General features: G+C 42.7%; 1 protein-coding gene across 1 annotated transcript; it reads right to left on the reverse strand.

Annotated features, from left to right (window-relative positions):
• Window positions 1-21,287: 21,287 nt before the first annotated feature.
• Window positions 21,288-37,099, reverse strand: SLC5A7 (solute carrier family 5 member 7). The gene is made up of 8 exons (XM_065891323.1): window positions 36,931-37,099; window positions 32,651-32,764; window positions 31,575-31,730; window positions 27,933-28,081; window positions 26,973-27,116; window positions 23,720-23,873; window positions 23,012-23,229; window positions 21,288-21,998 (listed from the first exon to the last, which is right to left on the reverse strand). The coding sequence occupies exons 1-8, from the start codon at window positions 36,935-36,937 to the stop codon at window positions 21,369-21,371; spliced, it is 1,572 nt and encodes a 523-aa protein (XP_065747395.1). The 5' UTR covers window positions 36,938-37,099; the 3' UTR covers window positions 21,288-21,368.
• Between the last annotated feature and the right edge of the window lie 34,990 nt (window positions 37,100-72,089).

Here is a 72,089-nt window from a genome sequence, read left to right on the forward strand (position 1 = left end):
ATATAAGCCTACTGATCTCATGCGTGGATGTCAGGGTAGTTCAGATTGCTAGAAAAGCTTCCTAATGCCTTCTCTCTGTTTTGTACTTTTCTCACCGTGATAACTACAGCGCTTGGCATGGGGGGTGGTCCTTGTTTTGAGGGGCACTGGCTTAGCTTCTCCACAACTTCTTCTCTTCCTTTAGGTCTCAGTTGAGATGCCCCTGCCCCAGAAGCCTTCCTCAGTGTCCCAAGACTGGCCGGGTCCCTCTCCTGTGTGCTTCCCTGGCAGGCTGTGCTTTTCCTAAACCTGCAGGGATTATGTTTTCTTTACCTTCCTATTTCCGCGGCTGTTGAACCTGGTGCACAGCTGACGCTCAGTAAATGTCGTCTGGATGCATTTCTTTCAAGTCAGGAGAGAATTAAGGTGCGTGTTCTTCAGTGCCATCATTACTGAACTTGGCGTCGGATCGTTCCTGCCATTAGCTAGATTTATTGCTCTGTTGAGAAGAATGCTTCCTTGGCAAGAAAACAGAATGAATAAACAGCAGTGTATTTAGACTCTGGGCAAGTCATATTCATAGAACTTACTCATCAAGTGGGTTTTATTCCCGAGCTTCAGAAGAAAGATTGAAGGTTTAATCTGTATCCCTTTCTCAGAAGTGGATGTATATATCTTTGGAAGCTTTTCCTATCTTTAAAATGTATTGCGTTAGAAGATTTGTCTTTGACAAATCATGATTCTTTTGACTCACAGAGTTGCTCAGAGTATAAATTGATGTGTGCAACAGTTTCCCCCAAGGGATAAGGAGATGCCTCTTGCCTCACCAAAGGAATAGATAAGATTTCCCCTTCCTTCCTTCTTTCCCTTAAGGATAAAGGGGAAATGTGAAAATATGGTTTCTATTTTATGAATGGAGGTTTTGCACTTCCTTGGGGAGAAGAAAGGCTCCCTCCCACACACACTTAACAGAACAGGTCATTGTTTGGGTAATCAAAGGAAAGGAAACACAGTTCTCTTGAAAGATGATCAAATTGTTTTTCTCCCCTTGGTGGAGGGTCAGTTATTCCATAGCAATTCTGACCAAATCAACATTAAAGAAGCACCCATGGGCCCCGCCCAGAGCACACTGTCTCTCGGCTCTGCTCTGAGGGTGGAAGTGGCTGTCCTATCCTCTCCGGGATGTCCTCACCAGGGACGTGGACCCTCAACTGGCCCCATGAGCCTCTTGCAAAGCCACAGTCTTCCTTTGTTTGCAGAGGAGGGGAGAGCACTGAGGTGTCTTCATGATGCCGAGCATCTGGGGATAAAGCAGGAGTCTCCTGTACCAGTGGGAAATTAGTCCAGTCTAACCACATAGACCTGGTGAGCTGGAGACCTGCGAGTGGAAACCCTGGGGCCGTGGACGACGTGAAGCCGGGCGTCTGCCCCCGAAGTGTGCACCTTGCACAACCTGGAGGCCGAACACACAGCTTTCCTTCCCATATGCGGAGCGATTTCTAAATGTGCAGAGACTGTTACGCTTGATAATTTAAACATTTTAAGAAGAATTATTGAATACATCTCAAAAGTTTTCACCATTAAGGTTTCTTTCTCAATCAGCAGATGATGAAAATGCCACTGCTGCAATCACGTGTGAGTCTGTGAAAAATGTGGAGATTACGAAGGGCCCCTGAGTGCCTGGGATTGGAAGCTGAGATGTGCACGGCCTGGCTTCCTCTCTGCACCTACACAGGTGCGTGCAGGGCAGGGAGGGAGGGGCAGTCAGGTCACAGCAGGATCCAGGCATCCCTGGGTCTCCCCATCGAGATGCCATCCCCACACCTCCCTGATGACCATGCCAGCTGTAACACCTACCATGGAGGAGAGTCCGCATCAGAGAAAAGGAAGGGAGAGCGGCCGAGAGCGGGACGGACCTCTTCCCACCAGTGCTTGGAGTGGCCCCCAGGGAGGAGCTTCAGCCCCCACATCCATCCTGCCGGAATAAAAAGTATAAGAGGGAGAAAGAGAAGGAGAAGAAGAGGCCTCACCACTTACGTTTTCAAGGTTAAGCCCGATTCAAAACTGACCCTCGCAGGCCACGCCTCCTTTTCCTGTGGCTGGATCCTTGCTAAGAAGTCGGGGAGGGTGACAGCACGGAGGGTCGGGGCTCGTGGGGCAGAGGCCTGGCCAGTCTTGTTCAGCTCTCCTATCCCAAGAGCTGAACCCTGATCCTGACATAAGGGCGGCCCAGAGTTAATATTTGTTGCAATTTTGAGTGAATGAATGTCCTCTTTCTCCTGAAGGCTGACAGAGACCTCTGACCACAGATTGATTACTTGAGTTTTGCCTAAATGGCTTTCCTTCACCCTGACTTGACGCCTTCCATTCGCAGCACAAGTAAGGTTACTCATTCATGTTAAACACAAGAAAATTACAGAGCTGCAGGTCAGCATCTCTGGAGAGATTCTAAACGATTCTAAAGATTCTAAACGCGATGGGAGTCTCTCTGCCCTGTATACATAGCAGATCCGTTGATACGGTTCCCAGGCTCCTAGCAGGCATCAAATCCGATGTCACGCACACACACTTTTCCGTACAAGGGGTGTTTGCACAACAGTACCTGAAGGCAGGAAAAAGCAAATTCATTGTGTGACATGAGAGGTCCACTTCATATTCATCATTGCGTGTGTGTGCGTGCATGTGTGCGTCCGTGTGTGTGTGTGTGTGTGTGTGTGTGTGTGTGTGTGCAGGTCGTCCACCTCACAAAGGTCTTGGTGAACAGAGTCATCTTGGGCCCCAGTCATGGGTACTGTGTTCCTGCCCCATTTACAGGGGTCACTTCCCCTCCTTTCACTTATTTTTCCTTCTTTGCTTCTCATGTTCATGTTCCCTCTTTTCCTTTCATTTTAATTGTTCTTTCTCCTTTTTTCTATTCTGTTTCCCTTTCTTTTTACTTCCAGGTCTGGTCTGGAATTCCCTGTTTGCCCCCCTCTTCTGTAAACCCACACGGAGCTCGGCCGTGAGGGGGAGTCTCCACTGTACTTTGGTTTGAGCCTGTTTAAGACACCCACTTCCCGTGAAGGGACAGGGATGTCCTCCCTGACGTTATGTCGAGATGGAGCTATTTGTTTATCATCGGTTCTTCCCACTGGCATTAGAAACTACGCGGGGGCACTTTCTTGAGCTGTGCCTGCTATGTGTAGAAACTGAAGAGTATTTGTGGAATAAATGAATAGACACCGAACGTCTGTGTAGGTAGACAGGGTACGTTTCACAACTTGATGTAAACAGATGTCTGCACTTGCGCCAACTGAAATGAGGACCCCAGGGGCTTTGCAAAGACGGGCTGAAGCAAAAGCCTTACATTCCTTTCCACTCTACCCCCAGGGACTTGCTGGGATTTCTCCAAATCCACAATGTGTTGTTGTGCCAGGCCCTGACTGTTTATCAACGTGATGAATACTTAATGCAAATGGCAAGCCATCCCGCGGGCAGCTGGCATCCATACCCACTGAGAAGGCCAGCAGTGGAGTGTGAAACACTGACGTCAGAGGCCATTAACGCAAATGAGAGCAAACACTGTTCATCAAGGTCTGATGTGTGTCTCCAGGTGGGCCGACCACTGTGCCACCTGTTTCCAGACACACGCTGCTAGCCAGCCGGTAAAAGCCTGCGAATATCTGTGTTTCTCCATTAGATTAGTCTCAATCAGTAAAGCTAATGTGGGCAGGAATTTTGAACATTTTATTTTAATGGAAAGCGTCCTGCTGGGTGAGAAGTATGGTTTCTATCTGGAGCCCCCCTTTTTTTAGCACGAGCTCTTGGCTCCCTGTCTTGAAAGGTTAATCACAGGTTTATTGCAATCAAAACACTGATGTCTACTCTTTTTTTTTTTTTGCATTTCTTACAAATCGTTAAAAACCTTGATATTCATTTCCTCAGTGATGAAGCTCCATCAGGAAGGTAATGTGACCTAATTTGTGAGTTTGAATTTTATCTTGTCTTCTGTTGAAGCAACAGAAGGGAAGTTGCTTCCTCATGAATGTTTCCTATGGTGTGAATAGTTTCCATACAAATAAAACAGGAAATACAACCAGGCAGCAGCGGTGATGGCCTCATACTCCCTGCTCTCTCATTCCTGTACGGTTGGCTCTGTTTTATTATTGTGCCTGCGGCCTGGTTTCCGGGGGGAGGCCCTGTGTAATGGAATGCCGGTCGAATTCCAGCTCCCTGTGATTTAGCGGGCAGCTTTGTTCTCGAGAGGACTAGACACAGGTAATGAGAAACTACATTTTATTTACCGGCTGATGTTTCTGTGTTGATTTTTACGGGGGTTTAGGTTTTCAGCCATCACTAAACTTCACAGAACTGGCTACTCATAACTTCACATCTTCCCAAGGGTCATCACAGTGAGAGGCTGACAGGCGGAATGTGACAGGTAGAAACACACGTCAAGTATAGGGCCATCAAAAGAGAATATCTCAGTATTCAAGTTCAAGATAAAATTAAAAAATCAAGATAAAATCAAATGTCATAAATCAAAGATAACCTTTTATTCTCATCCATCATATTATGAAAATAATAATGATTCCTGGTTGTGTTTATCAAAAAAAGATGTAAAAAGTGAAAAAAAGTAGTCCGACGCTGGAGCTCAGGAGGGCGTGCAAGAGAAAAGCGATGGGGTGAGCCCCTGGGCTCAGGGTTCCTGGACGTGTTAGACCCCAATCCACTGCCCTTTGTCGATGGACTCACATTTCAGTTGTGGATTTGACTCCCTGACCTGTAAGCATCTCTATTCTTCGACGTACTACAGGGGGCGCAGTGGGCAGCAAAGGACATGTGACAGTGGGTCTCAACTGTGGTTTTCTGGTTCTTACCAGGGTCCCCAGACTCATATGTTGAGACTATAATGGCCAGTGTGGTGGTGCTGGGAGATGTGGCCTTCGAGAGGTGAGTAGGTCACGAGGGAGGAGCTCTCCTGATGGGATCAGCGCCCTTGCAAGGAGGAGAGAGCTGGTTTTCTGCCTCTCTGGTCTCTGCCATGCGAGGACACAGAGAGAAGCGGGCAGTGTGCAAGCCGGGGAGAGAGCCCTCCCCTGAAGCCCAGTCCACTAGCACCTGGGTCTTGAACTTCCAGCCTCCTGATCTGTCCTACAGCATTTGTTAATGGCAGCCCTAGCTGACTATGGGGTCCCACATCCCAGAAGCACCTGGCCTGGTAGAATCTTGTGTGGCCCACAGCGGGTTCAGTTATGGGAGAGTTGGGGGTGAGTTTGCACACTTACCCGTGTGGTAAATGCTCTGTACGAGTGGAAAACACACGGTGTTATCCACCATGGACCCAGAGGTGGGAATGGCCCCTCTCGCTGTCCTAGCTGTTAGCCCACTGGAAGAATGTTCGATTCCTTCCCACACCTTGGACGTGTGTGTGTGTGTGTGTGTGTGTGTGTGTGTGTGTGTGTGTGTGTAGGATCTGACCCCTAGGGAGGAACCCGTCCACCCAGGAATATGACCGTCCTTTCCTTGAGCTGGAAGCTGAGACCATCTCCTGGCCGTTTCGGCTTCTTCGGCTATTGAACCAACAGAGAGAGAAGGGGGTGTGGCTCTGATGACTCCGGGGTCGATGTCAGTTACTGAAGGAAAGTTACGTTTCTGTTATACAGTTAACACGAGGAGGACCACGCCTGGGTCAGCGCTTTACTGGGGAGTCTCATTACTGCCTCGTCGAAAAGTGCTGGTCTGTGAAAACCTGCGGCCTACCCAAAAATCAGACCTGCAAGGATTCGAATACCAAAAGAATAAAGCTTTGAGGCATCCCGCTGGGCAAACAGTCCCACAGAGCTACAGTGCAGGAAAAGACAGGGTGTGAGAATATGGAGCTCTACACCAACTTACGCTTCATGAGCAGCTATAGAATTGGGGCTCCCAGAGCTTTGCTTCCTGTTAATTAACTTTATTCCCCCCCCCCGCCCCGTCCCCCTGCTACTAGTAGTGACTTTTAGATTTCAAATGTAAGTATGACAGAATCAACATTACCTCGAGAAACCCCTGTCAGCGTTGCTAACTACCCCAGGGACTTTGCTGTACCTCAGGGTTTCCCTGCACCCTACCCACAACCTTTAAATATTCGCTTACCTATGCTCTCCTAAAATTACCCAGTTTGAGTGTGTTGCATCTTTCCTGCTTGGATTTTAATTAATATACCCTTTAAATAAATAATTCAAGATTCTTTAAAATTTTTTTTCTGATGCATGTTTCATCATAATTACATTCAGTACTTATGTAATGCTTTTTTACGACACAAAATATTTTATGCACATTACCTCATGTGTAACACTCACACCAACATTTTGAGAAAGGTATTAATGTTACTGCTTCTTAGGTTTAAAAAATGAGGGTAGAACTCTCAAAATATTCACACCCGCAGGCTTGAAGAAGCAGAGCTGGGGTTGAATACTTTTCCTCCGGATCCTTTCCATTATGCAATCACTGTTTCACAGCCGACAGTGCAAATGCTTTTCAAAAACTTATGCACAGAAAACTTTACTTCCTCTTGGTGTACAGTTACATGAGCTTTAATACATGCATAGAACCATGTGACTTGCACCGCAATAAGAATAAGAAAATTTCCATCATTTCCCCAAATTCTCTTATATTTCTTTATTGTCAATCTGTCCACCATTGTTCATTTCTTAAAAACATTATCTTTCTCCATGAAATTGCCTGTTCAAGTTTGTCAGAAAACAATTGATCATCTTACCACGAATCTATCTTTGGACTCTATCCTGTGTCGATGTTTTTGCGAATGCCACACTCTGGTACTAGAATGGGAGAGGGGTGGGGGGAGCAGGAGGGTTGTGAGGGAATTGGGCGGGGCGTGTGACAGAAGCACGAGGTGTGGACCTCAGAGGCCTGCCTGGAAGAGGGAGCCTGCGCAAAGCACGTGAGCCAGGTGGGAGTGCGGGAGCACAGGGGTGGAAGAAACTGGGAGAGAGCGCAACTGAATGTGAGCGAGCGAGCTAGTGAGTACAGAGCTCCAGCCGCCTGCCTGGGGGATGTTTCCAGTCCAGGCGCATCCCACTCCCAGATGTTGATTGCTGGTGGTGTAAGTCCTCCAACTTTATTCTTCTTTGAAAAGGTGTTTTTGGCTGTTCTATTATTTCCTTTTCTTTTCCATATCAGTTTAGAGTCAGCTTATGTATATTTAAAAAGGCGCTGCTTGGATTCTGATTGCATCTGAGCTAACCTATGTATAACTTTGGGGAGAATCGATACATCATCTCTATTATCATAATTTTTCTAACCCATGAACACACCATATCTCCCCAATTATTTAGGTCTTCTTTGATTTCTGTTATCAGTATTTCATAGATCTTAGCGTGTAAATCTTGTACATATTTTGTTTTATTTATTCCTAAGTATTTCCTTTTGGCGTTACTGTAAATGGTACTGTTTCACTAATTTCAGTTTACTGTTGCTCACTTCATAATTGTTCGAGTGTATAGAAATATGGTTAAGTATTGTATGTTGGCTTTTTTTTTTTTTTGTATGTTGGCTTTGTATCCTGCAGCCATGCTAAATTCATTTATTCTTGGAGATTTTTGTAGATTCCTTGAGAATTTCTACATAAACAGTTATGTTTCTGTGAATATGAACAGTTGTATTTCTTTTTTTCTCATTCTGTATATGTCCTTTCTTCTTTTCTTTCCCCTTCCTTCCTTCCTTCCTTTCTTTCTTTCTCTTTCTTTCTTTCTTTCCTCTCTCTTTCTTTCTTCTCTCTCCCTCCCACCCTCCCTCCCTCCCTTCCTTCCTTCCTTCCTTCACCAGAAATAACTATGTTGAATAGAAGTGACAAAGTGCACAGTCTTGCCTCTTTCCTGAACTCAGGGGAAAAGCATTAAGTATGTTTTAGGCTGTAGGATTTTTGTAGATTTTCTTTATCAGATTAAAGCAGTTTCCTTCTATTCCTGATCTGCTGGGGAATTTTTATTGTGAAAGAGTATTTAATTTTCTCAAAAAATTTTTTCTGCATCTATTGAGATGATCATATGCGTTTTCTTTTCAGTCTGTTAATATGGCATGTAACATAGATTTATTTTCTTAGTGAATTGACCCTTTTAACATTATGGAGTGTCTCTTGTTTTCCCTAGCACTCTTCCTAGCTCTGAAGTCTATGTTTTTTTGCTTTAATATTGCTATTCTAGTTTTTTTTTAATTAGTATTTCATTGCAGTTTTTGGTTTGTTTTTCTTTTATTTCAACATATCTATATCAATGACATTCCAAGTGGATTTCTGATAGTGTTTCTGGCATATGGTTGCATGTTTCCTTGGTTTTTTAAATTCAGTATGATTGATATTTTTAGAACATTTACACTTAATGTAATTATGAGCATGGTTGGATATAGTTCTACAATTTCATTATTTATCTTGTTTGATCCCTTTGTTTTTCTTCTATCTTCTTTGTCATGGTATCTTTTCTATTATTTGAATATTACTTAGTATTCCATTTGAATTTATCTATTGGCCATTTGTATCTTTTTGAACAATATGTTTAGTGGCTGAGCGAGGGATTACAATATGCAACTTAACTTTTTTTTTTTTTTTTTTTTTTTTGCGGTACGCGGGCCTCTCACTGCTGTGGCCTCTCCCGTCGCGGAGCACAGGCTCCGGACGCGCAGGCTCAGCGGCCATGGCTCACGGGCCCAGCCGCTCCGCGGCACGTGGGATCTTCCCGCACTGGGGCACAAACCCGTGTCCCCCGCATTGGCAGGCGGACTCTCAACCACTGTGCCACCAAAGCCCGCAACTTAACTTTTAACAGTCTACTTAGAACTACTATTTACTGCTGCAAGTGCAAAGCAGAAAACTTGCACCCATATACGTCCATTCCTCCTCCCTTATAATTTACACATTTTTGTATCCACACACATCGAAAATTCTACCGGACAGTTGTATAACTTCTGCTTTCAACTGACATACATATTTTACAGAACTTAGGTGAAAAATCATCTCCTTTTGTTATATTTACCCAGATATATGCCATTTCTTTTGCTCTTCCTTTGTTCCTAAAGTATTAGATTCCTCTGATATCATTTCCATTTTGCCTAAAGAGCTTCTTTTACCATTAGTTTCGGTGCATGGGACTGACAGCAGTTCCTTTTAGTTTTACTTTATTGAGAATACCTTTATTTCGCATACATTCATGATGAATATTTTCATAGAGTTCTGGGTTGACACTTGTGTTTGTCCTAGTCTGTTGATAGGGATGCTATTGGCTAGCAATGCCTGGTGTACTCACCAGGGCAGTCACGCTCCAAGCGAGCCTCTACAGGCATTTTCCCCATCAGGGCCGATATTGTGCCTGGACCAGCCCTTGGTGTTCTTATTATGAAGGCACAACACAGTTCAGCAAAAATCATGAGGGAACGTTGAGGATTAAATGGTATTACTCACAGGTCCTGAAGGGTACTTATTCTCAAGACTTGGAGCTTTTGGACAGTTTTATCTGACGAGTGAGTGACATAATCAGATCCGAATTTCTGAACGCTGTCTCTGCTAAGAGCCCAGGGTATAGATCTGAGAAAGTTGAGGCTGGAGAGAATGTCCCAGGTGCATGGATGTGAAGTGGAAGTAAGTCAGTGGCGGGGATGGAGAGGCAGGGACAGGGGAGGAACCCAGGGCAGAAAGACCGAAGGGGCTTGGTGACTGCACGGTGAGTGGTGGTGACCCAAGGCTCTGACTGGGGGCTTGGGTGGGTGTGGCTGCCATACATTAGGATAGACTATCCCGGGAGAAGTAACGCCACGAGCTCTGCTTTGAACCGGAAGTATCTGAGATGTCTGTGGAAGTTTTCAGTAGGAATAGAACTGAGAAATCTGGATTAAAAATCAGGATTTGAGGAATATTGTGGTGTAGGTGGTTGTTAAAAGGTGGATGCAGTGACCTAGTGAGGATATTTACAAGGAAAAAGGGCAAAGGCAGAATCCGGTATTTAGGAAGCTCTGGGGGGGGGAGGGGCTTTCAAAGCACGGGGCGTACGTAGGATGGACACAAAACTAGCAAGAGAGCCGGGAAATGGTGCGGTCAGGGGGCGCGAAGGGGGAGGGGCTGCGGGAACTGGGGCGGGCGCGGGTGGGCGGCAAAATGCAGCCCCTGAGGAGGCGAAGTCCCCAGGAAGGCAAAGCCTGAATTTCAGTATGATCAGATTTGGCTGAAAGGAGGCTGCTGGTGACCCCGGCGAGAGGCGTTCGCATGGCGCGTTGGGGCAAAAATGAGATTCTGACCGATCCAGGGCAGAGAGTTAGAGAAACAGAGCCAGGGCTGTGCGAGCCTTTGGGGCTTCAGAGCGCAGGCGGAGGCGAGGAGAGAGCCGGACTCCCCTCCCCCTGACCCCCAGCTGAGCAGGTACTCAGCGACCTCGCCCCTCCCTCCGTCCCCGTCCACCCTGTGGGGCAGCGTCACAGTTGCTCTTTCTGAAACATCATCCTTAGGGTTGGCGGTGCGGTCCTGGGGCTTTTCTGTAACCTCTCTGGCCCTCAGATTCTCATCTCTAACAGGGAGGTCGGGAGTATTTAATAAGTTAAAGATGTGTGGAGGGTGTAGCCCCGAATCTGGCTTAGAGTGATGGCTTAATAAATAGTAGTTACGTTTTTAAGTGGTGTTTTTGTTATTTTTTACAAGGAATAAATACTAGCTACTATTGGCTGTTGTGGTCAGTGGATTATCATCTTGCTGCATGAAGTAAAACCCTAAACCTCCGAGCTTGCCAGTGGAAAGAGACTCCCTGGAGGAAGGGGCAGTTAAGTGAAGCCCACTTTTCTTGTCCCCTGAGCTCACCGCCAGCACCACTTGGCCCCCCGGCAGGAGCAGATTGAGGGATATCGCTTGTACCTTTAACACTTGCGCCAGGAGTGGATGCAGAAGTTCCTGATCCCTTTAGCAGAGACAGTATAACCTATGAAAACCTTTTCACCAGAGGAGTAACAGAGGGGAAATTATGAGAATTCCCCCTTACGGGAAATTCTCCTTCCCCTAGGACTTCATGCTTCCTCAGCCAGGATCCTTCTATCAGTTTCTAGGCATCTTAAAGTCCTTTTATTTTCCATCGTAATCCCCTGAAACCTTTGCACCTTCCGAAAATGCTTCCTCTGTTTAACTTTCGGTCCCTGGTTCTCCTTTAAGACTTTCTTTGCGGTTTTCTGGATTGGAACTTCGCTATGAACCCGCAGAGCCCGGCTTCTTTGAACATCTTGTTCTCCCTCTTCCAGACCTTTTCTTTGAAGCCAGAACCTTCCCCTCATCATCCCTCTTCTTGTTGGATAATCAATAACGGACGGGACTTTCTGCAGCTCCCTCACTCCCTGAGGACTTAGCCCAGGGACTCCCAGCCTTCCTCTGATGCTCTGCCTCAGGCCTCCCGCTTCCAGAGCCACGTTGCGCGTGTAACAGCGCAGAACTTTGGCACGACTTTCTAGCCTGGGCATTTACATTGAAACAGTGTACAGCCCGGTTGTTTTTCCAAACGCCAGCCTTTCCTGCCACCTGTCTGGGAACCGTTCTTCTACTTGGAGACTGCAAACACCGTGCAAACGTAAATGAACTAAAATCACATCTCCAAAATGAACTTCCGTCTTGTATCTGGAGACGTACGTAATCTTTTCTCATAAGCAAAATAGGCTTATTTTTACAGGTAGCTCCCGGAGAAACCCATCCCTACAGCCTGATGCTAACACTTAGGTGTCATAGTATCGCTTCCTGTTTTTTATACTAGTTTCATAATCTGTAGAGTAGAAAACGGAAACAACAACAGCAACTCAACCAAATACCTGTCCTCTCAGTCTGCCTATTACATTTGGGATCAGCAGGTATTAAAGGTAATTAATATAGGCTGAAAGGTGATCGTCTGCACCTGCAAATTTTGAAAGCGACTTGAAGCCGTTTGCACAGCATAGGTATTCATGCTCACCGAAAGCTTTCCTCTGGAGAGTGTGTGTCTGTAGACTGTCTTTAAAAAACACACCCTGCAGAAGAAACCCCCTTTTGAAGACAGTCCTTTTTTTGCTGCTCTGGAAGAGCAGAGTTCAAAATGTATCCCAGTGAAGCAGGGGGCTCCTTCCCCGAGCAGCTTGGCTTCTCTGCTCTGGGCTCCCTGGAGCTAAGATGCTGCTCTGGGCTAATGCAGCCCTAGTTTCTCTCCGTCCTGCTCCACTGCCCTCCTGTGGGCAGCGCTCACCCAGGGGTTTTGGCCTCCATCCTGGGAAGTCACAGAGGAGGACAGATAAGTCCATGTGACGGCGCTGCCATTTAAGTGTCTGTCCCCAGGCAGGTGATGAACTTATTAAGGGTTGGCTCTTTCAAAGGCCCCCCAGGGACAGCTCTCTGTCTCTCTGGCTTCTGTGCTCGGAATGTAACAGTCAAGCAGCCCCTGATCAGCCAAGCTTCTGGTTGTGCTCAGTGTGTCCTCTGTTTCTGCCTACACAGCAGGTCTGCTGGGTGAAGTCTTAGGGACGGAGGCGGCTGCTCCGACATCTATTCAGGCAGGTCCTTCTTCCTGGGACTGGCTGACGTCAGGGTGAGCAGAAGAAAAGCAAGTTCAAGAGACTGTAAAGCAGTGCAGTTTGGTGAAATGCTTAGAAGTAGAGACATGGACCTAACCCACTCGAGTTAGAGTTTGGGGCTCCTTGGGGATTTTTGGTTAATATCCCGTCTCCTCCGGTGTCACTGCTTAGCGCTGTGGTAGATTTCTAGCAGTCACAGTGGGTATATTGTTGTGAGAGCCTCACGAAGCCATAAGCATATGAGTTTCAGCAGAAATATTGCTTCACATTTTTTGAAATGAGTCAAGTGTCAAAAAATACATCCAGGGCTTCCCTGGTGGCGCAGTGGTTGAGAGTCCGCCTGCCGATGCAGGCCCCGGTCCGGGAGGATCCCACGTGCCGCGGAGTGGCTGGGCCCGTGAGCCATGGCCACTGAGCCTGCGCGTCCGGAGCCAGTGCTCCGCAACGGGAGAGGCCACGGCAGTGAGAGGCCCGCGTATCACACACACACACAAAAAAATACATCTAGTATCATCATAACGGCACAACTGGCCACAGAAGCAGCTAAATCCCGAATATTCTCTCCTTTTAGATTAATGTTTCAGTTTCTCAGTAAATTACCCTGTGGAAGGAAACATATTGTTGCCGTCCACGTTTTCGTTTACTGTCAAAAAGATGATAGTCTAAGACTTACAAATAACTATAGGTTTTATCTTGATAGCTTTATCCTTATAGCTTTATCTTTTTGCATTACTTAGAAAATACAACAGGTTAATTGTACATATTGAAGTATTCATATATTTATAGTTATATATTTCTATGGTTTCTAGATGAGATTACAGTAGTAAAGGCTTTTGTGTATGATTCTTATAGCAAATTACATTTAACAAAAGAGTGGCGTTTTAATATAGTAGAAAATTGATAGAGGACTAAAAATTAAGACTAGTCACAACCAAAGTGGCTGACGGAATTAAAAAGAAACTTGCAACTTCTATTTGTCAAATGGTAATTGACCATGTAATCTTTTTTTTCTCATGATAATTATTTTAGTTTTTGCTTTTATTTTCTTTTGAATTGAAATATGGTTGATTTACAATGTTGTGTTAGTTTCAGGTATACAACAAAGTGATTCAGTTATATATCTTTACCTATATCTATATCTAATTTTTCAGGTCATTTTCCATTACAGGTTATTACAAGGTATCGAATATAGTTCCCTGTGCTCTCCAGTAGGTCCTTGTTGGTTATCTGTTTTACATATAGTAGTGTGTATCTGTTAATCCTAACTACCCCGCCTTTTTCCTTTGGGACCCTAAGTTTGTTTTCTAAGTCTGTGAGTCTATTTCTGTTTTGTAAATAAGTTCATTTGTATCCTTTTTTTTTAGATTCCACATCTAAGTGATATCATGTGATATTTGTCTTTCTCTGTCTGACTTAATTCACTAAGTATAACAATCTCTAGGTCCATCCATGTTGCTGCAAATGGCATTATTTCATTCTTTTTATGGCTGAGTAATATTCCATTGTATAATGTACCACCTCTTCTTCATCCTTTCATCTGTTGATGGACATTTAGGTTGCTTCCATGTCTTGACTATTGTAAATAGTGCTGCTATGAACGTTGGGGTGCATGTATCTTTTCTAATTAGGGTTTTGTTTTCAGTCCTAAACTGTGGGAAAGGAAGCTTAACTTTGCAGTTTGTTACAGAGATCAAGTTTAAGGGAAATGCAGATTTTGCCCAACAAGATGAATGTTTGTTGAACAGTAGGGAATTTCTAATGTTTGAGTAGGCAGACTCGGGAGTTGGTGAGGATCCTTCACTGGTATCTTTCAATGCACTCTGAAGGACCACTTGGAAGGAGGGGGTAGGCAAGCATTACTGAGGGGTCCAGACGTTTTACGTGAGTCCTTCAGGACTCCAGTGGATCTCTTTTCCTGGGGGAAACTTGGAAGAGGAAAGCAGATGGTACCAACCACAGCCCCACCACCGCACATGGTTTCAGGGTCACAGCTAATGCTCATCGTTCCCCTTCTTTGCCAGCCATTCTAAGTTCCCTTCACCCAAATCAAGATACACAGCAGATCCATCACCACAAGGTACTCTTCCATTTCCATAATCCTTCAGTTCACAGAAAACACTGAATTTGAGATATTGGAAAGCAAATAATTTGAGTAGTTCTAGGATGAGTTATGAAGTACGTCTGGACTGACGTGGAGGGGAGTTGCAGACTCATGTAGTTGTTCAATTCCATGCCAGAGAGATGCCCTAAAGAAAGTGACTTGGGGCCAAGACAGGTCAATTAGCTCATTGAAGATCAAACAGGAGCAAAACCAGGAGTGAAGGGCTGCGTCTCCTAACTCCTTGGTTCAGGAGGTGGTAAAGGCTAGAAGGTACAAGCCCTAATTCGTTTTCAACGAGTGTTGAAAACTTGCTTTTACTTCAGACATCATTGTTTAAAAGTCTCTAATTTTTTTCCGTAAATTAGGAGATAGAGTAAACTAAAGTGAATTTTAAAAGTTTTTTTTAGCCATCTTTCTAAATAACTGTGATCTCAGAACTGTTTTGTAGATACTAGGTGTAAAAAGAATAGAAGACTGAATCAAATGTGCGTGAAGCAGGCGCACACATAGATGTTTTTATTTTATACTATGTTTTAAAATCTCTAGTTCTTTCTGAAAAATGAAATGTGGGAAATACTTACCAAACGTAGCATCATTTAATAGAAATTTTACTCTAAAAAGTAAAGTATATGAAAACAAAGTTGTTGTAAAATGAAAGCCTATGTAGGTCAGATTTGTTCCGAAGGCTAAATTCCAGCTTACTGCTGGTTAGCGGAAAATAGAGGCTGCAGCGTCCATCGTATCTCTTCAAGCTCCGAGAACACAAACAAAGGTGGTGGGACTGTGATTGCCTTGCATGGATTCAACCCAGATTGTTCCCTGCACTTAAGTCATAGCTTATATTTTATGCCCTTGGCCATCTAGGCCTGGGACATTTTAACCTATATAGAGTATATGGTTTGCAATACTTTCTTGACCTTGATGTCTTTAAATTTCATGTTAATTTTTAGTGGTTTCCATCGGCACTCTTTCCCACTCACACCCAGGCATATACATTTATGGACTTCGAAGTTCAGCTTTGGGTGGTATTTGAAGAACAAAATTTGCTTTCTCAATCTATAATTTTTGTTACCTTGTAAAGCGTTGTTTGAATCTTGATGCTTTTTAATGGAATGATCAGAAAGAGAGAGAGCAACTAAATTAAAGAATTTTAAAGTGACTTTTCCAAACCTGCACACGTCCCGTAGACGTTCTACTCCCTATTCTCGGTACAAAGTACTCCTGGGAGGTGGTATTGCCTGAAAGTCCCAGTATGAACAGAGGTCAGCTTTCCATAGACTTCGCCACTCCTAGTTCAGCCATATTCATACGCGACCACAATTTGGTGCATTCAGAGCAGCGCTAAAATTCTGTTAAATTAGGTCCTTGAGAAGCCCAGTCGAGTAAATATGATCTCTAGCTCAATATACTTTAAAACACGACTCTCCTTTCTTCATCCCTAACTTAGAATCCATGCTTAAAACTAGTTGAATATGACAAGATTCAAAGTCAGAATGGTTTCCCAAGTAGCTAGATATGCTTTGTCACAATTTTCTCAGTTGGAGAGCTCTGTTTATAGTTCTATATCTTTGCATTTTTAAGGTGTGTTCTACCATGTAGTCTCTTATGTATCCTGTAATTTCAGCCTAATGACAGGTAACTGTGAACCTCATTTGGGAAACTGAGGCCCCAGAGCTTCAGAGACTCGGCCTGATCGCACAGCTGTTGAGACCCTCAGTCTAAGGCAGAGCTGCTATCAAAGCCATGTGTGTCCTACTCTGTGGTCTCCCTCCTGTCTGCTGACCCCAAGTTATGCTGTGGTCCCTACCCGGGTTTCCAAATTAGGATGTCATCAAAATTTAGAGATTTAAGAGACCTTAAAGATGATCTGAACCAGAAGCCTTAAAAGGGCAAAACAGAGCCCGAGGGATTTCAGTAATTCTCCCAGCTACATCCATTTCAGGCCAGAAGCCTGTGCTGTGGCTCACTTCAGCTGCATTCACGGCACCATTAGGGGGTATTTCCAATTACTCCTTTCATTAAAACCCACTACTCTATCATTAGGCCTTGAGTCCTAACTAGTTTTTAACTACTTCTAGATCAAAAATTACTAAACCAACAGAGTATTTTGGCTTCAAAATACATAATGCAGTACTTCTTTTAAATAGGCAACCATAGTTTTCCAACTAAAAATCAACATAAAATTTCCATACACTCTTTGACTTTAGGGAATATGAGTAACGTGAGATGACTGTTGTCACTATTTTGGAGTTTTTCTTTAGACGATTGTATTCCAAAGGTAGGAATAATCATTCTTCATCACCCTGTAGCTCCCTGGATTGCTCTCACAATGTCTGTCTTAGGAGAATGCTGATGGTCAGATCAAACTCTCTCAATACAATGGTCAAAATGAAGACGGCAGATACAGCCTCCAGTATCATATTCTAAATTCTCTTTTCTAGCTCTTACTAATTTCCCCTATAGTATAGATTTGTAATAAAGCAAATATACATGCTCTCCAGAAATGTGTCCATACGGCAGACCAAACTGATGTTACCTCAGTTGGTTAACAGTTTCCCACCGAAACTATTTTTCTTTTCTTCATTCTTTCGGTGACTCGAGGCCCCTACTCCCTGTGTATACATCTGTAGGCACAAATGCTTATGACTAAGGTGTAAGGGGCAAAGGTTCTTCTGAGAGTTTATATAATTATACTTCTGTAGACTCCTGAGGGAGTTAGATAAGAGACATGAAGTATATACTTGGAGCACAAAAAGAACCAGTTCATCCATCGCCTAACGATTGGCTGCATATCCGAAATCAACAATTATCAGTTACTATGGTTTTTAAAAGGCAGATCTTCTTGATATTAACGGTATAGATATAATGTCTGTTGATTTCTTTGATTTAAAGAGAGACCTGGGTACAGTGATAGAACTCCTTTTCCAAGCAAAATAATCCACATTTTTTGGAGCTGTGATAGCCTATATTGCCCCAAGATTTACGGGAGGGGCAGCATTTCCATTTAGCATCTTCGTATGTTCCGGTAATGAGATGGTTTACGTCAGTTCCGGCGCATTACTGTCTTGCAGCACCATTTATATTCCTTGTAAGAGAGGGCCCCAAAAAGCCGAGCCTAGACGGTAATGTCCTGAACTGCGCCAGCACAGGTTAATCCAGTACCGTTACGTTTCAGACATTTACAGACAGTTGCAAGTCTACTTATTTTAAGCACAATTTATATAATACTTTGACAGACAAAAATACATGTTTAGAACTATTATATGTATCTGTCCAGTAGCAAACTTACAATAAATTATACATTATACCAGCGTAAACTTTCTTAAAGACTAAAAAGAAAAAGTCGCGTTTATGTTTAAAATACAGGTGCTACTTCATTATCTCCAAATAAAACAAGCTAACAGCCATTACATTAGACTCACTTATTTCAAGCTTACAGTCATTTGATAGTCACATCGAATTCACTACTTACAAGAGTAGCAGTGAAGTTGGATGTTAACACGGAGTGTTTGAAAGTTTGTTCCTAACACTTCGGTCCGGCTACAAGCTGGATATTTTGAAAAGCATGTGTGAAAAGAAACACTAAAATGACACAAGAAACATGTCACACTTATTGTAAAAGTATGAAAATAAAATATGTGTTTTAGGGGCTTCCCTGGTGGCGCAGTGGTTGAGAGTCCGCCTGCCGATGCGGGGGACACGGGTTCGTGCCCCGGTCCGGGAAGATCCCACGTGCCGCGGAGCGGCTGGGCCCGTGAGCCATGGCCGCTGAGCCTGCGCGTCCGGAGCCTGTGCTCCGCAACGGGAGAGGCCACGGCCCGCGTACCGAAAAAAACAAACAAACAAACAAAATGTGTTTTCTTCTAACGCTTTATCCACAGGTATTGCCTCCAAAGGTTAATGCACCCAGTGTCTGAGATGTTGCTGTTTTATTTTCATTGAGAACGGGTTTTTGAAAATTAGGCCCACTGAGGAAAGACAAAAGACTACAAAGCCGTGCGCATTACCCACGATGTCGAGACGGAGCAAATGATGAGCGTAAAGCGTTGTCTACCATGTTTCACAATTTTGTTCCTTCCTTAGAAACGGGGGGGGGGTTTGTGTGTAAATGATCCTAAATAAAGACCCTACGACTGTTGTTTCATTCCTTTTGATCCTCAACTTTTTTTTTGTCCTTTTAAAAGAATCATCTTGCTAATATTTAGCCATTTACTGGTGTATTTTACCCTAACCTAGTGTTTTTTTTGTATATCTAGTTTGAGAGTACGAAAGAAAGACTAAGTTAAATAAACACAGAACATTACTTATTAGCTTAAATTATTTAAGTTTTCTAGTTTTTAATATCTTGCACAAGGTAAATGCTTTTCCCCCTTTATCTTTCTACTATTACAAAATGAATGGAATGGAAGAAATTTTCACTATTGGTATTAATTCTTTTTCACTGGATTTAAATATGGTCATTTGGACAACTGTTGCCCAACAAAACTGTAAAATATAATATCGGTAGAGACCATACTTCCCTGTTTCACTCTGCTATAACGTGGGTGATGTGTTTCTGTGGAAGCATGTGCCTAAAGGGGTTGAAACAAAACTTTATGGTGACGGAGTGGGTGAAAATAATATTCAGGTAGAGTGCTGGAAAGAGACACACATGAAGCATCACACTTGCCAGGAGCTGCAGTCCCCATCAATTAACTACCTTCACCTGTCAAAAATTGCCACCTTTGTAGTTTTTAAAAACTGTGTTTCCTGCCCCTGTTTCTTCTCTCAACCCATGTCCGAGAAACTTGGGACTCCCACACTTACTGGTTCCAAAATTGTGCTCCTGTCCAAGCACTCCATTCTGAGCAAAGAGATGGGTACAAAAAAATTCCCTTTTCATTTAGGTTACAGACAATGTTTTATAAAGATTCTGAATGCAATGTCACATTTACCATCAAGCTTGGCTAAAGCATTAAAAATATGGGAATGACAACATATAAAATTATTTAATTTCACATTTAAAAAATTACCCTGTAAATTTAATTCATGTTTAATAACGAAGGAGAGTATTATTTGATGCTTTTGGACAATTGCAATAAAAAAAGGAATTCTAGCAAACAGTTGCAATAAAAATTTTGGACAATTGCAATAAAAAAAGGAATTCTAGCAAACATGACTTTTATACTTAATGTCGAACACTGAATTTTCACTTTGTCTGTGAATCACAAAAAAAGAAATATTTTTTGGAAAAAGTGCTTTAGTTTGAATAATTCAGGCTGCCTTTCTTTAACTGGATCAAATGCTTAGATAATTTTTCCGCTGATCAGCTCACTCTGCTCTTGTAGACGCAGCTCCAGTTATTTCTATAATGTGACTGATGGGAAATCATTTAAAATTCGAAAATGGATACAAACCATTACATATAAATAGACACATATTTTTTTAACTCCAGAAAAGGAGTAAAATAATATTTAATGACCAACCTCATGAAAGTTATGTAGACACCAAATGTTAAAATTAAGTCCTTCTTCCCTTTAGGACTTAATTTTACTTTCTCCTTTCTTCCGCATTTTAAAATTCACGATACACAATTTGTAGTGGTGATCTGTCCAGTACCTAAGACTGGTTTTTGCAAAAAAGAGCCACAGGGTAGCTCTCTTGACGCTAAATCATCCTCATTAACTAACATTCAAAATCGAGTGGTTTCGTTTTTCTAATCTTACTACCATCAGGAGGTGTGGTTTGCCTCTCACTAAGCGGCTTAAGGTGTGTGGCTATCTCACCTTACAAACGGCTCAATTTCACTTCCAATACTAATACGTAGCAAGTCAACAGATTACTTCTTTTCTCATGAAGCAAAATTTTCTAAACTTCAGATGAAGGTAAAAGTTCACTGTTGTTCCTGTCACTTTCTACTTAGTGGCCTTCTTGATTTCTTGCTGTAAGGTTGCCGAATAATCGCGCCTTTCTTTCTGTAGGCACTTTCCCCAATGCGTATGGTAGTCGTATGGTAGTTTTAGACTAATAATCACGCCTTTCTCTCTGTAGGCACTTTCCCCAATGCATATGGTAGTCGTATGGTAGTTTTAGACACACCCAAAGGAACCAGGATCCTCTGTCGGGACGGAATCTACTTTCCTATCATCTCGCATGTCAAGAAATGCCACTACACAATATTTTTTTGTGTGTCTGCTTTGCCTGCACTCAGAATAATACATACCACTACTAAAAGAAAGACAAATCGCATATTCAGCGAACGTTATAATTAAGAACATGAAGAAGGAATTACTCATCACGTCAGGGAATCAGCTGATTAATTCACTGCACCATTCACTGGAGTGATGGGGATTTATTCTCACAACTTCAGGGTGAGAGTTAAACTAGACTCACAGGGCATTCACAAACAAGGTCGCGATCAAGGCTCCCCAGTCTCCTTGGCTTTCTCACATCGACTTCCTTTTTCCATAAGAAAGGTGAACACTCTTTTTGGCTCTCCATCCTTTGAGTGGGGTTTTATTCATGTTTGAATACTTAACAAAACTACTGAGAGTCGAAATCAAATGAGGGTGAGATGTGTCCACGAGGGAAAGAGAGATGCTGCTTCAGGGGTGCTTCCTTCTGGCTTGTCTTGGATGTGCAATTACACTAGTATATGGAGTTTTGTCCTCCTGAACGATATCTTTAAAATATATTTTATATGCCGCAAACCACCCTTCCGGGACTAGCCTGCTATAGAGCTCTGTCTAGGAAAGCAGTGAGGATGTGTTTATTGTAAATTATCTTCAGTCCCAGACCCCTCTGGGCTGGAATCCATGTGGAGGAGGGCCTCCTGATTGGTGAAAGTCGAGCTGAGAGCTATGCTCTGCCGAGGCTTCACAGGTGCAAGTTCGTCTAGCTTAATATTTTCATTTCTGACCAGAATTGTCCTATCCATGTTTTCTTCACTGTGCCTTGCAACGACAGCATCAAATACATCTAATTTTGGTGGCAAGGTTCCACTTTCAAATAGGTATTTGGCTAAATAAGAGATGCAAATGTTGGATAAGAACGAGGTCACCATGGCAAGGGTCTTAAATGGGAATCTCTGATTATATATGCCACTTTTATCAATGTAATAACCAGGGTAAAAGATCAAGGGCTGCAGGTTCAGGTAGGGCTCCCCGCCGGTTACTCTCAGGAAAAGGCCAGAAACGTAACCTGCCACGGCGCCATACGTGTTGGTCCCCTTGATGAACAGCACGCAGAGCAGCTGCGGGAAGATGATGATGTACACGAGGTCGGAGCTGAGGTACCAGAGCCCGTACACCGTCTTCGTCAGCAAGGCCATGGTCATTGCGGAAGCTCCGAACACGAACACCGTGATGCGCATGACCCAGACGAGCTCCTTGTCGGAAGCCTGCAAGAAACCGACATCGAGTCAGTTTTTCTCAGGACGTGCTGGCTCCTCTAGGAGGAGAATGAGATGCCTTCCTGTGTTTTAAAGCTGCTCTAAAGAATCCCCCTGGTTCAAAAGGCTCAGTCAATGGGTAAAACCAGCCGAAACCACAGCATGTGAAGCGAGCAGTCTAGGCAGCCTCCCCGGGCGACCTTGCGAGAGGCTTCGCGGTAAGCAGAGGCCACTGGCTGAATGTCAGAGGGAGACGTGAGATGCGCGCCGGGTCCTCGTAGGGGAAGGATAACGCAAGGGAGGATTTCTTTACTTTCCACGTTAAGGAATAGTTTTTCACGTGGCAGTGAGAGGTTGTGGCCTATCTGTCTTCCTCTCTTCCTGGAGGGTAACCGCCTTAAAAAACAAGTGGGACCATTTTGTTAACTATGACCTAGAAAACCTAGAGAAAGGCGAGCCTCAGTCAAGGAAGAAGGTGGAGGGGGGCTCTGGGCCCCTCCGTGAGTACGATTGTGCTGCTATGCGCCCTGGCATTCGATAAGGAGAATCAAACTGAGTCGCTGTTTTCTCACAGAGGAGGACTTGGGGTTCGAGTGAAGAGCACACAGGTGTGAGACCAGCACCCATGAGATAATTACTCGTTATCTTCTGCTCTGCCAGGGTTCCTGAATTTCTCATCGTATTTAGTTAAACTCAGAGTTTTTCTAAGTTATTTTCGGTTTCATTGCTCGTTCATTAGAAAGAGAAGACGTTTAAATTATTGCAAGATGACTGTACCTCTTGGGAAATGGTTATACTGATTAGTGCCCTTCAGTATTAGCGTGAATGACAACATGCATTAAAAACCTCATATACAGCATAAGTAAAGCGCTGAATCAAAGTAGGGTCAGATTTTCATGCAGACTATTAATAAGTATAGAGAAACACCTACATAGTAACTGCAAGGATGAGAATAAGAGCAATAGCGTTATGTTGAAAACACTGTTCTTACTACCACAAAAAAAAGCAAAAACTGTTCTTACATTTTGTCTGAAGGAAAGCTGGTAGATGTTGCGAGCAAACATCGAACTTGCTGACAAGATGGAAGAATCTGCTGATGACATGACAGCAGCAGAAACGGCTCCAAGACCAAAGTAAGAAATGTACACGGGGCAGAGATACTTCAGGACAATCGGCAAGATCATGTCTGACTGTTGGTTGTCCTTGGGGTCGAGAGGCCCGTATCCGGTCTGGCTCCAGTCTGTGGATAGAAACAACAAACACAACAACCAAAGAGCCAGCCAGCCAGCCAGCCATCTGGGGTCATCCTATTTACTAGGTAGCTTTCAAAATAAAATCAGAACCTATAAACGTCTAATCAGTGGGAAATCGAATTAGTCTAACAGGGCATGTTAGTTTAATTAGGTGGGAAGTCCATGTACTGGTCCAGTGAAATTGCCTCATATATTCCAGCTTCTGATGGGTTACAGGCTAGTCTTAGGCTCAAGATCTGGACAGAATATGGTGGTGTGAAATATATATATATAAATTACATATTTAATATATATTTCTCATCTTCAGTGTTACAGTGGTGTCTGAAATATAAGACCATTGGTTGACATATTACAAGGGTAGATCTATGAACAGACGAGGAACCATTGACTGTGTGGGGGAGGGAGGGCAGCTGAGGGGTAACTGGTGACTTGGATGAAGCCTGAGTGAGTCAGTCAGTGAAGCTGCGGGAGATTTACCTGTTGATGCGCCAATGGCTCCAATGAGTATGGCTGGCAGAGCCATCACCATGCACCCAAAAGCTGCCAGGAAGGACAGCACTTGAGCGTAGGTGGCTGAGGATGAAGACAGGACCCTCTGGAAGTAGGCTTGCCATGGGATTCCACCCAGCATCTGCGTGGGAACCACGGGGACTCAAAATGAATTGGAGGCAAATAGCATCTATTAGGTATTTTTTTTTTTAACAATCACATTCAGAATGGTCACATGCATGGCTCTGAAGGGTAGAAAATGGTCCTACATGCCACCTGTCTACACTGCTGTCACTAAGTCACCGTCATAGGTTCAGTTGTGCAGAATTTCTCAAGTTCTTTTCTCTCATAATTATTTATGCACAATATTTTCTTTTGCTTAATTTACCTACTTTAAGCTGCATTATACACAACTACCCAGAAACCTTCAATTTGTTCTTACCTGGAAGTTTTAACAGCCACAAAATTATCTCAAAAAATTAAGATTCTGAAAACATGAAGTTTCATTTGATTCAAAACACCCAGTGAATATTTCTGGATTCCAGTCACGTGCCAGGCAATGTAATGGCTGTCAGAGCCCAGAGATGAGTGAAAAATTCCTGCTCTTGACACCACTGTCCACTGGGAGGGTCAATGCGTTATGGTGTTTTCTAGACGGGGGTGTGCAGAGGCTCAAGACAATATAGAGCATCAAGAAGATACTGGAATTTCTCTTTATATTCATTTCTACCTCATACCTAAATATTGTTGTTTTATTGAGTGATTTCCACAATGTGCTAGTACAGTACATACAAGCAGTTTATAATTCCTATCCCTACCTTGGGGGTGTGCCTAACATCCTCATTGAGGATATACAATAAAAAAGCTTGGAGACTCTGAACTTGCGTGTAATTTGTCGATGCTCTAAAGAGGTACATATGGGAACAATAATGAGAAACAGTCATCTGGGGGTAACGGAGGGGAAAGGTGGGAGGAAGACAGGCATGGTAACCATGGTAACCATACAGAAAGAGCATTTGAGTCCCCTTAAGTATCAAGAGGGTGTCACTAGGTGGAGATGGAGAGGGAGGAGAGTTCTTGGGAAAGAACCCAATATGAAAAAGAAAAAGAAAAAAACAAAGAGGCAGCCATTAGACCACCGTGTGTTTGGTATGGGTAGAGGCCAGGGTGTGTGTGGGTGGTGAGAGAGGAGGCTGGAGCATCCTCTCACTGGCGTAGGGTCAGTGTTCAGTAAATATTTATCATGTGAGTGAGTGAATTGAGGAGGGAACTTCCCACATCACAATGTATTGAAGTTGCTTCTTTGATTGTCTGTCTCTCTCACCGGCCCCGAGTTCTGGGATATCTGTCTTGTTTATTATTGTCACATCTGTGCCAATCACATATTGGCTCCAGAACAATTTCCTTCTTATAAAAGCCATACAAGCTCAAATGCAGAACAAACAAACAAACAAAACAAAACAAAGGCAAAAGAAGAAATTCTAAGATTCATCATCCCATGCCTCAAATCTATATGCTTCCAAAACTTTTCCTTTTGTTTCGCAACCTGTAAATCAGTATATCATTGACATCTTCCATGTCGATGAATATTTCGTCAATAATTTCAATGACTATGTGAATTGATATAATTTACATACCTGTGTCTATGGACATTTAGGTCATCCAGGTTTGTAAGTCAGGTAAAATCTGGCCTCCACTGACAAACAGGAGCTCTGATGGAAAGGTAGAAATGGGCTTGGAGGGGTGGGATGTGGGTGGGCTGCCAGCGGGGAGACCAGTGAGGGGCTGTCACAATAGGGCCAGGTGATCCAGGAGCTTGATCTAGTGCTAATATAGGGACGGGGGAAGTTTAGGGTGGGACGGGCAGATGCCTCTAGATTACCATCAGCGGGACTTGACAAGTCATTTCCATGGCAACTGGAAGATCAGAGACCATTGGTGAAACGTTTCAAGGCTCTCGCATCTACAGTTTATTTATTCGGTCAGTCATTCCGCATCTATTATTTCATTTCAATTTATCTCACAATTTGAAGGATGAACATGACTTAGTCATACAATTTTTTTGAGTTGGGAGAAACTGTAGCAATCATTGGATATAATGCCTTATCTTGAAGATGAGTAAATCCGAGGACTAAAGTGTGGTGTAGGAGAAAGGACTTTGGGGTCTTGGTTCTCTGTTTCAATCTGTCACTCAGACAATGGTGTGACTGGTAATCAAAAAATTGCCTAGTTTTTCTAAGTCTCACCATCTCTCCCATATAACCATAAAATACACCAGCCATGAAGGTAAAATTATACATACATATAATATTTAATCGCCTTCTCCATTCGATTCATAATTTTAAACCATGCCCGAAAAATTTCAGCATTTCTTAACAATCGTTGGGGAAAAAGCCCTCCTCCCCGCCACTGGAAACATCAGTTTACATGTTTCCCTGTGTTCTTACCAGTAAGTTCTTCATGGGGGCAGGCACACCTACTTTCAGTGTTAAAATTTAACAAAATGCCAGAGACACAAAATGAAATCACAAAATATTGTGAATCTTCTAAAAAGGGAACAAACGTAAACAATTTCCCCTTAATTTGATAACAATCAATCTGTTGCTTACTTTGAAATCAAATACATTGTTTTTTTTTAAAAATACATAACCCCTCTAGCAAAATCACAGAGTCACCAGATCTCTGAGGGAGAGGTTCTCTGGTACTCCCTCCCCCTCAGTCTGTGATCTGCCTTGATTTCTTCCATGCCCACCCCTCAAGGCCACCACCTTCACCCACAGGTTCTGCACATTCCCAGCTGCCTGACCTCCCAGCCTTCTTTCTGGGCATCTGTCCTGGGTGACACCTCCCTTCCCTACGTATCTCATGCACTTAAGGCCTTATGACACCACAAATTTAATTAGAGACTGAATGAGTTACTTATTTCAGAAGAAGTTGGATTTTAATGCCTTAGTCCAGGATACAAAATGGAATTTTTAGATGGTGTGGCTCTCAGGTTGGGGGAGGTATCCGGCAGTAGGGCGTGGTATTCAGCACAGTGTGGACACACCACACATAGCCCCAGGGAAGTGATCGCTTTGACACTTGTCGGTGCCCCCATCCTTCTTCCAGCAGGAAGCAGTCAACCCAGAAACGGACAGGAGCGCGCATTTCAGTGTTACATATAAACACTAAAGTCTTGGAAGCGCGTTTGACTTTAGGACAAGTGAGAGTGCATTCCTCGGGTAAGAGCATCACTTACCAACAACAGAAAGCTATCGAGCCACGTGTAGACTTCAAACGGCTCAATGGTCCCCAGCCAGGGCTTCTGGTACTTGGTGTGCACGGCCGTGAACCCGATGTCAGCAACCGCAGAATGTGACAGAGCGAAGGGGACGCTGATCCACTGCAACCAGAGCGCGGGAGAGCGTTAGGCCGTGTGACTGTCTGGGACGTGCAAGATTTAGTTTATTAGTTTTTTCTCGTAGATGGCACAGCTCAGTGTTCCTCGTGTTCAGGGAAGAACCATGTTCTCTGTGGGACACCGAGAAACACTGACTTAGGAGAGTTAGAGGAGCACATAACCTCTGTGCTAGCGATGCCATTTCACGTTAGAGCAGCCACCAGAGACCTTTGGGAAGAAAACGCTGAATTTGAGAACTTGACATATGTTTATACATAAACGTTTTGTGTTTCCTTAGAATTGGAAGAAGATATCCATTCCTTAAAGTGACCGAGAAGATTTGATTGAAAAGAATTTCTATGTCCCATGAGCACGTTCATGGATTAACCAAAACTAATGTAAGGAAGGGTTAAGAGACAAATACAGATTAGTGTCAAGATTTCAATTTTAACTCTGAGGGAAGTTATTCAAGGGAGATCCCACATGTGTTTCCATCAAGTGGAGGCATGAAGGAGAGGAAGCCCTAGACCTTGCTAAGACTTAACTGAGGGCACTTTTCTGTCAAAATCTCACAACGTGACTAGAGGTTTGTCATCCAGTTGATCCACAGAGAAATGAAAAATTGCCCAAAGTATACGACTTACTGTGTATTACGCATGATGGGAAAATAGCATTTCTGTTAATTTTTGCTGAGTTAGTATAAAATACCACATTATCTTTCACAAAAGGAGAAAGGAAGGAAAGAAGGAAGAAAAGAGAGAGAAGGAAAGGAAGAAGGGAAGGAAGGAAGAAGGAAAGTCTGTGAACGGCCCCACTTACCAGTCCCACGAAAATGCAGAAGAGCTGAACGACATCTGTGTAGGCCACGGAGTAGAGCCCACCCACCAGGGTGTACAGCGTGGCGATAAGGGCGGAGACGATGACGGACACGCGCACATCGGCGCTAATGATCACGCTGATAGTGGCTCCTGGAGGGATTGGATGAGAACAGCCCAGGTGAAGTCTCACATTCAAATTCTTCCATCTCAGTAAACGGAATATGCACACGCGTATCTGCATTTACATACATACATATACATACATACACACACACACATATATATACATACATATATGCATACGTTTAAAAACCTTTCTTTCTGAAATTAGTGCTTTGCTCACTTATTTGTGTGGGGACACCTGAAATTCACGATTTGATTCCAGATCCATGACACATACTACACTGAACACTACTAGAAGATCCCGCAGCAATGCCACCAGCTACCTGAAACTCTGACTCTGTTGAACATATGCAGTATATTTACTCACATCCATGAGAAAAATAAGGCTTTAGGACAAGCATAACCACCCATCTCCACAGTTCACAATCAGCATTCATTTGCTCTTTTGCGTTAACTCTGACCTCAGCCAGCTTTTACTAGATGACACATGGTAAAAGGTACCAAGGTTTGAAACAAACTTGTAGGAGAAAATAATAAAATTGGTGACTTGTTCCTTGCAACTTTTTCAACTTTGGGAAAGACGACTTATTTTATTTGTTTGCCAGAGAATTCCAGTCTTGTCTCTAGGACGCCAGTGCACTGAAGAGCTGTAGATTTTAGCATCACGTTTTAAAGTAATTTTCATCATCAAAGTTGTAACCCTGCCTTAGAAGTCAATCTATGCTTTTCTGACTTTCTGACTTTGTTTACTATGTTTGTTGGTGTCTGCATTTCCAATAGAATGTTATGGTGTGGACAGCTGGACCACTGCAGTTCTTGGACCACCAGTTCAGAATTCACTTGCTGCCCTACACACCCTTTCCCTGTTCTTTTCAAAAGTGGTATCATTTATATTTCGTATTATTAAACGCAGCAATGATATTCCTGCCACGTTAACATACATGCAACAAATCTGTGATTTCTTTGAATCATTACTTGCAATCTTGCATTCTACTGTCGCTTCTCAATGGCACGCTAATAGCATAGGCAGCCCACCCGAGATGAAAAATCCATTATCTAAAGAGCAGTATATTTTGATCTAAGATAACAATGCAAAATATTTTTCAAGAAATTTTTTCTTAGTGCTTTGGCTTCGGTATCAAAATTGAATTACTTTCTTGCATAAAAACCGGTTGAGGAAAGGAAATGCCCAGTAAGGAATTGGGAGAGGAAGACAAGGGAAAGCGGTCAGTTATTTGCAAGTGACTTTGGGTAACTGACTGAATTACTGTTGTGTATGGACATTTAACAAGTTATTGTCTTTTTCTCCTGAGACGATTTACTACATGTTGAAACTTCAGTCACAATTCTTTGTCATTCATCTTTGGTCTAGTTCTCTACTTTAAGAACAACATTTTAGAGTCATACCCCATGAATTATGAAAAGTCCAATCATTACCCAACCTCTTTTGAATGCTGTTTAATTTCCCACCCTTTTGTGAAACTTCTATTAATCCTACACGTAGGGAGGCTGTATATTATAGAAGAAAGATCACTAGACGGGGAGCCGAAAGATTTAGGGTCCTAGTAAATGCTGCCATTTGGCTGTAACTCCGTGGTTTTAAAGAAGTCACCTACTTTCGTCCCACTATTAAGGTTGGGATGAATCTTTTCTCTAAATATTTTCTGAATCGCCCCATCATTTGTCGTGAGTAAAATCAAAGTTATACTTCCAGCTCTGTTGTGAAATGTTAATTAACTCATGCAGCCGTAAAACTAAATATACTGCAAATAAAGTTCTAAAAATTATCTGAATTGAGCCATTAAAAGTGTAAATGTACATTTCTTTAAGAAGCTGTAAGGGTGTTGTCTGTTTATACCAAGAAGGTAGTTTAAGATACTCCTAAGCTTTAGTGGTGAGCTACGCTCACTTATACATATTCACAGTAAGGTGGTGAAAGATCTCGTCCCAAGTTATTTCTAATAAACACTAACTTTGAGTTCCGTCCAACTATTATTTTTGAAGAAAACAGAGGCGTTAATTTAAAATCCACACACATTCTCTTTACCAGAGCACATATTTCAAGAATAGCAGTAATATTTCATAAATGTTGTTTGACATGTGTGTGTGGACAGACATTAATATATTTTACGTATGTGTTGACAGGCACACACAGATGTAGACACATGTATTTACAAAAATAACTGATTGCAGCAAGGTTCGGTTTAGCTATTAAATTTCCAGAATACTTTAGAAATAATAGATTATTCATTCTGTTCTCCCGTCAGGGCTCTGTTATATAAGTTGATCTTTATTCCGTGAGAGTGAACACTTTGTATTCTGTCTAGAATAGTCTAGAGAGACAGGAATGAAAAGTGGTGTGAACTAATACCTGATATTACAGAGACCAGATCTGATGATAATACGGAGACCAGAAGACTAGCTTGTAGTCTAATATACAACAGAGAAGGAAATTCATCTTATCTGACTTTTGTTTTGTCCACTTAAAGTCTGACTGTAGACATAAGCCCATTGTTTCCATTTGTAAGAGGAGATGGAGAGTAACACAGCGTGTTCTGGGTATCACACATACACACGGCTCACTGAGGAAGGACAAGGAACGTCCAGCTCTGCTGGTCTTCAGGAAGGAACTCAACACTCAGTAGGATGGTGTAGATTTCTCCTTGATGAACAGGGAGGGTACTGAACCTGAAGATCTCCCACTGAAATCTCTCATTTTCTAGGTCCTATCAGTGGGCTGAGAATCCAAGGACCAAAGACAGGCTGTCCTCAGCACTGATGGATCTTGATAGTAAGTTAGACCCCAAAGAGTCTAAGTCCATTTTCCAAATCCCTGAATATGTCTACAACCCAGCAGTCTAAGATGTAATGGGATTACACTGAGAAAGGAAGGATTGTTGTTTTCCTTTTTCTCTTTTGAAGAACATGTAGCTATAGGTGATTCATTCATTCGTTCATTTGTGATAGGACTGTAAGTGTTAATAAGACACCAGTCCTGCCTTCAAGAAATTGATAGTTCCTTTTGTGAGATTGGAAATTGGGAAATAGATAAATAGGCACGTAATCATACCAAGTGGTAAATTCAATGGAAACAGAATTCCTGGTGCCTCAGGAAGCCCATGGGAAAGGCATCCAGCAGGTTCAAGATGACTGCCCTGAGGAAGTGACATCTCTAGCAGATCTGAAGAAACTACCTGGTTGGCTAGAAAGGAAAGAGGGGCGTGAGTCCTAAGCAGAGGGCAGTGTGCTTGCAAAGGGTCAGAACTGCCATTCTGGAGGAAGGGAGAAGGAAAAGCCCAAGTTGTAAGAAGCCTTCCTAGCCTGGTTCAAAGACCTGGTTTTAAGCAGGAAAGGGATGTGATCAGATTGGGTCTTATGGGAGAAAAGCAGGGGGGTGGTGGCATTAATCCAGGTGCTGGAGGTTGGGGGTGGCCTGGCCTGTGGCTGAAGAAAGTAAAGCTGTGTACCTGATGCTCATTCAACCAGAGATGCGCACAGAACGACGTTCTTTGGTCCTTACCTAAGGCGGAGAAAATGGCCGCAGCCCAGAACATTTCCCCCATCAGTGCGGGAATGAACAGGAGCCCTCCCATGCGCTTTCCATAGATCTGCTGAAAGGGGTCTAACATGGTCACATATCCCTTGGAACGCATGGGTTTGGCAAAGAACAGACCACCTAAAGGAAATTAAAGCAAGCGTTAATGAGAAAGTGAAAAATCCCTAATACAATAGTCTTTGCCAACCTTATACTATATATAATTTCTGAAGGGAAATGAATTTTTTACAACACTGATACATGCTGAGGAACCTGTCTGCAAAATCCAGTGAGTACAGGACCTAGAAATATTCAGCAACAAACTGGAAACTTAACACAATTGTCGTGTGCATCCACGGCCGTACATGGCATGGAAGCGGCGTGTGGATTGAGACACATGGACCAGCAGTGCACTCGTAAAATGTCTTCATGTATTTGTGCCACCCAGCAGGGCATTCAGATATTTGATTAAGCACAGGATCCAACAAAAGTGTTCTAAGTGAAGAAATTTAGGAGCTCTCTGTTATGTAATGTTCTTGACGTTCTATTAGTTTGATTTACAAAATGAAATGCAGGTACAATTCAAGTTGATTCATTTTTAACGATACGTCCACACTATTTTGGAAAGAAAAAACATATTCCATAATCAAGAGATCCAATCACCTAAACGTTAATGTTACCGCTTTCTGATAACAGCTACTTAGGGATTTCCGGTAGCATTTCCCACAACAGTGGTTCACACCGTTTGACTTATTTCACTTGTTATTTTTTTTTTTTTTTTTTTTTTTTTTTTTTTTATGCGTTACGCGGGCCTCTCACTGTCGTGGCCTCTCCCGTTGCGGAGGACAGGCTCCGGACGCGCAGGCTCAGCGGCCATGGCTCACGGGCCCAGCCGCTCCGCGGCACGCGGGATCCTCCCGGACCGGGGCACGAACCCGTGTCCCCTGCATCGGCAGGCGGACTCTCAACCACTGCGCCACCAGGGAAGCCCTCACTTGTTATTTATACTCCTGATCTATATGCTTTACTGACTGAGTCACTCGGGTGTAAACTCTGCTTACCTAGAATCAGGCTAAGGGAGTATCCAATTGGTGCTTGAGCCCACGCTAGACCGTAATCCGGAACGTACACGGCTTCTGCCGTCCCATTGATGTAACCTCCTCCGACCCAGGTGGCTGAAACAGAGTGAGAAGTGAGGGGAAGACGTGTCATACCTGTCATCCCTGAGACCCACTCAGCCCCGCACGGCGGCCCTGAACACCAAGTGGCTGGTGACACAGCCGCCGGAGACAGGGCTTGTCTGAAGTGTTGGAAGAATGCAAAGGGCACGTCGGATTTCAAAGACTTAGCATGGAAAAATAAATGTAAGCTTCCTCATTTTTGTTTTTGTAATGGTTACACGGCAAAAGAAAAACATTTTCCATGTACTGCGTTAAACAATTCTATTATTTACGTTAATTCACCTATTTTTTAAATGTTTTTTTAAACTGGTATGTAGAAGATTTCAGATTAGATTTGCGGCTTACATCATATTTCCATGGAACAGTGTTGCCCCAGATATTTTCTAAATCCATTGTCATCGACATTTTAAAATGATATTATTATATCATAAAGTCTGAGACCACATACAGTATACAATACTATATGACTACTCCTCAATAATACTGTGATCTTCCCCCCAGCCTCCATAACATGGGGTCAAGTGTCTTCATTTCAAGGGCCTTTTGTTTTAATTGTATCGATCTTTCTCTTGATCATGACTGTTGTCCTCGAGGAGTGGGAGGGGTGTGTGTGTGTGCGTGTGCGTTTCACCAGCAGAGTCACCCTGTAAGCATGCTGGGTGCATAGGATTTGGGCAAATCTATTCTGAATTATAACGAAGTTGTACTCACTCCCTTACGCTGTTAAGGGAGTGGGGAGGGAGGTGGGTGCCAGGTGCCCTAACGTGAGCTTAAATTACCTTTTCCCTCTCTGTCATCCCAAGAACCCGACCTACACTTAGGGCTAGATCAGCCTTCAGGAGAATTTACAGCATTGGCTGCATGCCCATCTGCGATTCTTTGTTCCGCTCCGGGTCTTTCAGTGAGATGCTTGATATTTCATAAAGAATAATAAGAAATATGTCTTCTTCAGATGTTATTTAATAACATTTCTGTAGCGTAATAAGTGAAGAGGGCCATGGAACCGAAGAAAAGACGTTTTGATTAAACAAGTTTGGGCCAAGAATGCTCTGTAAACGCTATCATTTTCTCTGAGAAGACACTAGACTAGTTGATTCTTGCTGAAAAGCCAAAGTTACTGGAACACTCAGATCTTTGCAGTTTATATCCTTTTAAGAGTACAGTCAAAACATTTAAAATAATCCCTAGGTAGAATTTGTGTCAAATTATGAGGAACAGAGGCTGGCATGAAGCTTATCAAATATGAGACTGAACTCTGGGCTGTACCATGCAGTGGGGAATAAAATTTGACTCTGGAAAGTCCCCTGAAATTTCGCGGTTAGAATGTAAGTAAAATAAATAACATGTATATTCTTGCCAAAATTTATCTGGCGTTTAATCCAAATCCAAAGCAAAGCAGAGAGAACGTTCAAGGGTTAATCTTATTTTTAAAAGTCAACGTGAAAAGACCTTCCTGCCAAGGAAATTTAAGGACATTTAAGTGGAGAGTTTATATACAAAATCCTCAAGCGGACAAATGCGTATTTACCAACCACCCCGTCTTCACGGTAGCTTTTCCGTGGTGTTGATATATAACAAATGCTATGATGTGCTTTTCTCATCCTAAACCCTGCCGAAATTTTAAAGACTCCCCCCACCCCTCACTGGGCGAGTAACCAGGGCCTGGAGCAGCGGATTCTCACAGGCACAGCCCCTGAGACGTCACCTTCCACCTGGCACCTGGGACCCTTGACTCCGCACCAGCAATGTTTTGCTGCATTAAGTAAACGTCTGACGGTCTTACAAGCACAACACTTACTAGCGATCATTTTTCATTGTGTAGGTCTCCTCTCCCTTTCCAGAAAGAAAACTGGTACCTGAATGATTGCAAATATTATAATATAGAAGTGCAGACTTGGTTACTTATTATGACTAAAGCCCCTCCATTTTTATCCATCTGGTCCTTTGCATGTTTGTATATTTCATGTCAGATTCATGAGTGAGAACAAGAATTCTTTTAAGTTATATGCATTTTTATTTTCAATCTTTATTCTTTGTACAATCAATGAATCTGACAAGGTTTAGATAATATGGTTCAGATTTTAATTGAACTATGATATTGATCAGGGCTCTTTTCAGTTCTGAGGGAAAAAAAAAGTCTTTAAAAGCTGAGCTCGAACAGCTTTATAAGAAATAATTCAAAATTTTTCTATACATTTTAATAGCCTGTTAGATTAAAAATCACTCTAAATGATAAAAGATAAATCCTGAAATATTATCTTTACGGACATAATACATGTACTATTAAATCAGAGTAATAGAACATGATCATAATTTACAATGAACAAAATACTTTGGCATACAACAGCTCATTTATTCTTTTCAACAGTTTGAGTGAAATCAAAAACTTCATCCTTCTATTTTGCTTTTCTTCTTATTTTCTTTGTCAGAGGAGAAATCTGAAGGAAATATAATTACAATGCTTTAGTGCGGTTCAGATGCGGTATCATATGTGGATCTTTAGAGGAAAGAAGAAATGTCTGTGCTCTAATGAAAACTGACAATGAAGGTGTGAAGGTGTGTCTTCGTCAGCAGTTGGATACTAAGAGAAAAAACAAGAACAGCTGCGTGAACGTTTCAGCAAACATCTGCAGGTGGTAGGAAAGTGGGTGATTTTTATTCTTCATGTTTCTGTATTTTTCTAACTTTGTATGTTGTGCATCACAGAAAATATTTTGCAAAACATTTCTTTTCTGCATGTGTGTGTGTGTAGAAAAAATTAGAAACAGAGGGTACAAGAGAGCTGTTTTTACCCTGGGCACCTTGACAAAGAAGTGGGGAGAGATCTGTGGAGGGCTGGGTGTGGTCACTGCAGGGGCCCTCCCAGCATGGCTGCCAGACCTGGGTGTAGCCCTGGCTCTGGCCCTTACTAAGCACGGGAGGCTGGGTCCTGACGTAACCAGAGCCCTTCCATAGTGACGTCATGAAGATTGAACGGAACCATGTACAGCTGGTGAAGAGTTAAACAAACAAGATGTGAATATCTGAAAGGTAGAATCGATCGTCCATCAGTTATTCTACAACATTATAGGTTTCAGATGGCCAAACAGGGATGCGGTCTTCCCAGACTGGCTTGGAAAACTTTGTGATAAACAGGGTGAATCAATTTTAACCAGCACTTCAGGAATGAAATTTGACATCATCTCCGTATGATTTGCAGTGGGGTACTTTTCCACTGAGCACTCCCCTCATGTTAATCCACTGAGAGTTCCTGTTCGTATGGATTATGTCGCTAACACTTAAGAACTTACTGAGTCTAAAATGAGATGTGTGCTGTCAGTGAATACATATCAGGTGATGTTACAGATATAATTTTAAATTGTTGTTTTCCAATATTATTTTCAACAACCGAGAAGAACACAAAAGAAAAACAAGCCACCACTTAATCAGAACCGCCTCTGGGCAAAGGAGGAAAGACGGCTCCCAGCACAGAGAGGCTTGAATGGGCAAGAGCTGCAGCTGGTAACTGAGGGATTCCTACTAGGACACACCCTGGCTTTTCTTCATTTCGTATCAATGTTCCTGGGAATGTTTTTCTCAGAGCCGTGGATTCATAACATGTGATCGTCTTCCTGTGAGTAAATTATTTCATTACGTGGGAGACTAAGGTTTCCAAACAGGACATCCATCAATTTGGAATTGGGCTGCCCCCATGTTGATTTATTCAGTTTTAACTAGTTAGTTAAAATCACTAGTTAGTGTTCATTGGCTAGTTAGTATTCATTAAGACAAGTCAAAGTCACAGCTTTACGCCTGTCTCCATGAACAGGAGGGGATGCTGCTAGTACCACATTAATGCACAGAGACGCAACTCGTAAGGCTAAGGCACTTCTGCACGTTCCTCCACCCCTTTGTTTTTACTGCCTCCACCCGCTCAACAGCCCAGATAGCCCAGATTTGTTTCACTGATATTCTGTCCAGTAATTGATTATAAAATCATTAGTTCCAGAGCTACTGAGTTGAAACCGTTTTAATTTTGTTCTAAATAAATGTAAAACATTATTTTTTAAATATATAAGTAGTGAACACGGAGAATCCCCCAAGGACAAAGAACAAGATTTGCTTTGTCCCTGGAGCAGCTAGGGTGGGATGGCTGCAGGGGTAGGCGCGTCGGCACCCACCTGTCATGGTGAATCCGCCCACCAGCAGCCCGATGTCGCGGCCGCCCACAATGATGGCCTCGCTGCGCTCCCCCGAGCTGCCGCTGTTCTTGGTTCTCCACGCGGCCCATATTCCAACCAGCAATATGAGAAGGTAGAACACCACGATGGCTATCAGCCCTTCCACCTGGAAAGTGCTGGCTCCTGACATCCTGTACCACTTAAAGAAGAACATTGAAACCGCACGTTCACCTGTGGTTGCCAACAAGTGTCCTTTCCATCTATTTCTATTCAACAACTGAACCTTGTTTTGGGTTTGCAAGAAACAGAAAAAATTGGAGATGCTGTTTAAGGAATAATCATTTTGTGTTAAATAAATTCGTGCAATGTAAAATTAACCTTGTCTTGTGTTTTAACTCAGTAACAGTCGAGAAAACACTTACAAACAGTGTGTCTGTATTTGCTTTTTGGAACTATGTACTTATTCAATCTAGAATTGCTCAGTAGTGTAAGTGTATCATAAAAGATTACTCTGAGAATTGACCCATATTCATTCATTCATTATCCTACCCCTCCTTTCAAACAACTTCAGGGAGTTGTTCCAGAAGTAATGTGACATGCAAATATCTGGGGGGAAAAATAACAGCTTTAGGGAAATCCATTTCAGAACCACACGGCCTCCAATTTTCAACAAGTGAAGTGCCCGAGGTTTAAGTTACTGCAGCCAGTGAAGGAAGAGTTGCGTTGTTTAAAGGGTCTCCCTCCCGATCAACTGTCCCCATCCACTGTCCTCCGTTCCTCCGATCTGTCCTCCACCCCCTTAATGGCACATACAAGAGAACGATTTAAAATACAGAAATGCCTAAAACATAATGGAACGTCAGAGGCACTAAAAACAAGACGCTTGGAAGAGACATGCCAAGTTCTAACGCCTTTACTTTCTGGAATTCTCTTGTTCTCTCTTATCTTCCCCGCGTGACCGCGTCTGTTCATGCTCCCCAATTCACACAAACAAGTTTCTGGGGGAAAACTCAGATATCTGCTCACGCAGGTGAGTGACAGACCTAGGCCGAAAGAACCAGCCCCCCTGGGGTTCTGGGTAGGCGATGGGAGCCCCGGCGGCGGGTGGGGAGGTGGGGTGGGTTTTGCCTTTGCAGCCAGAGCCGGGAGGGACGGCTGCCCCTCCCGCGTCCCCGGTGCCCCTCCCGCGCCCTCGGTGTCCCTCCTGCGCCCCGCTGCCCCTCCCGCGCCCCTGGTGTCTCTCCCGCGCCCCAGTGTCCCTCCTGCGCCCCCGGTGTCCCCGCGTCTCCGGCGCCCCTACTACGCCCCGACTTCACAGCCGCTCGCGCTCGCACCCGCACCCGAGGACCCGGACCGCGGGACCCGCCCCGCCGGGCGTGCCCGCGGGAGGCCCAGAGCCGCGTCGGAGGGCTGGCCCCGACGCGCTCCTACCTGGAGAGGTCGCCGCGCAGGGAAGCGCTCCGCGGGTCCGGGCTCCTCTCGGGAACCGTGGAGGCCGAGGCTGCGCGGGACACGGGAGGGGTGGTCAGGGGCGCAGGGCGGCAGGGCCAGGAGGGTCAGGCTCCGGAGACTCCGCACCCCGGGTCTCCCGGAACGCGGCGCGCGCGGAGCTGACAGGTGTGGGCGCGGCGAAGTGGCGATCGATCCGGTATTGGCCACAGACCCCTTTATAAGGGCGGCAGGCGGGCGATCGTCAGAGCCGGGGAGGCGGACGTCAGAGGAAAGTGCCCCGCGAGCCGGCGGGCGTGGGGCGCAGGGCGCAGGGGACGCGCCGGAGCCACCAGGCCGGGCTGGGCTCTGGGCTCCCGGCCAGCGGCCCGGCGGGGTCCCGGCCTGACGACACGGGCGCGGCGCTGCCACTCCCGCCCCCCTCCTCCTGGAAGCAGGGCGTGATTCCCCAGGGTCATGTCCAATGCCTACTTCCCACGACTCTGGTTGGAAGCAGGGAGTGGGGAGACGGGGAGGGTCTCAGGAAGTTGTTTCCAGGTGCAGCCGCTGGACGTGCAGAGAGGAGGGGTCGGTCGAGGGGTTTTGTTTGCCCAGACCTGCGGGAACGGTTTCTTGAGGGGCCTCTCGCTGGTGCTCAGGGGCTGCCTCCCTCCCGGGTCTCTGCTGGAGGCTCATTCTGGCTTCCCTGCAAGGTGTTCTCTGAAGGAGATATTTTGGGAAGGTTTCGAGAGTCATTTTTAAATTCATACCCTTTCCTCTTAAAAATGGGATCAGAATGAAAGACTGTAGGAGTCGTCCAAAGCAGCAATGGAGGTAGCAGGTAAGCCAGACAAGGCTGAGCCGACAAGGTTGCTTGCCCACCGAAGTACGCTATTCCAGAGCTGCAAAATTTTGCTATATACGTTTTAAATATCTATCTACACCTAGACACCTATATCTAACACCTACCTCATGTATCCACGGGTATAGTTGCACATCTGTAGCTATATTTACATCTAGCTATATTTATGTATCTATATAGATAGATACAGATATCTGTGTGTATTTCTGTAAGAGTGTGAGTGTAGGGGATGGAGAGAGAGAGAGAGCGAGAGAGAGCACGTGAGCATGCCATAGAGCTACAGCCCCTCTGGCCGCTCTCTCACTCGGTCCCACGTTCCACCAGCTGTGTCAGTGAATTAAACAGTGATATATGAAAATCTAGTAAAAGATCAAATAAATAAGAGTGTTCCTTCACTACTGTCCACCTCTCTCTGCACAAGATTTCAGATCATCCCCCGTTTTCTTACACTGGATTTGGAAATGAACTTTCACACTTATCTCGTTTTCTTTGTTCTCTGTATATACAATGACAGCATCCAACCACCTTGGCTGAGATAAAGCCTACGGAGGTCAAACAACTCAGACAGAGGAGAAGGACCTGTGTGTGCTTACCTTGTCTGGTTTGTATGATTAGCTCATGGCTTTTCTGGAAAACAGTTGCATAGCCTGTCGATATAACTCCATTTTTACAGTTTTACATCTACATCAATTTAAGCAATTTTGAGAAACGGACTGAGGGAAGACAGAGGTGGAATTTCATATAATTAAGTGCTTTTCGCAGAGATTCATTCATTCACTCATTCATTCGTTTTGTTTTTGGCAGTTATAACTCAGTTTCTGCTTCTGGACATTGGCCACAGGTTAACTTCCGTCTTTCCTACCAGAATATACTTCAGGTGATGATGGCAGAAAGCGTGTGACCGTAGCAGGCCCGGCATGGGCAATGGCAGTGTGTGAAGCAGTGTCCACTGCTAAGGTCAGGAGGTAGACTCAGATCCAGGGAGGGACGAAATAGGAGGCTGTCCTCAGAGGAATATCACCAGGGCTTTAAGGTATAAGCGTCGGGATGCAGCCAGGATGTGGGCTCTCCGTGGGGCCCACCTAATCCACTTTAAGAAGCTGGACTTGCCAGAGTCCAGATTCAGTGCCAGATCTGGGAGGTACAATGACCTTGAAGGTGGCCAAACAAATTCTGACCTGGCAGAGGAGCTGTCCTTTATGACAAAGGGCACCAGTTGAAAACAACAGCAGCTGACGTACTGTACTGAGTCTACTTCTGGGGAGACATTGGCTCATTTGCCGCGTCCTTTGAGCTCCTCCGCCCGACCCCAGGATGACGCTGCTTGTGAATTTCTGCTCCAGGACGTGCCCTCCCTGACAGCCATTCCTCTTTTGTCTTCAATATGCATCATCTCTCTGTCCATGCTCCAGAGAATACGTGATCACGCATGCAGTTAGAGAAATTCATGTCAGTGGAAGATCAGTTGCAGCTTTGGTGGATAGAAAAGCAGGGATTGCCTTTCCAAATCATTCATTTACTTAATAGACATTTCCTAAGTGTCTTTTATGTTCCAAGCACTGTCCTGAGTACAGAGAAACATGCAGACTGTTATATAGCCTCTGCTCTTATGCAATTTTTCATTAGTGAAAGGAAAGAAGGAAACAAGCAAAAGCTGTCCTCCAGTATTTTCTTATAAACACTGGGAAAGATGTATCATCTATACACACGGATTTCAGGGAAAACACAAACAAAAGGCCTTAAACAGAACAGGGTGTTCTCCCTGGAGGAGGGGAGCATTCATTCCACAAACACACGGTGAGCACCCACTATGCACCAGGAATTCTGCTCGGTGCTAGCTATATAGTCACGTGACTTGAAGGAAAAGAGCCCTGTCCTCAGTGGGCTTACAGGCTGCGGCCTTGCTACTCAAAGTGTGGTCCTCAAAGCAATGTCACCAGCATCACCTTTTCTTTCTTTCTTTTTTTTTTTGCGGTACGCGGGCCTCTCACTGTCGTGGCCTCTGCCGTCGCGGAGCACAGGCTCTGGACGCGCAGGCTCAGCGGCCATGGCTCACGGGCGCAGCCGCTCCGCGGCACGTGGGATCCTCCCGGACCGGGGCACAAACCCGTGTCCCCTGCATCGGCAGGCGGACTCTCAACCACTGCGCCACCAGGGAAGCCCCGAGCAATAAAATATTTTTAATAAGGTGTCTATATTGTTTTTAGATGCTTAATTGGTTTTTTGCACACCTAATAGATTACAGTATGGAGTGAGCATAACTTTTATGCCCTGGGAAACCCCAAAAATTGTGTGACTGCCTTTACTGCAATATTTGCTTTATTGAGGTGGTCTGGACCCAAACCTGCAGTATCTCTGAGATGTGCCGGTACTGGATTTTGACGTTGATAACTAACACGTTTCTTGTTGTAAATATAATTAAAAGCGTAATAGAGATTCACTGTCCGTATCCTAGGTATCGTCAGTAAGGATTTCGGAAATGGCTGGCAGTACGGGCCAGTTTTAAGCATTGCAGTCAGTAAGAGGTTGTAATTGTCAACAACACGGAGAGAAAGCGAGCTCTCATGTAGGAGAACACCAAACAAAAAAATCTACAGTTACCATGATTCCAATACGGGAAAAATCAACGTCATATATTTTTTCGATGAATTTTTATTTTAGAATATTTTTAAATGACAGGAAACTTGTGAATAGATAAAAGAGTTCCCACGTATCCCACATTGCTTCCCCTATTGTCGATATTTTACATTAGTGTGGTAAGGTTGTCGCTCTGAACTAAAATACATTTTTGCTAACTCAAACACATGGTTTATTCAGATACCCTTAGTCTCTACCCTTTCTGTCCAGGATACCGTATGACGTCGAGTCCCCATGTTTCCTTAGATTCCTCTAGGCTGTGACAGTGTCTCAGACGTTTTCCTGTTTTTGATGACCTCAACCATCTGAAAGGGCACTGATCAGGTAACTTATACAATGTGCTTCAGTTGCGTTTGTTTGATGTTTTTCTCATGATCAGATTGTGGTTGCAGGTTTGGGGGAGGAAGATCACAGTGGTAAAATACCGTTCTTCTCGTATCGGATCAAGAATGCATGCTGTCAACCCACTGCTGGTGTGGACCTTAATTACTCGGTTGAGGTCGTGTTGTCACGTTATCTCCACTGAAAAGCCTCTCTCCCCTCCCCTCCTCTCCCCACTTCCACACTATATTCTTTGGAAAATTTGCTATAGGAACCTACGTTTAAGGGGTGAGGAGTTATATTCTACCACTTTTGGGGGGGGAATAGCTACATACATTACTTGGAATTCTTCTGCATGGAAGATTTGTCTATTTTACCATATATATATATATTTATATTTATATTAGTATATCTCAACCGAATTATTTTGTTGCTTAAATTGTTCCAGCTTTAGAATTAGCTTTACAGTTGTCTACTGTGCCCCTTTGATGTCCCCCATTGTGTGTGTGTGTGTGTGTCTGTTAGCATTTCTTTACCTTCTACAGCTACAAGATGTTCCCAACTCATTTTGTATATCTCCCACCCCTGCTGTAGAATGAGCCCTTTTGCCAAAGAACCCTAGTTTGTTTTATGGACAATGGTCATGGGTGAGCTCATTGTTTCTGGAATATCATTTCTTCTAGCTCCTTTCAGATAAAAGAGTTTGGAAATATGTATGAATACTAACCACTGTTTATGAACATATCTATAAATAGTCTACGTAGGTCCGTCTGTATCGGTACATCCATCTGTATGTGTTTTGAAACACCAGTTCATACTGATGTCCCCCAATCTAGTCCAGCTCCCGAGGGGTCATTTGAGCCTCTTCCCCTCACTTTTCTGCAGCCTCCAACTCCAACAGTGAGATACCTGATTTCCATCATCTTCTGTCACTGCTTAGTTGTTCACTTCCAGTACACGTGTATAGAGGTTTCAGAATTTCAGCATCATATTTTAATGACAAAACAGAATTGTGTTAGCCCAGGAGATTCTTGAACTCTCTATATTTTTCTTTCTTAACATAAAGGATTCTGTACTAAGTACTCACAAGAAATATTTTATGCATTTAAGGAAATTGAAACCCAGTTAATATGAATAATTGGGAATGGACTTTAGTTTTCCACCTGCTACTCACATGAATTGTTATTAGTATCAGTACTAATATTATTAGTATTACTTAGAAGTGAAGAGGAAAATAGATAAGTCAATTCTTCATCCATCACTCTTGTTTCCAGAGAGAAATCATGCCCTCCTGTTAGGAGAAATTTGATACTGCAGTGAAGAGCCCAGCTTTGATCCAGCAGACATGAAGACCTACTCCTTAGCCATGGAAGACAGTTTCTTTTTTTAAAAAAATTTTATTGAAATACTGTTGATTTACTATGTTGTATAAGACAATTTCTTTTATTCCCAGTATCACCAAGCAGGCCTGATGTCATCTAAGATACATATGCTCTCTTTTGGGGACTATTATGTTTAAAACTGTGGAATCCTAGATTTTTAGGGGATAAATATCGTAAAAAGTAGAAACTAAAGATAGGTCTCTTTGCTAGCTTTTTTCTAATAATTATCTTGCTATTTTAGAGACGAATAACTCTGCAAGCATTTAATACAATTGTACAGTGAGTCTGTGAATGTGAGCGTAACGGGCCATTTGGTGCATCTTCTCTGATTCATAGCAGTGAGACATTAATCATTCCTTAGTCACGGTGAGGATCGTCTGCATTGGGTGTCATGTTCTGCACTTTGTAACTGATTATTTTGATCGTTTACTCTGTCCGTGTTGAACGTAAACACATTCTGTAAGTAAGTGCTTCTGACATTACTGCTCAGTAAGGAAGAAAACAAAAATGAACGTTATCTTTACCACTGTCCAACCCATGATTCAACAACTTAATAGATGTGGATGTTCAGAAGATATTTGATATAAAAATGAACAGAAATTAACACTGTAATTATTTATATTACTGATTAACTCCTTAAAATAAATAAACAAATAGATTTCCAAATTTTATTAAGGATAAACTTTTTTTTTTTTTTTGCCGTACCCAGGCCTCTCACTGCTGTGGCCTCTCTCGTTGCGGAGCACAGGCTCCGGGCGCGCAGGCTCAGCGGCCATGGCTCACGGGCCGAGCCGCTCCACGGCACGTGGGATCCTCCCGGACCAGGGCACGAACCCGTGTCCCCTGCATCGGCAGGTGGACTCCCAACCACTGCGCCACCAGGAAAGCCCAAGGATAAACATTTTACCTATACTCTTAATGTAAAATAATTTTAGAGACACCCTGGATTATTAAAAGAACATTTATTCTGTATGCAAATATTTCACCTTTGGTCCAAATAATAGTAAGGCAATTTAACCTATAATTTCTCTGTATTTCTTTATTGTATATATTTTTATGTTTATATTCAAACTGAATTTTATTAGCTGCAGTTAGTCTATAATTAATGGCTTTTAGATTGTTACATAAGCAGACCCAGTGGTGTGTTCCTATTAATTTTAGTTATAAATGTCTAAGACCCGTATACGCTCTTGTACTGAACATGGTAAGAAAACAATCTGTTCTTTCAACAAATATATACTGATCACCAACTATACGCCAGGCTTATGTGCGTAACTTTTTTTTTAAGAGTAACTTTTTAAAATAATATTTTTATATTTTTTAAATATTTATTTATTCATTTGGTTGTGCTGGACCTTAGTTGCGGCTTGCTGGCTCATTAGCTGTGGCTTGTGAACTCCTAATTGCGGCATGCATGTGGGGTCTAGTTCCTTGACCAGGGATCGAACCTGGACCCCCTGCATTAGGAGCACGGAGTCTTAACCACTGTGCCACCAGGGAAGTCCCCGTAATAGCTTTTTAATCCTTTTTTTTTTTTTGCATGCCATGAAAGTTGAGTCATAAAAGTCAAATTTTATTTAAAGACACGTGTAATTATGCACTTGTGGTCTTCTCGGAACGAGCACTGGTTCACGCTGTGCTGGTGTTGTGAGTAAGCAAGGCAAGGGATGTATTATTGTTCATCTCTCTCTCTCCTTGCTGACCCAGAGCTCCCTACGTACTCTTTTAGGTACGGTAGCACATAGACTGCAGAAAGTCCTGTTAACCGTGCTTTCCTAATCCTTGGCCTAATACTTGTAATTGCACTCTTCTTTTAATTTTTCTACTTAAGTATTTCAAATAAAAATAAATATGGCATTATTATAGAAAGGATAGTATTTTATTTAAAAAAGTAAACAATTCAGTAACTTGATTCTTTTGCTTAGTGAATGCTGGTGGGCTGTGGCTAAGGAGGTGAGAGCTTGAATTTCGACCCATTTGTCTGTTCTTTTCTTTTCTCCACCTCGCCAAAGTAGGTCATTATATCTGGGGAATAAAATCTTGGGCAGGTGGATAGGATCTTTTTCTCTTTGCATCCCAATAATTTATACTAGTCACGTGCACCTAAACCTGTATTACTAGTAGAGAGATAATGGTTTATTGTTACGATCGTTACTGGGATTGGTGACGTGTTTTCACTGAACTTTCAGCTCCTGCTTACTCAGCTGTCTGGCTCTCCCAGGAGCTGGGAGATGTTCCATGAGCCAGGTTCAGTCTGCAGGTCTGCTGTGTTTTAGTCACAGAATTCCGACATATCTGAACGCCTTAAAACCAGATTTCCCCCCAAATTCGGATTTCTCCTGAGAGCTAACAAGCTGGCCTGGCTTTGTGGGTTTCCACAGGGAATGATATGATGGGCCAGGTCGAATGGTCGCTGCTCCCTTTTAGTGTGGAGCTACGGGCCTCACCGACTGCTCTTGCTTTCCTGAGAACAAGGGCAAGTGTCACGCTGTATTTCATTCTACATCTTTACTTTGCATTTTAGAGTAAGAGTGAGGGTTTGGAGAAAAATGTACTGTTTATTGAATTAATATCTACCAAAAGTAGGAAGATAAAAGATAGACAGAGAGGGTCAATTGTTTCGCTCTTTCCCTCTCACTAATTGTACTATCTGCATATTTCAGTGGTGACCTCCACTGTACCTGAACGTTATTTTGAATAAATATGCACTTGTGTATGTATGTGTGCTGTGGGTTTCATTAGCTAAATTCAGTGCAGTGGACATTGAATTAATGAGAGCTCATGCACTCCGTTAAGACCTGAGGACACAGAAATGAATGAGACGTGATATTTTTATAAAGGAGTTCGTGGTCCAGGCAACTACAGTGGAAATCCTTGATGATTGTTTCCCCATTCATTTTTCATCCTTTAAAATGTACCTGTTGTGTGTTGTATGATAATCCCCTGAACTAGTGCTGAACTACCTGTGTCATTAATTGTTAGTCCAAATATATACTAATCTTTAGATGATGGCCAAAACTCACTTATTCAAAGGTACTCTTCATTTAAGTCTGCAAACAAATTTTCCAAAACTTATTGATAGTGTATGTGAAAAAAAACCCCGATAACTGATTTATTGAGGAGGTTAAGATTATTTCTATTGAGTAAAAAGTAATTCCTGGCAAGAATTATAAGATAATACCCAGAGAAAAGGAGAAAAAATTGATCAATTCGTCTGTCATTACTTGACCATCAGTCAAATCCATGATTATCATATTGTTTGGGAAAGAAAGTGAAAAAACTGTAAACGTCTATAATTCCAGGCAGGCTTTACCATCACTAACCTTCAACACTTTCATTATACACCCTGGGGATTCACAGAATGATGGGTTTCTATTTCTTAATCCTTCCACCTGGAAGAGCTCACAGGAGAGAAATCAGTTCGTAAGACTCCGTGGCCGTGGATTCAGCCGATGCTCTTACGGTTAAAGCCCTAAGTGATTGCTCTGTTGTGAGCGTGATCATCTCGACACTGAGGTTGAGGGGGTTGAAGGCGAGGCTAGAGACGCTCCCGGATGAAACATAGTGGGGATCAAGAGAAATCCCACAGCTTGGTTCTGAGACTAGTCGCTAGGTAACAATGGTGGAAGTTAGATTCTCAGGGAAGCCATCAGAAATTTGCCTTCCCTACAACACAGCTGTATTCTTGTTTCCTTTCTTCTCTTAAAACGATTCCTGTTTGTAATTTATCCCTCCCCCCTTCCCCTTTGGTAACCATTAAATCTGTTTGCTATGTCTGTGGGTCTATTTCTGTTTTGTATATAAGTTCATTAGTGATTAGGAGTTTGCGAGTAACACGTACACCTACTATACATAAAGTAGATAACCAACAGGGACCTACTGTATAGCACAGGGAACTGTACTGGATATTTTGTAATAAGCTGTACGGGAAAAGAATCTGGAAAAAAAATAGATGTATATGTATGTATAAATGAATCACTGTGCTGTACACCTGAAACTAACACAACATTGTAAATCAACTCTACTCCAATAAAAAATAAAAAACATAAAACCGAAAAAACCATTCCTGTTCAAAAATGACTAAAGCAAAACTGTTGCAATAATTTAGGATCACGTGAGAAAAGCAAACATTTAATCTGATGTCCTCTGAGCCTCTGGGAGGAACTGGGCGCTGGAATTTGAGTGCTTTTTACCACCAACAGCACTTTCCTCTTTAGAATGCAGATGACATTAATAATTCCTAAAATAACACCACTGAAATACCGTTTCTCGTGTCTGAAATTGGAAATATTAAAAATTTTGTCAAGATTTTCTAGTTTACCGTGTAAAATCTTTTGCCCAGACTGCTTCTAACCACACTGGGAATTGGTTGCTTTGTACTATTCTTCAAGCCAATGATCTCTGCAAGTAATTCTCATTTATACTCAGTTTCATCTATAAATTATTTTCGTTTCATAGTAACATTAATTAAGTTATTATTAGACGTCTGGGTAATAAGCTAAAAGTACCACCTGAATAAAATATTATAGAAAAGGCTGCCTGCTTAAGCAATGCTCAAAGACGACACTCCTTAATCAATTTATTCTTTCCTGAGTAACATTGCAAAACCCATTTAAGGCTCAACATCTTCTTGAATATCCACGTGTGTGATTTTGAAATCAGCCACTGGATGAGATGATGGCCTGATTCCCAAACGATATGAAGTAGCTCATGTACTCAACTTTCTGACCACTCCTCCTTCTACAGGCCTAGGACAAAAGGTGAAAAGGAATGAGAAGAAGAGAACTTACTATGTATCAGTTGCTTTATATTCATGAATTCTTTTAACCTTCCCAAAGCAGTATGAGGTAGAATGTAATCACATCGAGGGGGACTCGTACAGACCAATATTTAATTAGCAATAATAATAATAAATATAAGTACAGTGAAAAGAAATAGAGTTCAGTAGATGCCCATTGGTTGAAATTTGACAATGAGAAGTGAAGGCTTATGCCAGTTTTCCTCAAATTGATATGTGGCCGTGTATGTTTGGGAATTGCTTGTCCAATGATGTCTGAAGGGATTTCTTTAAGGAAGGATATCTAAGAGCCCTTGATATGCTAGTCGTGAGAAGGCATTTCCTAAACCTGTAATGTTATGTTTTAATTTTTTTTGAGAACATTTTAAGACACTGGCGTTCCCCAAGGCCTCTTTGGGAAACATTGGTTTATACTAACAAAAAGGGAAAGCATCGACTTCTGTCCATCTTCTCCTCTGAGACACCGTAACATAGTAACTGAAAATTACAGCCTCTCCCTACCATCTCTCACTTGATTTCTGTGCAATGTGTGACCTTGCTCTGAAACTTGCTCACCACGTTTTAGAAGAAAGAACCTGGCAGGCCATCGACTGAAGTCTTCCTTAATGACCTGCCTTTTTACTACTTGCAGAAGTCTTCATTTTATTGGAAAGGCACCAAATGAAGGCAAGTCTCCCCTTCAGAGGTTGACAGCGTCCCTCTAATGACTGCTTTGTGTTCTGTGGACTAACTATGATCCAGGCTAACATGACAGGTGATAAAATATTCTTGCTTGTTGAATAAGAATCGTCTGTGGCATGATGGCATTGAAATTAAGCAGTAGAGGAAGCCACAAAGCCTTGTCAGTAGCATCTCACCATCTTCCCAATACAGCGCTCTGACAACGGCTGGGAGCATTTTTCTACTGATAAGAACAGAGTCTACAGAAGAGACTTGTTCAACATTGAAGACTGTCAGTAATAGACCCAGATTCAAGCTCTTCATCTTTACCTTTTACCAAAAAACTATATTCACTGGCTTGCAGTTTTTATCAAGATGTTTTCAGATGCTGGATATTGTTTAGAAAAGAGACATTTTCTTTGTTTTTGCAAATTACAAAATGCTGTTAATAGGGCTATTCTAAATTTGGTTACCAACAACTGCTATCCACTAAATATTAGACCATGTTGGTTTCTTATCAACAGATTGATTGATTTTTAAGGACAATTAGCAAAACAGTCACCAAATTAGTAATATAGGTCAAAAGGAAGTGTGGTACACTGAACTGTGTAATCAACTTGCTGGGATGACCTGGAAAATACATCCAACTGTTAGTTTCCTCAAATGTAGAGTGAGAATCTATAACTAGGTTAATTCTTAAGTCTGTTTTTGAGTATTGAGATTTAGAATATGCAACTAAAATAAATCAGAGAGAGAAAATCTGTTCATTGCAATAATTTTTTGAGCTAGTGGAGCGATTCATCTTGCTTTTATTTCTGATCCCTGAAACTAATTTTTAAGAAATTCAATTATTTTAAAATATTAACAGACACTATTGAAAGTGAGATAGAAAATTTTAAGTAATTAAAATTATGTAATTTTATAGTATGTATTTATTGACTGTAAAACTTGTTTTATTATAAAAGATAAAATCATATCCATGTTCAATGATGCATTAAAAACATAAGCAGAATAATTATTCACTCATATACTTATTTATTCATGTACTTTAACCAATTTCATAGCTCTGTCTCTAAGACCAAATCATTGGTATTTATCTGAAGAATGTATTTTTATATAGTCTTATTATTTTTTAAATAAAAAAAAGATTGCCTACAGTCTTCTTCAAAACTGAATTTTATGATCACTAATTGTGAAAATGTTGACATTTGCAACTTACTCTTCTCTATAGAACATAATATATTTTAAAAATTTATTTATTTATTTAGTTTTGGCTGCGTTGGGTCTTCGTTGCTGCCCGCGGGCTTTCTCTAGTTGTGGTGAGCAGGGGCTACTCTTCGTTGCGGTGCATGGGCTTCTTATTGTGGTGGCTTTTGTTGCGTAGCACGGGTTCCAGGTGTGCGGGCTTCAGTAGCTGTGGCACGTGGGCTCAGTAGTTGTGGCTCATGAGTTCTAGAGCTCAGGCTCGGTAGTTGTGGTGCACGGGCTTAAATGCTCTGCGGCATGTGGGATCTTCCCAGACCAGGACTCGAACCCGTGTCCCCTGCATTGGCAGGCGGATTCTTAACCACTGCACCACCAGGGAAGTCCTTAGAGCATAATATTTTTAATGGAGAAAATGTCTTCTTTACAGTTTGAATGATCTAGTAAGCACAGAGAAAATTCTGTTGAATAAAAGGATATTCTCAATGCTTTCTTTCATGTTAAAATTTGTAAATATTTCAAGCCTAGATATTTAACTTTTCCCCTTCCATTCAATAAAACTATCTTTACGAGATAAAACTTTTAAATAATTCTCTATACTTAAAAAAAATATTCCATCAAATTTAGACACTGCAGAATCAACTGCATTCTTGATTTCATTTCATTCTAATACAAAATATGAACTAACCAACAAAAATAGGCACTCCATCAAAAAAGTCTTCACCGTAGTTGAAATATTGCAAATGATAGAATTTCTAAAATAGATGTTTAGATTTTACCACTTAAAAAAATGCTATAGCATTAATTGTATCATGACTTTGGTATCTAAATTTATGTATTGGAATGTTTCAGAAATGTGATGCATTTCTAGATGATGTAGAGTCATAAAGCCACTTTTTCTTTGAAAGTTTTTAGTCACATACATTTTCCTGATAACTTCCAATCATCAGTCTCCAAGTAAGTAAGTATCTTGGAAATGACTGTCTTAATAATTTATTCAGTTATTATCTAATGGGAGTTTCATATCAGAAATGCAGGAGAAGAATATTTTAATGTGTGGACACTAAATTTGTGAATTATCCATTTGGAATTTGAAATCAAAGAGACTCTATTTTCCCCTGCACCCCTATCTTAGGGGTGGTAGGAATGTAATATAGTGTTATTCTCAGCATTGGCTGACCACAAAATGATGAAGATACGTGCAAAGCATCCAGCATCCCGAAGGATTATTTCAGGGCTTCCCTGGTGGCGCAGTGGTTGGGAGTCCGCCTGCCGATGCAGGGGACATGGGTTCATGCCCCGGTCTGGGAGGATCCCACGTGCCGCAGAGCGGCTGGGCCCGTGAGCCATGGCCGCTGAGCCTGCGCGTCCGGAGCCTGTGCTCCGCAACGGGAGAGGCCACAGCAGTGAGAGGCCCGCGTACCGCCAAAAAAAAAAAAAATTCTTGACTATTTTACTTATTCTTTCAGATAAATCTTGAAACATTAAAGATCAACTTAAGACAAAAATTGTGGATTTGGGTAAGGTTTTGCTTAACAGATTAACTAGAGAAATATTGAAATATCTATAATTTCTATTCTCTCTTTTTCACTAATTTTTTACCATTTTTTAAAAATACCTTTCTTCTTGCGGGTTCTTGCAGGGTTATCCCCAGTTTTTCTGATTTTCGCTTATTATGAATAGAGTTTTATTTTATCTTCTAATTTGGTATTATGGCATTGCTGACATATAAAAACCTTTCTTTTTAACAGGAATATTTGAATCTAAAGTAGCCATGCTTCAATAAGATTGTAAAGTCTTCTCCATATCATTTCAAGGGTGTCTTAAAAGGACAACAATATTTTAGATAATGTAGTGGCCCCTACAAAGGGCTCTATTCTCTTTCCAGGCATCTACTATAACAAGATTAGAATAAGGGTGGGCACTGGTCACAAGACACACTTGACCAACCAATTGTCCATTTGTATCACTTACCCGATTGTAAAATAGAGACCCTTTTTGGCCCAGAAGTTGACTTTTAACCAATTGTGGTATTCTATCTTTCAGTCTTATTTCATCCTTTTCATAGTTTCTGTCTTATAAACTATTTGAAATATCCTTTGCAATCTTCTAAAATTTCCTGCCTGTATATCTTTGTCCACACGATTATCCTACTTAAGACATCCTCTTCCTTCTATTTTCTTCTTATATCCAAATCCTAGCTGTTTTTCAGGGATTAACTAAAATGCCAACTTATCCATGGAATCTTTTCTAATCCTTTTAACCAAAAATAACTCTCTTCCATGTTCTTAAACATTTTATCGTTTCATCTCTTAAACTTTTTATCTCACTTCTCTGATTGTGTCATTTAGGATGCTTTGTTTATAGGCAACAGACTCTGCTTCTAACTTAGGTCAAAATAAAAAGATTTAAGGTAGGTCATAGAATCAGTGGAAAGGAAGAGTCAGACTGGATAGCTAGGGAATAAGAATAAAATGTGGGCATCTGCAGGGTGCTCCTTGGAGATACTCAAGGCCAATCGTTTTCTGAACTTGTGTCCATTCATTAAAATTTAAAACCTCTGGAGAGAGTGTGTGATTGAACTGGCTGAGAGCAAACCCCTCACCTTGGGTGTCGAGGGCGGGTCTCGTGGTGGGTTGCTCAGCATGACTAGGAGTCCCACCAAAGCTACGGGAACGAGGAAAACAGGGTGTCTGGTTAACAAAATAAAGGGGAAGGAATGCTGGATTGTAGAAAACAGAAGATAGTCACTGCACTTTTGTACTCGATTACTTTTGACCTCTTATTATAGATATATTGGGAAGTCTTACCTTAGCATTTTATTAATGTTTGGATCCTCTTCACACCCACCACAAATCTCACACACACACACACACACACACAGAGACACACATACACACATACACACACACAGGCACACACACACGCATACACACACGCACACACCACACACACTTATATTTGTTCAATAAATATAAACATACGTAGATAAGACTTCTTATTTTAAGACAAAAACTAAAAGACAGAATGTCTTAAGCAATGAACATAGTAAGTGTTAACTGAGTTCCTCACCTTCACGTACGTTCATATTACCCCCTTCTAGGGTATTTCCTTCTTTTTAAAATCTTTACCTTTATTATATTCCTACTTGGTCGTTCCTGGGTACTTTCCTGTCTGTTCTCAAAGCGTTTCCTTCTGCAGAACTTACTGGAGGTTAAAGGCGGAGCAGAGTCCTTCCCTAGCGGACGCATCTCCTCCTTCTTCTCCTCATGTCTGCGATGAATGGGAAAAAATTGGGAGAAGAGATTTAGACTTTTTTGTTTAGATCGTGAATTTGGTTACCGGGACCCTATGGAAAACTTTTAGCTTATTCGTTTGAAGATTTTCATTGTTCAGTGATTAAAAATTTTGCAAGCCTCTCCCGTTCGAAACTGAGGCACTCAAGTGGAGGACAGAGTCCCTGTGTGGGTGAGCTTGCAGTCTGCGGGGGGCTCGGCGCCGGGCTGGGGCTGCTGTGTGTCGCCGTGATTGGGGCAGGCGCGAGGCACAAGGTAAACGGGCAGGCACGTCTATTCCTACTGGGGATGGGAAGCAAAGACAGTGTCCTGGAGGTGGAGAATCGAGTCCTGAAGGTCACAGGGGAATCCGGGTACAGAAGGGGACAGAAAGTTTCAGGAAGAAGATGCAGGAGCAAACGCATGGGGCGTGCAGGGCATGACGTATTTAGGAAATCGCACGTATTCAAGTTTTGATTTTATTTTATTAATTCATATAGAACTTAGTGTATGCCAGGCCTTGTTCTAAGAGTTTTATATGCTTTAATTCATTTAAGGTCCTTTAATTATGATTAGAATTAGGGTTGGCAAATTAACAACCTGCAAGCCACATCCAGATGGTTATCCGTGTTGGTAAACACAGTTCTATCACAAACACTCGTGCTCATTGATTTATGTACCATCTATAGCTGCTTTCATATGCAGATGGGAATAGTGAGAACCGGCAAGAGAGATCGCATAGCCCACGAGGCCTCAGATATTTGCTATCGGGCCCTTTATTTTAAACGTTTGCCAGCCCCTAGCGTAACTTGAGAGGGGACACATAGGCTAGAGAGAAGGGGAGAGGTCACAGAGGATGTTCCCTTAAGGAAGGAGATTCATTTACAACATAGCAGGAGTGTAACTGTTCCCCAAACAGGCATAATTAGCAGCGGCCCTTAAGGACAGCTCAGGGAGAGCAGCTAAGGTACCTGTCAGACTACGGCAATATCTCGTGGTCTGTGGTCTACCCAGTTTTGCATTAAGTGGGAAACTTCATGAAAGCTGTGTGTTTGCACCTGCTGCTGAGGCTTTGGTTGTCTCCTGAGATGCAGCAAAACATTTCCGTATTCACAGCCTAATAGACAAAATAATGCCTGGATTGCATATGACCATCGTTTTAGTAAAAAGACAGATCTTAAGTATGTTTTTCAGCAACAATGATATTTAATATCTCATGCAAAGACCCTATTCATACATAGAACCTCATACATAGGTCCTTACATACATAAGAGCTCATTCACTGGTCCACACTACTAATTCCTTGATAAATTATGTGACTCCTTTGAACCCCATTTCCTTCACCTTGCATCAAATAATGTTTTGAGGATTCAATGAGGTAATAAATGTATAGCCCTTAGTATAGAGCTTGGTACATAATGGGAGCTCAGTAAATAAAGTTTATTATTATAGAAACCACAGAGCTTTAGAGACCTCTCTCTATATCTCTTTAAAGCTGTTTTCTTGCAACCCATTTTTTGGGAAGAAAAGCTTACAGTTGGAAGTCAACAAAATTTACATCTCCTAAAAGCTCAACCGAGTAAACAGCTGGAAGGTTGATAACACAACCGAAGCACAAACGGATAATGATTATTGGATTTTGTTTTTCAAAATTAACCTGAGCACAAGGCAGAAATCATCTTTTCTGAGAAGAGGTCTGATTTCAATGAAGTCTGGAAATGTTTTCAGAGGAAATTGGTATAGTGTTCTGGGTTTCACTTTTCCAGACTCAATAAAAATGGAGAAGATTGGGAGTGTGTGTAACTGTGATGCTGAGAAATTATGGAATTCAGGCACCATGAAACACTCCCCCTAACCCTCAACTGTTTCCTGTAGTCCCAACAGGGAAAGCAAACCCGTCCTCCATCTGAGCTCTGGATCCACCCAGAAAGTAGCTCAGTTTCAAGGTCTCCGAGCTTATGTACTTCCCGCCCATCAGTCAGGTGTTGTTAGAACAGCAGGGATTAGCCCTGGAGACCACAGCGTTAGAATCAGAGGAAGGGGTGTTAAAGTTTCCACTCTTGATAATTAACAATCTAGAATATTGAACTGACAGAGGAGGAAAAGAAGGAGGGGAGCGAGAAAAAGCAGGGCATGGAGTCACGGGCTCCTGGTACCCACAGGTCCTGACCCAAGTGTTTTTGATAGGGACAGAGTAAAGGGACAAAGGAGGTGATGAAATAGTTAATCCCACTAGGGGATTATAGGTCAAGAAAAATGCATGGGAAACCCCTGTAAGTTAATGATCACTCAAGAAAGCAGGTTTGCTTCACCACGAAACCAAGCAGGCTGGCTTGGCAACAAAACCACGCAACAGAAGCATGCAACATGCCCCCAAACAATAAAACAACTGTGGCATGAGACCCACACCCTGCCCAGTGAGCTCAGTACATTAATGACCCCTAGGACATGCTCCTCTGGGCACATTAAAAACAGAAGTATAAGGCGAGGGTGACATTATACTGGACCTGAGATGATTTACCATTTTTAGTATATGTTACCACCTTTTTGCTCATTTCCATTGCGCCATGATATTCCCGGCTTGACCATGGAGGGACAAGAAAACTCCCCTACCCAACCTGGAGGAGGAGCTGATGATGGAAGCGTGATGTCTACTCAAGAATGAGGAAGAAAGTCATCTTCACCCCTTCCCTGCTTTTCCTTTGATTATAAAACTGTAGCCGGCTAAGTTCTTGGGGTACGACACCTTCTCACCTGCCCCTTGTAAGCCTCACAGGCATCCTATTCTAATAAATCACTTCTTATCTGTCACCGCCTCTCATTGAATTCTTTCTGCGCTGAGACAGAAAGAACCGGAGCTCCTCGGAGCCCCCGAAACACCACCTAGCAGTTTCATTTCAGCAGAAGACCTTCTCATTTAACAGTCTGAGGTAGTCTTGGGAAAGGTTTTTCTCCTTGTTGAAACAAGCTCCTGGAGAATCCCAAGAGGTCCACAGTTTACATGCCCCACAGGCATGGAGTCCGGGAAATGGCCGTGTCATGTCTTTTTAACTGAGAAATGTGAACTCAAAGGTTGATTCCTTGGAGTTTTTCTGCAGCTTTGTTTCCCCCCTGAACAGTACCTGGTCGGATCTCTTTCCATGAGTTCAAGAACAGTCTGCACTGGTGTTGTTCCCAGGTCTCGGAGCTGAAGCTCATGCAAGGGTTCCTGTCATTTATCTACGGGAGAAGCTGCCTGTACCTGCTGGTTATACGCGTGGGTGTCCTGCAGAAAACAGTATACGGCAAGTCTCAGGATAGCTTTGCAGCTTACCCGTGGTGCCATTTGTTCATCCAATTTCCTCTGACGACGGAGGATGAGAGCAGTGGAGCTCCTGGGTGACGGGCAGGGTCTTTCAAAGCTCTCTCATTACTTCCTCTGTCGAATTTGCCACTATACAAACAGGAGAATAATCCCCATGTGAGAAATACAAAGTCTAGACAAGACAGTTGACTTCTGACAGAGAAAAGCATCTAGCCGTTCAGAAAATAGACAATAGTAAGAATATACTGAACGAAGAACGTCCATTCGAATGAAGCAACTGTGTAAAATCCATCTGCAAATGTTCAAATAAACCTTCAAGCTCTAGTTCTCTCCTATATCCCACCTTCACAGTTTTGCCAGGATTATGAGCTTGGCTGGTGAAAGGTGCCAGAAACTTCCTCAGCAATTTTGAATAAAATCGCTCTTTCAGTATTGGCTTCCTATTGTAGCCATTTTTCCTGCTCTGCTGTAGTGATAAAATCGAACAGTCGTGGCTAATGAATTATGTTATCCATCAGTATCGGAATGGAAGAGACGAGAATTCTTGCTTGAGGCATAACAAACAATTGATTGTTTACAATTAATTGTGAAGATGTGATCAGTGGTTATTCTTATAAATGGTGAGAACATCAAAAAATTTATAAATGGTGAGAACATCAAAAAATTTCCAAGGTCTTTTGGTTCATATCCTGAATTTTATGATATTGTTCCAGATTGATAAACATACTGAAATTTATAAATAATTAGCCACTTGTACCAGTCCTATGCTTGAACAAGAATGTTTCTTTAAACCTAGGAAGTGTGAAATCATTGAAAGTATTTACTTTAATACATGTTTTACCACAAATGATGAAGAATGAATTTCTCTCTTGATCTTTCAGGATTTACTTTCCTTTTATCTTAATTTTGGTAAACAAAGAGTTTACCAAAACTTCAATATCTTGTGTGTATGTGCAACAAATGGAATTTTTTCTGTAACTGAGCTTTATTTCTACTTTAAGCCCCCACTCAGCTGCAGTGACAATAATCTTATCAGCGGAGGCCGGCCCCCTTCCTCAGGACTGTGTCTGGTTAGGGAATTTGTGAAGTGCCAGGGGTGAGGAGAAGCGGGAGAGGTCAGGTCCTCGCATCCCTGGTCCCCACACGGATTCTGAGATGCTCCTGGGCCACTCTGGGGTTTGGTCTTCAGTCTTTTGGTTTTGGTGCTGACAGGCCTGGCCCTTCCAATCACGGTAAGTGCCTGGCTGGAAGGTCGGGATACCTGTAGCTTCCTTATTTCGATGTGACAGGAGTCTCTGTGAGGTGGCCTTTCTGCCTGGACACATTTGAAACGTCACCTTAGAACTTGTTAGAGACGCAAATTCTAGGTGCATCCCCTCCCCCCGAGTAACCTCCGAAGTCAGAAACTCTAAAAGAGTCAGCAGACTGCAAATTCTCCAGGACTTCCACCCCTCGAGGCTCTGCCCAGGATGGAGCAGGGCCAGGCGTTACCAGAGAGTTTCTCCTCCCCCTGGAGCGGGAAGGGTAGAGACTTATTCTACTCCCTCCTCTCTCTCTTCTTTAAGACTGTCCATAGACTTTATTTTTTAGAGCAGATTAGCTCTGTAGAAAAACTACCCCTCTTCCCATCGCTCAGTTTCCCCTATTACTATCTTCCTTTATCGTGGTATATTTGTTAGAACCAATCAACCAACATTTATGTGCTATTATTAACTGAAGTCCATAATTCACACGGGGGCTCACTCTTTCCGTTGTACGGTTCTGTGGGTTTTGTCATGTATCCTTCTACACAGTATCAGACAGAACACAAAACTTAATTTTAAGTAAATTAACGTTTACAGACCACAGGGTTTTCCTAGGGAAAATGGGTTAGGTAAGTAAAGTCTTTATTCCTCATTAAATGCCTTGAGAAACAAAAACCAGTATAGGAAATAAGGTAGTTTATGGATTTAGAATAGTTTACCCCCAAAAGAGACATGGTGAAAACACTGTGCGTTTATAAAGTTCAAACTGACTAATTAAAAGTAGGCTGGAGGCAAATAACATGATTTAACTGATTAACCTAGATGAGAGATCAAAGCAAAGTAATAGCCCTGGGTTCTCCAACTTGATTGAAGACTAAATTCTAAGCTAATTTAGCCTGCGAAGAAATCAGACCCTTTACAAAAGCAAGCTTTTTGATGTTAGTCCTGAAACATCATTTGCAAGAATTTCATATTAAATAATGTTTGTCAAGTCCGGCTAGGGGTTCCTTGGAATAGCTACAAACTACCTTCCACCCGTTAGCGTGTCCTGCATGACACACAGCCTGTCTTCGTATCTAGAAGGATACACGCATATGTTCTGTGACCTTACAAGCACCTCTGATTGCTCTTAGGGATGATAAATGATCTATAGTACGTAATCAAGTGGATTCTGATTTTTCTGGCCACTTGTTCAAATTGTTTTGTTTGCAGGGGGAGAAGAAAAATGGTATCAGGGCGCCCTCTGCTGGTGAGGCCACATAAGAAATAAAAACGAGTCACGATTTTGGAAGAATAAAATGACATATTTGGGGCTCTCCACCCTCCCCACCCAGTCCTGTTAAAGCATTACAGGATCGGGACTCAGAGACATGAGGGCTTGCACTTTGGGTGTGAAGGGTAGAACACAGAACTGGGTGGGAGAACGCAGCTCTTAAATACAGTGAGGTTGATAGCTGGGTTGTTTTTCAGCTTTATTGACGTATAATAGACAATATTATAATGTGTTTAAAGTATACAACGTGATTATTTAATATACACTGTGCATGGATTTCCGCCAGCAAGTTATTACCATATATCGATCACCTCATATACTTACCTTTTTAATTTATTGGTGAGAACATTTAAGTTCTACTCTCAGCAAGTTTCAGTTATACAATATGGTGTTATCAACTATAGTCACCGTGTTATACGTTAGATCCTCAGACCTTATTCATCTTATAACTGAAAGTTTGTGCCCTTTCACTAGCCTCTTCCTATTTCCCTCACCCCCAAGCCCCTGGCAACCACCATTTTACTCTCTGTTTCTACGAGTTCAACTTTTTTTTTTTAAGATTCCACATGGAAGTGATACTGTACAGTATCAAAAGTTTTCTGTCCGGCTTATTTCACTTAGCATAATGTCCTCCAGTTGCATCCCCCTCATCACAAAGGTTGACAGGATTTTTTTTTCCTCTTTAAGGCTTCTGTTCCACTGTATGTATATATCACATTTTCCTTATCCATTCATCTGTCAGTGGACACTTAGGTTGTTTACATACCTTGGATATTGTGAATAATGCTGAAATGAACTTGGTAATACAGATATCTCTTTGAGATAATGATTTCATTTCCTTTGCATATAAAGCCAGAAGTGGGGTTGCTGGATCATATGGTAGCTCTATTTTTAATTTCTCGAGGAACCACCATACTGCTTTCCATAGAGGCTGCAGTTTACATTCCCACCAGTAGTGCACAAGGGTTCTCCTTCTCCACATTCTCAACAGCACTTATCCCTTACCTCTTTGATAAAAGACATTTTAACAGGTATGAGGTGACGTCTCATTGTGGGTTTTTTTTGTTTGTTTGTTTGTTTTTGTTTTTTTTGCGGTACGCGGGCCTCTCACTGTTGTGGCCTCTCCCGTTGCGGAGCACAGGCTCCGGACGCGCAGGCTCAGCGGCCATGGCTCACGGGCCCAGCCGCTCCGTGGCATGTGGGATCTTCCCGGACGGGGACACGAACCCATGTCCCCTGCGTCGGCAGGCGGACTCTCAACCACTGCGCCACCAGGGAAGCCCTCACTGTGGTTTTGACTTGCATTTCCGTGATGATCAGTGATGTTGAGCACTTTTTCATGTACCTGTTGACCATTTGTATGTCCTCTTTGGAAAAATGTCTATTCAGGTCCTTTGCCCATTTTTTAATTGGATTGTTTGATTTTTTGCTATGGGGTAGTATGGGTTCCTTATTTTTTGGATATTAACCCCTTATCGAATATGTGGTTTGCAAATATTTTCTCCATTCCACAGATTACTTTTTCATTTGTTGATCGCTTCTTTTGCTGTGCAGAAGCGTTTTCTTTTGATGTAGCTCCACACGTTTATTTTTGCCTTGGCGTCAGGTCCAAAAATTCACTGCCACTCGTCGAGTTTAACTGGCGCATAGCTCAGCTTCCTCTCCTCCTGTGGCTTTGTTTTCATAGGTTCCCTTGGGTTCAGAGGAGCTTGGTAGAAAGGAGGGGACGCGATTATGTAGCTGGTCATTTAGATGGTGTAGACGACAGCCCATCTCTGTTCTGACACATCCCCCTGGGTTCTTGAAACACGTGTTATCTGTGTGTGAAGTGCCTAGTTCTTGCCTCATAAAGCGTCTCGAGTCCTGAGATCCTGGATCAGAGATGTTCTACCAGCACAGACGGACTTGGTAAAATTTCCAATTTCTTCGACATTACTTTTAAAGATCTGATGATCTGTATTCGGAAACCGTCTCCACCAAAATAGAATTAATGCCCAAACAAACAAATACGAGCTTAAACTGCAAGATACTTTGACCTTTGCCAAGCCCTGGGGGCTCGTTGTGTTCACTTCTCCCCAATTTAAAGTTTTAACAGAAGGAGTTGCTTGTGTTCCTTCTGTTTTGTTGCTGTTGACTCACTAGAGGGGGGTAGAGGAAAAGGTTTCAAAGGAGCTGAGGCAGAAATCACACAGAAAACCCAGTACCCATTCAGGTTAGTGTCCGGCAGCTCTCTAAAAACAACTCGGGTCTAAATGTCAGATCCAATGGGGAAGCAAAGTGAGGCATCGTGCCCTCACCTTGAGGATAGACTTATGATGGATAATTCAGTCAGTGCGTTCTTTGGCTAGGAGTTGATGACTGATTGGATTTGATGTCTTCTGTTTCTATGTCAATTAAAAGCATTCACAAATAACATATATTTTTCTTCTGCTCTCTCTTCCCTTGATTTTCGCTGGAAACAGCCTAATGAAATCATTTCCCTACTAGTCCTCCAAATTCCTCTTGCTTGTAGATTGTAGGATGGCATTTTAAAAGTTTTGACGTTGGTACTCGGCCATGAAGATTGCTGGGAATCAAAACATAAACACAGTTTCGGTGCACTCACTATGTCTAATAATATGGCAACCTGCCAGTTACAGGTCTCCTCTTCTCCTTTCTGGGGACTCGATTGTTTCAGAGGTTTTGCATGTGGTGGGATCTTTCTGGATACACATGTGTTTTTACCCAGAGGGCTAAAACTTCACTGGCAACATTTTGGGTGCTGGGGCAAAACCACGGAGGAAGGTTCTCTGAGTCAAGTTTCTGAGACTGTGTGTCTGGTCGCTCTGTATCCAAACTCAGGTGAGGTTCAGTATTTTAGCGTGTCTCACTGTGGAATCACAGAAGTGAGTTGTTCTTGGTGAAATGATCTCTTCTTTTTCTTCCCACCCCCAGGCACTGGCAAAACTGTCTACAGAAGAAACCAAAATTGGCCCTTGGAGAGAGAAGTCACGTGGGCTTCTTGTACGCTCTCCCTGGGGTCGCGAGGCAAACACACCTGGCGTGACTTTAAATAGCCTCCGACAGGTGTGTTTAAAGACCCTTGTGGGAAAGCGAGCACAGCGCTGCCCCCTGCCCCGCAGCTTTAAAAGGAGAAGGAAAGAATTGTGGCCTCTCCCTGGGGTGAGGGTCCCTGCCAGGAAGCTGAATATGAAACACAAATTGCAGCGGTGGTGTCGCCCCCCTCCTCCTGTTAACTACAGAGCACTTCATTTCATTCTGAATGGAATACTGTTCCTATTTCACTAAATATGTATGTTCCATAAAATATGGATTAGCGTATGGCTTTGCTGGTGATCAGTGCGTTGCAGACTTTCCAATCTGACCTAAATTATTCGTGTTGGTTTTATGACCTGGAAAGCAAATGTATGCATTCCAAAGACTCTTGCTAAGATGCTTTAAATTATTCCATTGTAATATGGAACAAATCCTTACATGTCATCGCTGAAAAAAGAAGCAAGCCCGTTACACGGCAGAAATGAGTTAGCCGTTAATTCAGGTGAGAGCCTGTGGCTCCATCACACAACTGCCCATCATTTATTCAGCGTTGCCTTCTCCTCCTGGTTTGAATCCTGTTCTCTCAGGCACTGTGGCTTGTTGAAGGTTGGATGGCTTGATCTATTGTTACCTTTCCTAAACAAATGAGGTGGGGTTTGTCTAAAATACAAGTAAACTAATTGGTTCTGTGCAGAAATGATACCTGGAAACTTGAAGACATATGGCTTTCAGTGAGGAAAAAAAGGCATGCAAAGGGATAATGATAATCTATATAATCATAAACTGTTGTTAAATCTAGCACTCTGAGTTAATTTTAAAAACTGGTCAATGTAATCAGTTTATTTGTTTGCTCTCACAGGAGAAAATGTGTTGCCTTTGCTAGAAGCTTTCTAGTTTTACTGGCTATGTCTGGGTTTATCAAAATGTAAAACATATTGGAAAGAGCCCACTTTCCCCACCTCTTGATAAACTGAAACTAAAGTGGAAAATGCTGTTGAAGATTAAAAACACCATCTGCTATATGGAATTGTACCAAATCAAAAGTCGTGCATCCTTTCTTGGGGCACCGACTGAAAGGAATCCTAGGGCGTAATTTTTATGGCTTTTATTAAAGAAGTGAAATTTTTATTTCTGAGTAGCATACAGAGAGAGTCCGCTTTCATGTAGGATACGTATTCTCTACAGATGTATTTAGCCTTATTCATATTTAAAGACATTCTTCTCTTTATAACTTCCTTTAATGTTTATGTGTAATTAACATTTACATAAAGCTTTGCATTTACAAGACAGTTTCAAAATACATGATCTATTTAATCTTCATAATAACTCTAGAGGTAGGAGTCATAGCCCTGTTTTACAGCTGGGGGCGCAGTCACTTGGAGAGATTAAATCCCTTCCCCAAACTCCCGTGGAGTAAGGGGCAACGTGGGACACGAGTCGCAACTTCACGTCCCTGGTTTCAAGTCTTAACCGCCCCAGGTGTCAGCTGGCATTTAGACCCCTCCTGTCCAGAGCACCATGCGATGACCTTGGTGTCTGCCCTTCCACTCAAGGACTATTGGCAAATTTACAGGAAGCCCGTGCATTCTTACTTTTTTCCTCCTTCTACATCTAGATAAAATTACCTACTTGCTATTGAGGTGAAATATAGAATTAGGACAATATTCCCATTTTGAAATCTTAGCAAGCTAGGTCCACGCTTGGCCCACACTCAGCTCTGGTGGCTTTTAGCGCTCATTCACATTGCTGTGCACTCACTGGGCTCCTTCACTAGAAGATAAACTCCTTGGGGGATACTCTTTGTTGTCACAACCTTTCCCGTGCTTAACCTAGGGGCTTCATATACAGTTGATGTTCAAAAAATGTTCCTCAATGATAACGCTTAAAAGGGGAAGGTAGTTTTGATTTGCATTTCTCTAACGATTAATGATGTTGAACATTCTTTCATGTGTTTGTTGGATGGACCTAGAGTCTGTCATACAGAGTGAAGTAAGTCAGAAAGAGAGTGACAAATACCGTATGCTAACACATATGTAGGGAATTTAAGGAAAAAAAATGTCATGAAGAACCTAGGAGTAAGACAGGAATAAAGACACAGACCTACTAGAGAATGGACTTGAGGATATGGGGAGGGGGAAGCGTAAGCTGTGACAAAGTGAGAGAGAGGCATGGACATATATACACTACCAAACGTAAGGTAGACAGCTAGTGGGAAGCAGCCGCATAGCACAGGGAGATCAGCTCGGTGCTTTGTGACCACCTAGAGGGGTGGGATAGGGAGGGTGGGAGGGAGGGAGACTCAAGAGGGAAGGGATATGGGAACATATGTATATGTATAACTGATTCACTTTGTTATAAAGCAGAAACTAACACACCATTGTAAAGCAATTATACTCCAATAAAGATGTAAAAAAAAAAAAAAAAAAGGCGAAGGTAAAGACCATCTTCCCTGGATGCTAAATTCTATTACAGTGAGTCTAAAATTTTATAGCAAATATACAAGAAATTTGAAATTAATGAAACTATATCATGGAACATAGATTCCTTTGACTGTATCTCACATTTATTATACAATTTATATGCTGATGAAATTACAGCTGAAGACAGTTTTGAAGATCTGTTTTGCTTATCTTTTCCCCTGGGATCATTAGAATTTGCGATGTCCGTGTTTACCTGAGGTTCTGCTAAGCAATGATTACCAACCAACACACCTGCTGATGACATCAGAGCCCTGACCATTGTCTCCGGCATTTTGAGATTTGGGGAACATTGTCAGGTGCTCTCTGAAGTCCACGCTCAGGACACCTCAAGGCACTTTCTGAGAGTGGACTCTCTGGAGGTTACCTTTGCAAAGCTTGGGTAGGAGATCTCAATTTAAAATGTATTCTGTGTCCAAGAAAACTGGTGTCTAGATTTGAATTGTTACAGAGCAGTAATTGATGATTTGAACACTTCATTTTAAATGTTTTCTATAATTATTAACCTGAAAAATGGCTGTCTTCTCCTGTATTTTTCATCAACTGTTTCTTCTGTCTCCTAAATCTCTAATCTCTGTTTTTCTGCTATGAGTCCACAACTCTGTGGCCCGTTCTCAAAACTCTTCCCTCAGTCCTATTGCCACCTCAAGCAACTGTTCCGATTCCACCATTTCTACACTCTAAACTTTCTGTAGGAATAACTATTCTTCTTGGTTACTTACTCCACAGCCAAACCCCTTCATCCTGACATGCTTGCCTCCCGCTAATGTGGAAAGAATTTTAATAAGGTAGCTAATGTCTTTGGATCACCCGATCTAATCAGCAGTTCGACTTTTTACCTTACATTTCTATTAAATTTTAATAATGACATTTTACATATTTCTATACACATAGAAAGTATAGGAAGTACACAAAAATAATAAACACTTCCGCAAAAGAACTATGTAGATTTTGTCTTATGTTAATAATTTCTCATATGTTCTTCAATAGTCCCCCTTTAAGAAATAAAATAGTTCAGTACATTTAAATACTCACCTCATCTTTTCAGTACTCCTCTGTCCACTTTTCTGCAGAATTGACCACCTTTCTTTCTACTGTCTTCCTGCCGGTACTGGTCCCGCCTGGGTGCTCCTCCTAGCACTGTGTCTGTTAACTTTCATCGCTGCTCCCCACTCTTCCTTCTCTACCCGCCCCGTACTTGTTGGAATTCCCACATCTTGCATCTTGGTTCTGCCTTATGTCCCCAAACCTATGTTTCCAGCCGTGACTCTTTTTGAGCCCCGTGTTCCCGGGAGCACAAGACGTGGATTTCTGGGTGTGGTGCCACACCCACCCCTGCTGGTCCTTCGTGTGTCCACGAGCTCCCTCCCATGACGCAGCAACCTCAGCCTCCTCCCGGCCCCATCCCTTCTCGTCCGTTATGATCACCAAGCACGGTAGGCAACCTCAGGGAGTTTCCCTAAATTTGGTCTCCTACCCATCGTGACTGGCGCTGCATCGATGCGCTTCCATATCGCGTTATCTCAGCCTGACCCCAACCTCCACCTTCTAAATGGCTCACCTCACTAGACGTTCATACTCCATGCCATCAATTAGCTTACACACTGTCAGAGTTTGCTTCCAAAAAGGTGTCTGGTCACGCACTGCCAATGCTTAAAAATTTCCACTGACCTCTGGCCCTACGAGGGAAGAAAAGGCGTGGGTTTATTTTTGTGCCACGTGACGCCCTTGGCACCTACCTGTTCCTTGTCTGCCTCACTGCTTCAGGCCTGTGCAGCCCTGCCTTGCGCACCTGGTCTCTATGTGCCGGGGGTGTGCTCTTCCCCACATGCAGGCAGAGCACTGGGTCCTGACGGCAGACGAGACCGATGTGCAATGCTGCCTCTTACCTTCATTCTAAACACAGACGGGAGCTAAGTCACAGCAATAGCAAAAATAATACAAAATAAAAGAAAATGCATCGCTGAGCTTAAAGGGAAGAAAGGGAAACCTCTAGGTGCCTGAGAAGGAGTGGACCGTCCATTAACCAAAAGGACTGGAATTTGGTCTACATCCCCAGGTAGGGTCTTCACGTCCATTCTACAGAGGCATGAGGGCTGCATTCCCTGTGTTCCATGTGAAGTAGAACCAGGGTCCTTGAATAAGGGAGCTGAAAAGAGGTATTTATAAATGAATGGAAACGAAAATAAAATTGTGTTCACCACACCAGCGATGTCCCATACAGCACGCCATCTGCCTTGGACCACGGGCGTGGAAAGAAGCTCCAGCAGCAAGATCCCCAAATGTGTGCTCTGCCTAAGGGATCCAAGCTTGAATTTTTTACATGGTGAGAAAATCGTGCGCTAAGAAATCAACCATAAATACTTGATCTGGGAAACTGCTTCCATTCACAGTGCCTGGCGAGAGGCAAAACTGCCCCGCACTGAAGGCTCCGTCGCCAGCCCCTAGCAAAGCTCCTGCGGAAAACGAGGCACCTTGGGCATAAGTCCGGAGTCTAAAGTAAGAGCAAAAATTAGACACAGAGAATTCACCAACGATGAGCTAAGCTCAGAGTAACCTGAAAACAATTTTCCAGAAGTGCTCTTCAGTTATTCAAAATGCACAAGGTAGGACTTGAATCCGCACGGAAGCTACGAAACATTAGGAAAGAAATGGTGCAGCTAGATTTAGAAGGGACTTAAATATGTGAGGACCCCCTTTCTGGCTCTGGGGGTGGGGTGTCCCTTGAGAGAAGGGAGATGGTAAGAATCCACACAGGACTGGGGGAAAAAGTGGTCAGTTTTTCTCAAGAAGGAAAAGGGCCGAGCAGAGGGGCCCCCGCTCAGCCCTGGCTGCCCCCCTGTCAGTCACCTGTACCTGCCCCCGAACCCAACTGCTGCAGCCCTGCTTGGAATCACACTGCTCTTCTCAGGAGGTCAAAACAGCAGCGTGGACAGCCCTACTCGGGATCTCCTGGGATCCCCCTGTTCTCCCCCCCACCCCGGGGTGAAGCCCCCCACGGGGGACACTGACCCAAGCTGGGAGACACGCTGGATCGTCACACAGGGAGGGTGAGTGGGAGCGTCTGGTGGACAGAGGCCAGGGATGCCCTCCAGGGACCACACAGACCCTACAACAAGGATGCTGTGATCAGAGTGTCAGTCGTGCTGAGGTGGAGAAGCCCTGCTGTGGACGAAGCGAGACCTTAAATATCAATCATCCATGTCACACTGGCTTGGTGCCGTGAACTGACCGATGGGCTGGAGGTGAAGGGACTGGATATGGGGGGGAGGGGGGCAGAGGTACTGTGAACACATTTCTATCTTACTGTGTGGAGAAGTGAAGGATTCTGCCCCAATTTAAGAAAACTCCAATGGCTAAAACTAAAACTCTTAGTTTTAGAAGATCAAATTATATGGAGATCAGATAAATAGAATATAAAATAATATAATATTTTTACAATAATGGAATAATCTATAACTAATATAAAAATCGTGAGAAGGTATGGGGAGGGAGGTGGTAGAGGTGAGCTGAGCTACTTAATCTATGGCACAGGCGTTAATTCAAATTTGACGTATCAGGAAACAAACATATTCCACGGCTGTATAGTGTTAATTAGCAGATGTGCTGAAAGCAGAATTTCTTGAAATACTGGGGCTCTTTGAATTTCTTAACGACGTGAACACACTGTTTCTAAATTTAAAATAACACAATTTTAAAATCAAGCATTAGCAAGAGTGGGACCGTGAATGTAAATGGAACCATCTTTCTGGAGGGCATTTTGGCAAATATGTATCAAAAGCCCTACAACATTTTAGATCGTCCTACCCGGTAATTCTGCTTTGAAGTATTTATCCTAAGGAAATGATTAGAGATGCAAAGATACATTTATATGCAAGAATATTAATTGAAGTTATGTTTTATATAGAATTGTTAAAATTGTAATATTTGTAGTACCAGAGTAGAAATCAGCCAAGTGAAATATGGAATATATCCAGACAAAGGAATACAAGGTTCTATTAAGATTGATGCTGTTCACTATTATCCAGAGACACATACAAAAATGAGCATAATATAATGATACGTGTCCGGGGGGGGCGCGTATTTCAAGAGTGTGCTCCCAGTTATATTAAATATATACTATTATCAAAGGGGCACCTCTGCACATTTTCACACCCAACTTACTTTGTCCTAAGGGCGGAATGGGCTTAACGATCAGATTATCTGATATAAATTTTGCTCAGGAAGAATTAACATAAAGACTACGTTGATTCTCCCAAAGGCCTTCACAGAATAATGTTAAATAAAGAAAATGTACATTTTCCAAGAACGTATGGATTTTGATCATAAGTTTGTAAAAAAAAAAAAAAAAGTCCGTTGGTTAAAAATAGAACAGATGAGGTTATATGGAGGAAAAAAATAGGTATCTGTAAAAAACTACTTCAAAATACTGATGGAATATGCTTCTGGGTATTGGAGCAGTGGGTACTGTTAGATTTCCTCTTAATTTGTGTTCCAAATTCTGCAAAGAAGGGAAAAAGTGTTTTTTTTGTGAGCATCTGTTTTATTTCCCACAAAAAGGCATTTGCTCTTTCTGTTAAGCGAACCTTCCTTTTCCCATGGGAAGGTACCTGGTCTTCCACTCAGAGATCGTGTGGCTTTAGCGAAGCGTCTTAGCCAAGATCTAAGGGTGGAGCACAGGACCCTGGACAGTGCAGTCCCCTGGCCACAGGGACTCGTGTGGGGAGAGGTACGTGAGCCAGACGTAAGTAAGACCTAGAGATTTCTGAAAAGGACTCTTTCCCGCCTTGGCTGTGAACTTGGGAGGATGTGAGGTCTAGAGCTTCTATCTCAGAATCTGCAACAACCAGAGGAGAAACTGAGCCGACCTCAGAGGAGAGGGGAGCGTTGGGCTGTGCCCTGACGTCCCCTCCGGACTCTGCGGTTACGTGAGCTGATGCTTCCTTTGCGCCTGAGGAAACTGGGCTGTGGTCTTCAGACATCTGCAACCAAAATGACCCTGGTACATTTTTATAGGATTTTTAATTTGTTTTTATTCATATCTTTGATGTAGAGTTTATCTTAGAAGTTGTGTTCCAGCGGTCATAAATCTCTGAAAAGAATCATAAAAATTCATTTTGGAGAACGTTTTATTGTATTGGAGCTGTTTTTCTCCTTCAATTGTATAGAAATCAAGGTGCTCATTCATTCTCATTAAATGCAATACTCCAGTTTGTGGTGAGTCATTATATCTCTGTAATATCCCCCAGATAAACCTTAACTGAGAAAACAAAGGTAACGTAAGCAAGTTTTCTCTCTCAGTTAATCCAGGTCTTCTCTCTCGCACAGCAGGAGGAGAGCAGTGCAGCTTTCAATCAACTCAGGCAGGAAAATGGGCAAAGGCGCTTTTGACCAAAAGTTTCTCTCCTCCCCTTGATACTCTATGACAAGAATGATGAGATAAGCCAGGGAAACCTCTAGAAATACCATGTCAACAATTGGCTTCCAACATTATTTTCAGGAAACAATGAAGATCCCTCCACTTCAGAGCTCTTCCCTTCGTTTGGCACATGCGTGGGTGCAGAGCAGACCCTGGCTGAGTCCACGCGAGCCTGGCGACTGTGTTCACTTAGTCCAGTCAGGGTCAGCATTGACACTGCACCAAGAGGTGAGCCATCTTAGCCTGAGTTCTGAGCCCTCTGTCGGGGATAAGCGTGCGGGGTTAACCAATGAGAAAAGATATGAATGGACCAGTTCAAAATATTACAGAGCTATTAACTCTGGTATTGATCTAGTTTTGACAGTCCCAGAGGATAATGTCCTGATGTCTGTTGGTGTGAGTTTTACTTTTCACACTTTTAATCAAAGAGATTTTGCTCCCCTGGAAACTTTGTCTTCCGGCTGAAAACCACCAGAATTTTCTAATATTTCCTAGAAGTCATGTGGCCCAGCTTCCATCTTCCCTGTGCACTTGCCCAGGGCGGCTCAGGGCTTTTGAAATCACCGAGCGTTTCAGGAACAGGAGCGGAAATGGGGCCGCCCAGGGATGTGTAAGAATTAGGCCTACTGGGTTTTTCTTGATTGGGCTGAGCTACAATCCGAACCTGATTTTAAAACGAAATCAGTCCTTTAAGAATCTAATGATCTTCCTTTTCGCGTCTGAATAATGCAGCTTGAGGGTTGGCTCCCTGGTGTGACAGGAAAGGACGACAGGCTTGTACTGATTCCCAGCGTGGCTCTACTTGATTTTCACTTCATGCCACGTCATTCCTGTTGCGGACGGAACTCTATTTCTCTCTGTCTCTCTGTTCACTTTTAACCACACTGCGTATGATAGCGCTAGTTAACGAGCACGCGTTTCAGAACAATCTGGGACAGGATGTTTGTGAATCAATAAAAATTAAGCCAAACGGGGAATTCCCTGGCAGGCCAGTGGTTAGAGGCTCTGCGCTTGCACCGGTGAGGGCCTGGGTTCCATCCCTGGTCGGGGAACTGAGATTCCGCAAGCGTTGCAGCACGGCCAAAAAAATAAATTAAATAAAATGCACATCTTTATGTAAAAAAAAAAATTAAGCCAAATGGAACTCAGTGCCTAGAAAAATCAGGTACAATCACTTGTAAACAACTGAGGATATATATAAATATATATATATATATATATATATATACGTACTATAAATTAAGAAAAATATAATATATAAATTTAGAAAAATATAAATTAATAAAATATAAAAGAGTTCAATTAATATGTGGAATATTGTGTAATTTAAAAAATTACAATGTCCCTTGGCCATATGGAGCCTTGGGCCTTTATGACAATGTCAGGGACAGGGTGTGTAGACAGTCCCTAGTGTGGGTCTGGCTGTGGCAGCTTTCAGCCTTGGGTGTCCTGACGGGGGGATAACAGTAGTGATGATGACAGTCGCGACGATCGTTCCTGGTGAATCTTCTCTTCACTCATCAAATCCCAAGTCATCCCTTCATCACTTCTGTTCCTACCATGAGCCGTCCCGTGTGCTTCAGTGGGCCGCTTCCCTGTCCGGTGACCACAAATGAACGGGCCAAACTTTTAGGATAATGTCCACCTTTTTAAGGCTTTTTGCAAATATAAGTTACTTGGGGGTGTATTTTTCCCCAGCTGGTTATGAGAGTACAAAACTTCAATGTATCAGAGCATCAGGTCATTTGAACATGAATACTTAAATGTGTAAAAGCCAGAGGAATGCCGATGACAGTAGATATGATCTAAATTTTTTTCTGGGCGCTGAGCACCTTTTACG

The sequence above is a fragment of the Phocoena phocoena genome, chromosome 14 (assembly GCF_963924675.1).
Source record: "Phocoena phocoena chromosome 14, mPhoPho1.1, whole genome shotgun sequence".
Lineage (NCBI taxonomy): Eukaryota > Metazoa > Chordata > Mammalia > Artiodactyla > Phocoenidae > Phocoena > Phocoena phocoena.

What these genes read in the sequence shown, in the direction of transcription:
- SLC5A7 (XM_065891323.1), bottom strand. An exon ending in TCGATAGCTTTCTGTTGTTG is followed by an intron (nt 23,874 to 26,972) that starts GTAAGTGATGCT and finishes GTTCCCACGCAG; the next exon opens with ATGCTGGGTGGAATCCCATG. An exon ending in AGCCATTGGCGCATCAACAG is followed by an intron (nt 23,230 to 23,719) that starts GTAAATCTCCCG and finishes TTCTATCCACAG; the next exon opens with ACTGGAGCCAGACCGGATAC.